Below are 72,089 nucleotides of genomic sequence, written 5' to 3'. Positions count from 1 at the left end.
AAAAAGTCATACAAAAATACGTGTTATACACCTTGTTTTATTGATCTTCCTCTTAACACCCACAGTCAATTTTATATTGAACATTTTAAACATGCAGCCCTCTGGCTGGGGCTGTTAAGGTGTTAGCCCCCATGTGGGGAGAGACATTTTATACACTTGTAAAAAAAAACTCTTGAGGCAAGCAAACAGAGGGAAAAATAAGAGTAAAATTCAAAGGGAAGTTAATTAGTCACACTCAGTAAAGAAAGCCAGGCTGGCATTTTTATTTATTCATTTTTAACACAATTATTTCTCAGCTGTAGATATAGGAGACTGAGGAATGGAATCCTGAGTACCCACCACCAGGGTCTGGGAGCATCCAATCCACAGCTGCTACTGCAGTAGAAGTATAGGCCACAGTCCAGTGGACCTGCACTCTTCATCCTACCTCTTGCTCTGTGGAGTTCCCATGCATAGGTCTTGCTGTTGTAGTCCCAGTATGCAATGGAAACAAGTCTCTGCAATTGGGCCAACAGGGCCTATCTCGGTACCCTAGTTGGCCAGCTTACATGTGAAGGTGCCTTCGCTGGGGTGGAGCAATCCACCCAAGGTTTCCTCCCAGGGTGCTCTTCGCATGCCCTTTACACCTCTGACCCCAGATCTCCAGCTGGGTCAGTCAAGATCAGCCCCCCTCTGGGTGGTGGTGGGGGGATGGTAATATTTCCACAGACAGTCTCTTCCTTGGGTCTGTCTACACTCCCTTGTTGGGGTGGGGGGAACCAGGCCCACCCACTACGCCAGGTCCTAGCCCAGGGACCATCTAAAGTAGCAGCCATGTGCCACATCCCTAACTGCATTTCCCCATAGCCTATCTTAAGTGAGTCCTAAAAAACAGCCAGAAGCTATTCCCTCACTTCCCATGTTCCTGCCAGCAACTTCCTGCCTTAGCCCTTGCAGCCAGCCAGGAGCACCTCTTGCCTCCCTGGTCCCTGATAGCAGACTGATCTGTCCAGACCCTTTCAGCTCCTGAATCCAGCCAAGAACACATCTTGCTCCCCCAGTCCCCACAAGCAGACTGTATTCACTCTGGGCCTGCACCTCCTTTTATATGAGCCTGCTGGGCTCTGACTGGCTGCACCCAGCAACCTCTCTGATTGGCCGCTTCCCCTACAGCCACTCTAGCCCACTTGGAGAACCTCTCCACTGCTCCTTTCCTGGGATGGGTGTGGCAGGGCCTTGAAACCTCCGGCAGGAGACCTTTGGGCCTGGTCCACCCCATCACAGTAACCTTTGCCAAAAAGCCTTAAGAATAATCATACAGCTAAAACTAACTTTATTATAAACACAGGCAATAAGCCTATAGAATCCCAATAGTCAGTGAACTAAAACCATCAGTGTAAGAATCCTAACAAGATTCAAAGGGAAATATACAGACATGTCACAAAACTCCTTTCCTTTAAATCAAAGCACCCTGTTAATCAGTCTCACTGAGTGATGTATGCGTCTTTAGCACAAAGTCTCTCTCACAGCAGTAATCCTTACTCACACAAGTAATCACCTTGACTTCAATGGGACTGTGTGCATGAGGAAGGCATGCACGTTGCAGAGCAGTGCCTTTATTGCCAGCTGGGTGGATTATTATTAATTGTTATTATTACATACATTATTTATGTGTGCTGTTTATAGAAAATGTCGGCACTGTAAATGCCTTGTCTACTGCCACATATATTTAGTCATGGCTACCATGATTCATGCTGGGCTTTATGGGGTTCCTCACCCTGCATGTTTCTGTATGATACACTGAAATATAAAGATATTATAACATCACTCTGATGCATAGTAATTAATATTTGTTTGTCAATGACCAGTTATTGTCTCTGTCCAGAGAGTTTTTATATGCAAAGTGTTTTTATATGCTTATGTTTTCTTCACTGATGCTATAGACACTGCTTCCTGTCTATGGCATACCTAAAGTAAAAGAATATTGGCTTCATTTATTTTGGATATTGTCATTTCTTCAGCAATTAAATAAGCTGCAGTTACAGACTTCTTCAGTGATCAATCTTTTTTTTCCAGTTGAAAGATCATTCCTCCTTATCAAAAAGCAAATGTGTCAATGTATGTGTTAGTTAAGAGTGAACGGATAATTGCTTCAATTTGCCTGGCAGTCTAATGATGTCATTTGCACAACTGGGAATAGCATGAACCCTGAAGGAATATTGTGAAGAAGAAATTAGTGGTATGAATCTCATTTTAAATACATCTCACACACATATCTGCTGTGTGATCAAACCCGTTCCCTAGAAAGTTTGCAGATCATTGTAATTTGGGTTTTTTGAACTCCTCCTTTTAGAACTATTTTGCAGCTTTCTGCAAGATTGGGAACAAGATATAGCACTTGTTCTAACACACAAAAGAGCTGGCAATGCATGTAATGGCTCCATAATATCCGTGTAACATTTTTGATTGTTTAGTCCCTGTTGAGGGTTAATTAAGTTTTGAAATGTTCTGTGTTTCATTTACTGCATAAATATTGGCTGAAGGCATGCACAGTTCCACCTCTGCCCAGAGCTCTGTTCTGTCTCATACTCACACTGTTTCCAGGCCTCCTGGATAGTCACTCCCTTTCCATGCCTCTCTCACTCATTTACACACTTTGATCTATGCTGCCTCTTGTACTTGGAACTGTCTCCCTTGTCTTGGGTCCTGACACATGCTCCTGAGTTCCTTCACTTCCCACTGACATGACTGAAAAGTGAGGTAACTTCATCATTTTCGCAGGAGGTGTTCAATGCTTTGTAGAGTTATATCCCTTGCACATAACAGGCCTGATGTTGAACAACGAAGGTCAATGGGAGGTTTGTCACTGACTTAATTGAAAGTAAGATCCAACCTAAAATAACCAACTTTATTTCCTTTAAAAATCTCTTTTTAAAAACTCTCTCTATTAAGCCTTTCAAGTATGATCTCGCTAAGACATCACCCCCCTAATTCAAACTTGTACTGTCACTTATTTTATTACATGTTTAATTTCATTGTTTGTGTCTGACTTAAGCTACAAGCTCCGTAGGGTACAGACCATGTTACATTTTATATATATACACAGTACGACACACTACATTGGAACTCAAAACTTCTAAGCAGCCAGGGTTTCAGAGACAATTTTTGGCAGTGCAGTAGATACATAATAAATTCTGCTATAGAAAAAGAATTCTGGACCCTGGTGAGTTGAAGGGAGGTTAAAAATATAGAGCTTGCTAAGGATGTTTTAACATATAAAAATGATAGTGATGCATGTAACAGCTCCATAATGTTTCTGTAAAATTTGATTTTTCAAGATTTTTATGCTTCATGTTTTCATATTTATTGCCTTTGCATTTTTGCTTCTTCTGTTCCTTTTTATGACACCTTCTGTTCACATAATTCCACAATGCAGGAAACATTTACTGCTGAAATTAACTAAGTCTTCTTATGTAGTGAAAACATGGCAGCAATTTCTCAACTAGCTGTAACCAGTCAAAGCATCTTCAAACTCATTTTCATTATTTTTAATATTGTAGGTATTTTTAATAAGGGTTTTTTTAAACACATGTGGCTTTTCCTGGTGCATATGAATTCTCCGTGAGAACCTGAAATGGAGTGGTTGTTAGGCTATCCATATTTGGAAGTATCCAGTTTACTTCCAAACCATTTAGTACGTATTTCTTTTTTTTGTTAGACTTAACCAATTTCTCCTTTAAAGATGGCTTGAAAACAAGCATCAAGTGAAGCATCATTGAACAGCACAGTAAATCAGAGTGAAAATGTAGTGACCTAGAAGTTATGAAAGAAAACATACGCTGAAGAATTGTAGTCAGAAGAAATGAAATTATTCCCAAGATCACTGTACTTAAATTTTTGTTATACTCAAGCACTGCAGTGTTCCAACACTGTTGATTTGCTGCCAATACTACTTTATTGTCATTTCAGCATCTGGAAGCCTGGCTGTTAAATAACAAATATTTATTATTACATGAACAATATTTACTAACTAGCCCTTGGAGACTTTTCTAACATACCTTTGAAATCTGTACTGTTTTTTCAAAAATTTTGATCATATTGTCAGGGAGTGAGAGGGGCGAGGATGAGAAATGTCTGGTTTTAAGTCTCCTAAGTTAAATAACAGGACAAATTCTGCCTAGCAATTCATGTAAAGGACTTGAAATAAGCATACGGCAATATGAAACTTGTCTCCAAATATCCAGGGTTTTTCTGGTTTTTTTTTAAACAATCATTCTATGGGCTTGAGCCAATTGAAGTCAATGGGAAGATTCCCATTGACTTCAATGGGGACAGAATCAGGCCTTAAAAGATATAGTCTGTTGCTTTTTATTGGTAAATTACTTTTCTATAAGTATGCACTCCTAGAAGGTCCTTAGATTCCTATTCCAAGAGATATAGTGCTCCAAGATATTTCTCCTGGGATACTTCTTAGTCTCAAGTTAATGCCGTTCTTTAAAACTGTTCTTTTTCTTTCCTTTCTAGGCGTAATCTTTGCCTGGTACTGAGCATTAGCAGAAATGTACATCCTTTAAATTTATCAATACAAATAAAGGATTTTAGCAGATATCTTTTTCTTGTATAAACAGACTTGGTTAAAACATTCTAGCTGTCTGACACAAAGGGGAGATGCCTGCCTTTCTATTCTAATTCAAATAATCATCTTAGCCTTTTTTAGAATAAACATGTCAAGAATTGTGGGGATGTTTATTTTATTAAAAAGAACTAAAAACAGGTATTTTTTGCACAGGTTGGGGGACTCGAGTAACTTTGGATGAGGAATATCCCTCGTTGGGGACATGGTATCAGGGGCATAAGCAGGCTCAGACTCTGAGAGATTTGCAATACCGTATTTCTCCCATGCGTATGCTGTGACATACTTGGGTACAATGCAGACCAGTGTAGGACTGGGTTACCCTGCCCTGTATCCTGGGGTGCCTTGCAATGCCTTGCTGTCGTAGCCTCCAACCTGGACTCACAACCACCACCACATGCAGGTCATTACCAGATGTGTTTTTGTAACTTCAGCCTATCACTCACACCCTGACTCTCACCAGCCATGGTTATACTGCAGGGTGACCCAAATGTACTCCCAGTCCTGGACTTTCCCCCAGAAATGTATGTTTTGGACTGCCCAGTCCTCTCCTAGACAGTCTAAATATATTAAGTCTGTTATTCCTTTAAGGGAAAAATATACACTAGCCTGTTATCTTCAACAGAGTTCCAAGACACTTCAATTTAAACATGCTGTATTACATAAAACAAAAAAAGCCACACAAGTTTATTAACTCCAAAGAGATAGATTTTAAGTGAGTACAAGTAACGAGGCATAAAAGTCAGAAATAGCTACCAAAAAAAAGTTAGAACACTTTCTTGTGACTAACTTAACAAACCATATTAAATTCAAGCAAAATGTCTCACCACATACTTCCAGCAAGATTACTGGTCAGAATCTCTGGATCAGAACCTTCCCCTCTGCCCCTTTCTCCAAGTCCGGAATGTCTTATTCTGTGTGCTTGCCGGAGAGAGATCCAGAAAGCAAACAATCCCACTCCATTAGAATGAGTAAGTACTAGCAAGGAAATGCATTAGTTTACTTTTGTTTTGGCTTGTGATTTTCTCTGTGCTGAGAGGAAGGTGTATTCCCGGTTTTCTTTTTGTAACTTTAAAGTCTTTGCCCAGAGGTAAATCCTCTGTGTTTTAAATCTGATTGTCCTGTGGGATTAGCTTTCCTTCTAATTTTACAGAAGTGCTTCTTTTACTTTTTTCTTTCTAGTAAAGTTCTGTTTCTTTTAAGAGCCTGACTGGTTTCTCTATTGTCCTAAGACCCAGGGGTTTGGGTCTGTGATCACTTTGTAACCAGTTGGTTAGGATATTATTCTCAAGCCTCCCCAGGAAAGGGGGTGTAAGGGCTTCGGGGGATATTTTGGGGGAATAGGAATTCCAAGTGATCCTTTCCCTGATTCTTTGTTAAATCACTTGGTGGTCGCAGCGTACCCTCCATGGGCAAAGAGTTTGTGCCTCGGGAAGTTTTACCCTAAGATGGTAGAAATAAGCTTAGGGGGTCTTTCATGTGGGTCCCCACATCTGTACGCTAGAGTTCAGTGTGGGGAGGGAACCCTGACAACTCTGTTTACTGCTTAAAAGCAAATTAAGGCAAGCACACATTTCTTTGTTTCCGACAGACCTGGCTTCCAACTTTTGTCTAGGCAGAGCTGTGGGGTTTATAACATGTGTTAACAACATCATACAAAGGAATCATATAACTTCACAAACAATGTTGCCACACATATTCTATCAGGATATTACTGATCAGCAAGTTGTGAGTTTTCAAATGATACCTCACAAAGCACAGTGTGTAAGGTGTGAATCCAGGAGTGTGTCCTGTCATACATACCTAGTTCCATACTTTAAAAGATTTGGGAATATTTGATGGCCTATTGTAGTTCATGGGAACTAGTAACTCACCTCATATAAAAACAACGAGGAGTCCTTGTGGCATAGGCACCAACTTTCCCCAGCGCCGCCGGTGGGTGTTCGTGTCTCCCCACCCCTGCCCCGACTCCACCCCTTCCCTGCCCCTGCCCTAACCCCATTCCAACCCCTTCCCCAAAGTCCCCACCTTAACTCTTCAACAGCTGTTTTGTGGCAGCAGGCACTGGGAGGGAGGAGGGAGAAGAAGGATGCGGCGTGCTCAAGAGAGGAGGCAGAGCGGAGGCGGAGGTCAGCTGGGGCAGGGGAGTGGGGCGGGGAGCTGTCGGTGGGTGCAAAGCACCCACCAATTTTTTCCCATGGGTGTTTCAGCCCCAGAGCACCCATGGAGTCGGCCCCTATGCCTTGTGGCACCTTAGAGACGAATGGGCATAAGCTTTCATGGACTAAAATCCATTTCATCAGATGCCTGGAACGGAAAATACAGTAGGCAGATATAAATACACAGTACATGAAAATATGGGAGTTGCCTTACCAAGTGGGGGGGCAGTGCTAAAGAACAAAATCAATTATTTTTGCTGATACAGACTAACATGGCTACCACACTGAAACCTGTCACCTAGGGTAGTATCCTTGCATCTTTGAAGTTCACACAACATTTTCATTGACTTCAGTGGGGCAGGGTTGTACCCCTGCCTATTGCATTACATTTATTTATGACACTGAGCTCCCACAAATATATTAATTTAGGCTCCCTTGAAAATCTTAGTCCAAGGGAGCTAGGCACCCAACTTGCATTCAAATTCAAATGGAGCTAGGCACCTATACCCTTAGGCTCATTTGAAAATCATACAATCTTAGAAATGTAGGGCGGAAGGGACATTGAGAAGTCATCTAGTCCATCTCCCTGTGCTGAGGCAGGTCCAAATATACCTTGATAATCCCTGACAGGTGTCTGTCTAACCAAGTGGTGGGAAACCTGCAGCCCGCGGGCCACATGTGGCCCATCAGGGTAATCTAATTGCAGGCCACGAGACTTTTCGCTAACATTGACCATTCGCAGGTACAGCCCCCCACAGCTCCCAGTGGCCATGGTTCTCCGTTCCCGGCCAATGGGAGCTGTGCGAAGTGGCAGCCAACACATCCCTGATCACTATCCTCTTTATAACAGCCCTTAATATAGCTGAAGATTCATCAAATCCCCTCTCAAGACTAAACACACCCAGGTTTTTTAACCTTTCCTAGTGTGGATTTCTAGGAGGAAGGAGGAAGTAACTCAGGTTATTTGAGGGAAATAGATAAACAATGGTGTGAATTTGTCCCATTGGTGTAATTCCATTAATAACTGCAATATCAAGTGAAACCTGTCTGGTTAGTCAGTGGGGATAAATCAGGAGCCACTTCTCTGCTTTGTTCTTCATTATTTTCACCTATAGTTTTTGGTGTGGATCTGTGTATGGAACTGGGAAAGCATTTCTTCTCACTGGACAGCACAAGAGAACCTTGAGAAAGATGTGGAAGTTTTGTGGTTCAGAGAGCTGGGTAATAGGTCCAGCCATGGAAACACTCCCCCTCAGACCTTTGTCCCTAAACAAGACATCAGCATTCACATTCTCTGTCTCTGGAATCTTTGGGACTGTCAGGTTGAATTCCTCAAGTTTCCAGACTCAACTCTGCCCTACTTCTGATCAGCTTGATTAGAGAAGACACTTGAATATGGGTGGCCCCTGGGAACTCATGGTATAGACAGACCTTGCTAGACTGTGAGGCATCTACTTTATTAAATGCTGAATAGCAAAAACTCCATAGGACAATTCATTACCTACTGCTGTCCAAAGGAGAGGAACCAAACTTTTAGGCATCTGTTTCCAAAATTACTGTAATGGGAAATTCTGGAAAGGAAAGGGTTTGCCCTCCAAAACAACACATTCGACTATTTAGCATAGTCCCATTTGGGAATGAAGCAACCTCCTTACTGACTCCAGAAAGCACCTCTGTAGAAATCCAATAGAGGCTGGGCATAGGGAAATAACATAGCACCAAACACAGCAGTCTTGCTAAATGCCTCTGAGTGACTGACAAGGCTGACACCACCTCCTGACACATGCTTTGACTTCCCTTTTTAACAAGGGAATATTTAGGGTGAGGGATGTGGCATCCACTGTAAATGCCAGAGAGATAGTGTTACAATGTATGATTGTATATTTACCAGAAATCCCAAAGCCTTAGTTACTTTACTGTCACTGAGATATGAAGCCTTAGGAGATTTACTGACTTTGCTGGAATCAAGATATCCTGTAAGTCAGCCTTGCAGAACTGTCATGAAAAGTTACCAGTTGAGGCATAAAATCTGCCCACCTACTCTTTACTATGAAGGTTGATGATTCTGGGATGGAGGAAGGGGTAACTAAAGATTTGATTTACTCTTAAAAATTACCCTTCTCAAGTGAGTGGACAAATAACGTTTTACAAGGCTGTTCCATGTAGAGGGGCATTTTGAGTTTGGAGCAGGATTAGCCAGAAAACAACATTTCCATCTCACAAAAAAGTGAGATTCTGACTTCTTTTCTTTTTTCCTGCACAGGAATGAACTCTAAAATTTTGAAATTGTTCCTTAATAGTGAGAGAGAAACCATCCCACCCCAGAATAGCAAATAGCCCACTGGTTATGTCGCTCATTTGGAGCAGGGACTTGGACCTGGGTTTTCCACATCCTAGGGGAGTGCTGGACCACTGGGCTATGCTTGCAGCAAAATCTTGAAGACTTCTTATCATGTATGAGAATGTTGAACTTTTTTTCCCTCAGAACAGTTTTTCTATTCTTTGTAAACTGTGCCTTAAAGAGACACAGTCAACTTAAAAGTCACATTTCTTACTAGAAATGTTGGGAGGGATTCTCTGTTGATCTGATTGCATAAGAGAGCAGGTAAAACCCAGATTTGGCCAGCGAGTATTCCTTTGGTGTAGGGTATGGGCAAGGCATCTTAAACCACAACAAACTGCGGAGTATAAGAAGTGTGATGAGGTGAGGCTGAAGACAGCTCTGGGGAGTCCAGGCAGAGCTGCTGCCCATAAGCATTGGGGACAGGCATTATTCTTTGATTTACAAAAAAACGAAGAAGATAGTCAGCATAGTGTTTATTGTTGCTGGTACCACCCAGGTCAGTTCCCCTTCCGGATGGTCACCAATCTGAAGTAAGTAAACCCAAATGCTGGATCCCAAGTGCTTCTAAACCAACTGGGTCTGGGCTGAGCCAAGCCACTATTCCTAGCTCTAGGTCTCTAGGGCACTCTCCCAGACTCACACCTCTTGTCCTGTTGTCCTTTGTTGGGATGGGGGACTCTGTAATTCAGTCATCACATACCCTGGAACCAGCCATTTCATCAGACCTCCCAAATTTGCTCACACATGCACCTTCAGTGCTCCACCAGCTGTGGGCACTCTGGGTTCTAGTTTAACCCCACAGGGGACAACATGGCAGCTAAGCAAGAAATACAGGTTTAGTATAGGAATTACTTAACCAGTCTTAAAGAAGCACTGGAGAGTTACAGATCTTAATGGGTTTAAATTGCAGCTAGGGCTATTTAGTTTGGACATTAGGAAAAAATTCCTAACTGTCAGGGTGGTTAAGCACTGGAATAAATTGCCTAGGGAGATTGTGGAATCTCCATCATTGGAAATTTTTAAGAGCAGGTTAGACAAACACCTGTCAGGGATGGTCTAGATCAGTGGTTTTTTTCTGGGGACCCAGTTGAAGAAAATTGTTGATGCCTGTGACCCAACGGAGCTGGGGATGAGGGGTTTAGGGTGTGGGAGGGGCTCAGGGCTGAGGCAGAGGGTTGGGGGTGCAGGGGTGAGGGCTTCAGGGTGTGGGAGGGAGCTCTGGGCTGGGGCAGAGGGTTGGAGTGCGGAAGGGGGTCAGGGCTCTGGGATGAGGGTGCAGGGGATAAGGGGTTTGGGATGCAGGAAGGGGTTCCAGGTTAGGGGGGTGCTCAGGGCTGGGACAGGGGATTGGGGCGTGGGGTTGGGGCACAGACTTTCCTCCAGCGTCTCCCAGTCAGCGGTGCAGCTGGGGTGCAGAGGCAGGCTTCCTGCCTGTCCTGGCACTGTGGACCGCGCTGCGCCCTGGAAGCAGCCAGCAGCAGGTCCAGCTCCTAGGTGGAGGTACACAAGTGGCTTCGCTTTACTCTTCCCAGCAGGCACCCCCACCCCAGTTCCGATTAGCCAGTTCCCAGCCAATGGGAGTGCAGAGCTGGTGCTCAGGGCGGGAGCAGCATGCAGAGCCCCATGGCTCCTCTGCCTAGAAGTTGGATCCACTGCTGGCCACTTCCAGAGCACAGCACGGTGTCAAAACAGGTAGGCACCAGCCTACCTTAGCTGGGCAGTGCCGCCGATGGGACTTTTAATGTCCCGGTTGGCGGTGCTGACCAGAGCAACCCGGTGCCTGACGTGCTGCAACCCAGTACTGTTTAAAAAATGCTGGTCTAGATAATACTTAGTCAGTCCTGCCATGAGTGCAGGGGACTGGACTAGATAACTTTTTGAGGTGTCTTACATTCCTACGATTCTATGATCTTGCAGAATAACAAAAGTTCTAAGACACACTCCTTCCCCACGTCAGATGTCTTGTCAGCATTTCAGGCTTCCCGCCTTTTGTCGCAAGCCCCGTCTTCTTGCGTATGGATGGATGCTGGCTTTATACCATCCCGAAAAGCTCCTCTGCTAGAGGTACTTCCCATCAGCCAGAACCAACGCACCACAGAACTGGGCTCTGTCACGTTCACAGCATACACACAGAGAAGCCAGATAAAAACATTAAATACTCTTGCTGGAAGGTTGCAACATAACTACTTTATTCTTAGAATTCAGAATGATAACACACAAGAACCCAAAACCAGAGAGACACGAAGCAGCCTGCTTCTTATAATAGGGAGGCACAACTCATCTCACCTTACTCTAGGCTGGCTGCCTGACTACTGCCAGGTCCACATCACATGCTTCTCTACAAAGCCTCCTACTCTGCAAGCAGGACCCCCCTTAAGTTCCTCTTTTCCAAATGAAACATGCCAGTCCTTGAGCCTTTGCTCATATGGCTTGCATTCCATCCCTTTGATCATCTTTGTGGCTCACCTCTGGATCCTTTCCACTTTCTCTACATTGGTGACCAAAATTGGACACTATTCCAGCTGAGTCCTAACCACCACCAAATAGATTGGTACTATCACCTTCTTGCATGCTCTGCCTCTGTTAATGCAACCTAAAATTGCATTTGCTTTTTTTCCAACAGCATTGCATTGCTGACTCATGTTGAGGTTGTGATCCACCACAATTCCCAGATCCTTCTCAGCAGTGCTGCTGCCAAGTCATTTATTCCCCAAGTATCAGTTCTTGAAGTTCTTTGCCTTTTATCTCCATCCCTGCTGGGACATTCAGATATCTCCCCCATGTGACAGACAATTTTTCCTGAGTTTTGAACCAAATCTCACCAATAAGAGTCAGGCTCTGGGTGATAAACACTCCAGCAGCCATGCAACCTTCCTGTGTTACCCTCATCACCCCCATCCTTTGACCCTGCATTTGTCAGCTCATCCTGTTGTTCTTGCCTTAATTTAGGTCCCAGTCCTGTGAACATTTAGAACCTGTAATGAGCATTATACAATGCCTGGTAGTAAGTGTTCACATGATCAGGCCATTAGATTCCAAACTGTTCTCAGAGGGGATTGTTAGTTTTGTAGAGCACTGTGGTGTTTTACATAAAAGCAAAAATCACTGCTAACAAGCTCTTGTTGGCTAAATGTTTTCTTTTTCGTGAAACTGGCAAAAAAAGGCAAAGTGTCTGCCTTTCAGGCACAGATCTAATGTTTTAGATATTAACTAGAAAACATGATTTGGGAAATCAGCTTTATAGACTTAGTTAGCTGAAAACAATATTTTTTTCCTTTAATTGAAGAATATGTTTGAGTTAAGTTGATAAAAACCAGGACTGGTGACAAGGTGATTTAATGCAACTCCTGCTAACAACTTGCAGACATTCTGAGTAAGCCAGAAGGATATTGCTGGAGGCATTCTGGAGTCAGGCTAGAGTGATAACTACAGTACAGAGTAGCTCCTTTTTGACAGCTATTTTATTCTTGGATACAATTGATTACAGGGAGATTGATTTAGTATGTTTTTCATTTCAGTTTTTTTCAGATATTTTCAATATAATCACCTATATTTTCCTCTAATTTGAGGAGCTAATTTTAAAATAGAGAAGCTAAAACTATTGAACTAAGTGTGGGAAGGCACTATATAAAATTCCCCATACTTCTGTGCCATTGCACCTTATTCCTGACCCGCAACTCACTCACGTACAATCCATGATCAATTTTTTTGCCCCTCGCCCATCATGGGATCTTTAGCACAGGTTTCATATTATAGCAACTGGTTGTGTAATAGGGAAAAATATGGACTGGGATCAGATCAGCAAATTCATGTGTATGTGTGGATTAATTAAGATTTGAACTTGGCCCCCTAGAGTCAAAAATCCACCCAGCTTCCTGTGCTGTATAGCCCCATCTATTTTGTATCTGTAATATGTATGTTAAATTTTTAACTACTCAAGCTATTTCAGTTATATTCATTACCTCCATACCACCCAAGAATCCCCCTTATAGGGAATTTCAGCCTGACTAGGTCTGCCAGCTTTATTCTGTACCTCTGAAGTGGCAACACAGGGTCTTACCAAAATGGAGAGTTGGGTCCAGGTTCTACAGAACAATGAAAATACTCTGTGAGCAATTCATTCACAAATAAAGTTACATGCGTACAGTTATTCATTATTTTCTTTCTACTTACTCTTACACTCTATTAGGTTTTAAAGCTATGGACTATATCCATATCCAAGAGCTGCATGAAATGTATATAATTTTACATGTTTATACATAAACCTTTCATCCAGAATGATCCCCAAGTGTTCTAGAACCTTTTTCATTGTTATGTAAGTGTCACAAAGGGATGCTGTTACACATAGTGCTCCACACTCTCATCTACACTGCTTGGATAAACAGATGTGTTAGCACTGATTGCACTAGTGTGCTAAAACTAGCTATGTCAGTGGGGATGACATAGGTGACAACACAGGCTATCTATGTGAGTACAAACTTGCCCGGACCCCCAGGTATGTACTTGGGAGTAAGCCTGATCTGCTGCCTGTTCTACTGGGCTACACTGCTATTTTTTAGCTTACTATCTCAAGTGCAGCTAGTGCCTGACTCTACCTGAGCTGGAAACGTGATCCCAGCTGTAGTGTAGACATACCCTAAGTCTTAACTCTTGGGAAGATGGGCAGTCTTGTGTTTAGTTTTGGGCTACGCAAGGTTTTGTAAAGAGAATGCTGTGGGTGAGAGAGATGTACAAGCAACCGGAGAGTTTGCTCTCTACCTGTGGTTCTGATTAGAGTCGGTTCTTAAAGCAGAGTTGTACCCTGGAACAGGCACTAGTGTTGGGCTGAGGTTCCCAAAAGAAGGGATTGCCCTGCATTCTAGTTGTCCATTTCATTTCAGGACTGGTGTTTAAATAAAGTGAGTAAAGTGTAAATAAATATACTTTGCATATAACGTAGACTGCATACCCCTGGAAAGCCAACCAGCAGGGCCCTGGATTTTTGCTACCACCCAGCAGAGGTGTCTGACATGCCGGTGTCAGAAACAGTTGCAACACTGTTTAACGGTCTCTTTAGGATTCTTTTAAAACTATAGTCATCAGCTACCTCTGTAGCGAAAGAGAGCATTTTTTTAAAAAAAAAAAAAATCAGTGTAATAGTATACTTATCCTCAGTTCAAGTAGTGAAGGATAATTTAATGAAATGAAACCAGAGGGGAATTTTAGGTCCCCTCAGAATATTACTCAAATTGAAATTTGGCCAGGACAAGATAACCTCCTTATTGTTGTGGACAGTTCCCTGAGGACATTTAGTGACTATAAGTGGACAAGATCTCAGCTGTCGGTCTTACCTAAAAGATAGCACCTCCATCAGCACTGTGGCTCCTAGCTTCCTGTATTGCACCAATAGCTGAACTTTTTAGAGTTAACTCTCCAAACGTTGCCTAAGGGCTTATCCATAGGCACACCTTGGTTTTCTATTTGTGCTGATATTTGTATGTACAGGGAAAAGTCCCAACTCTGCTTTGAACTGCAGAGTCTTTCTAAAGGTTTTAGGAAAGCTTTTATATATGTACATTATAGAATCAAATGCATGACATGTGACAGTTGTATGGCATGAAAAAAAAATTAAATAAAAGACGATGAAATGGCTCCTAACTTGTATTCTTGACTTAGCCATTCAAGCATTTTAACTGGCAGACTCCCTCTAATCCCCTGACAGCACCTGGAGGGTGCCAGTAGAACACCAAAGGGATGGTGGGAAAATATGACATGTGACACTGGGGCAAGATCTGAACTCAGACAAATGAAATCTGTCAGCCAGCTCCTGAAAGACTGCCACAGTTCTTATCACTGCTTGGTTGAGCTGGTTTGATACATAGACTTATTGTATTATTCAGTTGGTTTGATTTTCCTTTTTATGACAACCCTACCCTGGAGACCATCCATCTCTTTGCAATCTTGGAGAACGACTATAACTGAATGATATTTCAATATAATTTATAACCCGACACTGTAAACAAAAGTAAGGGTTGTTTCTAACCACTGCAAGGAATGCTAATAGCTGAACTTGGACCCTTTTTAAAAAAAAAATAGCCAAAAAAATGCTCTTGAATTTGGGGATTCTGTATGCCTTGATTTAGTCTATCTGAATCAGAAAACCTAAGGAAAAAATAAATGAAAAGAGGAGAAATGTTCCAGAATGTGGTCAAGCAGTTAACGATGCATCTGAAATTATTACTACAAATTATTTGCCAAAGATGTAAACAGTGGTTATCATTACCAGCATTTTGGGTAAAGTCCTAGTAAGAAGAGCTTAGCAGTGAGAAGTTGAGCTCAGGTGAACATCTGAATCTGAAAGCCATCCAAGGCTCTAGTAGATAACTTGGATCCTAAAATTCATGCTTTACTTTAAATAAAAGTTTGAATGAAGTAAAGGTATACAACAAAAGAAAGGCAAAGAAAGAAATTGGATAAAATATTGGTTCACTGATAATGGAAGGAGTGTCCAGCTGTACATGGTTGTTATTTGCACCAGTGCTAAGGAGGTATAATGGCTGCCATTCTGATTAGTGTTTTGCACACCAATGCACTCTGCACTGGTGTCAGTGACTATCCAATGATCAGTGCAATGGTGAATCAAGCCCTTAGTGTCCAGTTGTCATGCCTTTTAATCTAGTTAGCAAGTAAGGGAAATTGTGGACAAGATACTCTAATGGTTTGATTCCCTGGCAGAGAAAGCACCCAGCATCTGGCCTTGGGGGAAGCTGGTCAGAGCTCCCCAGAGCCAGCTTTTTGGCTAGCACAGAGCATTTCTTCCATCCAGGCATTTATTCTTACCAGCCTTGCATGGAAACAGTGAGTGTAGGTCACTCTAGCTCCATTTTCTTCACCAGAGCTATGGAAATCTACCTTAGCTGATTATCTGGATTGTCTACATTTTGTATTTCTATTTGTACTTTCTTCTTAATCAGTATTTTTGTTTGATTGTGTGTGGGGGGGGAATGACACAGGGAATTTTTACAAATAATGTCAACATTAAACAGAGAATAATGATCAATGTACCATCACTAATAAACAGATCTTGAGAGAGTACCTCAACTAAAGAAGTCTAATTAAATTAGTAGTTCCTATAGTTAACAGTTGCTTGCTGCAAATCAGTTTCCATTATTTCAAATAAACTGAGTGTAAAGTACATAAAAAAATAAGAGGGCAGAGGTATAAGATAGGGAACAGTATTGTATTGTTTTGGATAGGGAAAGAACTCTTTATGCCTTAAAATAGGGACTGGCATGAAGGGGGGAAAATGGATCCAAACCAATCCTGTCCAAATTTTGAGGCACTTCAGACCTAACAAAAAGTTTTGCAAGCCATGCATCTCTTTAGTATGCTCTGATCCTGGACACCAAACCTTAATACTTCCAGTCTTGGGGCAGTTGGAGTCCCTGGGGAGAATTTTCTTAAGGGAGATGAAGACAAATGAAGGGAAAGGTGAATTTTGTTAGTCTGTTTCAAACCAGAGTCACACGTTAATTTATCTTTTTTGCTGGTTCATGTAGGATTCTGCAAAAGCAGAGTGGTCTATAGAATATTTAGCATATACAGATGTTCTACATTTGCTGCATCCTAAGGAAGAATGATTAAATAAGGAAGGGTGAAAAAATAAAACTTCCTTCTTTTCATTTTCCCCAGGCATCTCAAAACCTCTGAGAAGATATTAGAGTTTCCCCAGGGAAGCCATTTTGCCTCACTTTGGGAAACACTGTACTAAAGTAAGAACAAGATCCTGATGGGATGCTCCACTGAATAGTTCTTCATTAAATCAACCTCTAATTTTAAATAAGCTTCAGAACTTCTAGCATGTGCCACCATGCATCTCACTGCTGCTGGTCTTTATGGGTGTGATAAGACCAGCAGATTCAGTCCAATGTAGCTCAGCTATGCAAGGGTGATGATAGGGCAAAGGAGACTATCCTTCCCCTTGCAATTCTGAGTAAAAGCAGCAGAAATCTCATACCTTGTATCTCCTGAATGCCAAGATGTTCATTAAGCGGTGGCATTAGAAAATGAAAGGGGGCAAGGTAGGAATAGAGTGGCATCATTGTTATGCTTGGAGACTGCATGTTGGAAGGTGTAGCACTGGCCATTCCGGTGCCCATTCCCTACTGGCATTGTATGGAATGCCTCCTGCTGATACAGCTGGTGCTATGCCCTCTATACATACACACCTCTGTTACAGCAATGGTTTGAAAAGCCAGAGGCTACCCCTAAGGAGCAGGACTGTGTGAATAACTAATGGCTTGGTTTGGCAACAAAACTGAAAAAATAAAATTGTTCTGGTCAAAGGTAGCATTGTGTTTTATTTGAAGGATTAACTTTAAAAAAATGGAAGTAAAATTCTAAATGGAAAGTAATTTCAAACAAAAATCCATGTTTCATTCTGAAAAGGTGTAAACATTTTAACTTCTTGGGCATTTCTTTTAGCTTAAACACTTGATCGAATTGAACCACACTCCTCCAGCATTTAAAGGATGAGTCTGGATGAGGGGAGGGAGGGTGAGCAGTAAGTTAGTTCATTTGGTTATTAAGGAGTTTTCTCCTGGATGAAGCACCACTGCTCGCTACATATGATCTGAGGCTGTATCCATCCATCAAGCAATGCAATCATCAAATTCTTTGTCGTCCCAAAGAGCAACAGCAGAGAAGGGCATATATGCATTTGCTGCTAGTAAAGGTGTGGAACAAACTGGCTGATGTGCCCGTCATAAACTGCATTAATACTACTGGTCTGGGATGGAGGACAACTACAGTTACTACAACTTCATTGTGCCACATGGTGGAGAATTTCCTCCTAAAGCAGACAAAAGATAACCCCAGAACAGTCAGCGCCCAAAACTAGGCTCAGAGCCTGCTGTAAGAGAACCTGCCTACCCGTTTATGATTCAACAGTATGTTTACAGAAAGGCAAGCTGCAATGAGAGGCTAAGGTGCAATAGGTGTGACAAGTTCTATATTTATGTAACCTAGAAAAAAGATCATTAGCGGCAAAGGTCAACTTTCTGATCTGTTATGCTAGAGCAAATGTGGAGTGACTGCACTGACTTTAATGGTCAGTTGATAGTCACTCCAGAGCAATTGTGGATCAGATGGTTAAATGTAAAAAATTGGATGGACCTCAGTGGGGCCAGGATTTCAGCCAGAGTCTGCCCCATAGGTTTTTAGTGTTTGAAAATACATACATTTTTCTTAAGAAACTCTTTATAACAATAGTAGTTATACAATTTCATTAGTTATGTTGCTGTTTTCTTCTGGCATTCCGTTGGCAATTAATTTGATCAGAATTGAGACCAATAATACTACATAAGTAACCATTGTCTAGTGGGAAGATTTTCTGTTGCTAAGCCTAGCTTGTTCCTATAGCTATGAGTGAGAGCCTGAAACATTATCTGCACTATCTCCTCCAAGGAGAACAGCTTCAACTATCACCTGAGTAACAGATCTGAGGAAGGGAGAGACTGCTGGGAGTGAACAGGCCAATTCAACCCTACCAATAGTATGCAACTGAGAAGAAGCATCCCTGCTGCCACCATCCTGCAAACCGACACCCAGAACCTGTAATGTACAGTGCGCTGATGGAGAGCAGGACCTGCCTGGAGCCCTTTTAATGTCAATGGGGCTCCTGAAGAAGACATGTAAGAGGGAATTGCGGCATGCAGCACATTCTAAGTTGTCAGACTGGGGCCTTGTTTTTGTTTATTTTTTTAGTGGCAAGGTAGGAAATAATCAGAGTTCCTGCAACAACCCTGTTTCTTTAGGATGGTGAGTGTGTCAAGTAATCATTTTATTTTTATGGTCTGTAGAATATTTGGCATTTGTCTCTTCGAGGAAGCAGACCCTCTTCACAAAGAAGATCTTTAATAAAGTAATTTTTTTCATATGAATTACTTAGTATTGTTACAATTCAATTTTAAAAGTTTCAAAATTGTTTTAAGATTAAAACAATGCATGCATTCTTTCTTTTTAAATGTATTTCTCCACTCCTTTGCCATCCTTCACCATGCTGATATTGATAGTATAAGGGCCACATTCTGCTCCCTGTAATAATGTTGAGTAACACTTAACAAGTGGAGCCATTGACTTCAAGGGAGCCTTTCATGGTGTAAGATGTTGCTCTGTGTGAATAAGAGTATTAGCATCTGATCCGAAAAGAGAGGGAGATTTGGAATTAAATAAGAAAAAAAAAAACAACAATCAAAATCTAATCAAAACAGAGGTTTTTCTTTAGTATTCTGTCATTCTGGGGAGTTATGGGTAAGTAGTGAAGAGCTTGAGGATAAGAGAAGTGGGGAAAGTTATTCAATTTATTTTGTTATTTAGTTTTAGCCACATAACTGGATTTCTATCTTCAAAAGGGAGATAAGGTATGTCTAATTTCCTTCTTTCCTTTCCAAACATTCATCTACATTTGAATCAACTGTATGGTGACACAAGGGATTTGACTCTTAATCACTTAATTTGACAATTAATGATAGATTATTTCTTGTTTGCTTGTAGGAATATGTAGGAATACATATTTGGTCTTGTTTTTTGGAGAGAATCCTAAAGCATTATCACATCTGTGCACTAATTTGTTGAGGAGTTCACTCCCTATCACACATGACACCCAGTTCAGTTCATACACTTCACATTGTAAGCCCTTGATATTTCATTTCTCCGTGGAAAGCCATAGAAAAGCAAGCTTCAGATCTCATTTTTATTTAAAGAAATAGACTGTACTGTACATTTGTCAGCTAAACCATATGAGTTAAAGAACTTATGTGATTGAGAATTAAATTTTTAAGCCAATGGGATACATAAGAAGAACACACCATTACTTGGCAGGCATACATATGCACTCCATGGGAACAAACATGTTTTTATTAGACATTTTTCAAGGTTTTACTTTGGGGGGAAAAACACAAGTCCAAATATGCTTCATTTTTCCTTTACTTGCAGCCTTACATGTTACAGCAAAAGTAAATGTGATTCATTCAGGTCAGTTATGGATTCAATGAAGGGGTTTTAAAAATTTATTTTCTATCACAAATATGGCAGACTATTTCAGTGACTAATGTGACCCATAAGTGGCATCACATAGTTGCAGAAAAGTTACGTTTTTCACCATATTTTATTCTAGGAGTTGTGCAAGCCAACCTCTTTCATTCCTCACCACCTTTTATGAAATTAGTTTTTCCTCTCATGTACTCAGCCAGGGGGTCATTTGGTGGCAGTTCGCCCCACCCTACATCTAGGTCCATGCAGCCCATTATGTTTTCCACTCCCCCTCCAACTTTGCAGGATATAATATAGTCACATATAAAATTTTATCTCCTGCCACAACTTTGCTCCCTGCCCCAACTTCTCTGAAATGATCCCCCTGCTGAGTTCAGACTGATGAATTCTACCAGTAATTAAACCTAGACAGCCCCAGGTCAATGAGTAGGCGAGTGGTGCAGCAGAAGTTTAACAGAGGTCAGAATTTGGTTCAATATTCATGAGTAAGGGCTCCTATGAAAATATGAATACATAAATGGTTGCATCACAATAGATATTCCTTAAAATGGAGAGATGTGTCTAATCCAATAGAAACCTACTGCTGAGTAGAAGATAAATCAATAATAGCATGAGTGATACTTTTTCTATCAAAAAATTATCAATTTCCAAACCCCCAAAGTGCTTTACAGAATTATAAACTCTTTACACACAGGGACCACTTCACTCACCACTGAAGGGCAGTTGCCTCTGAGATGGAACACTGTAGACCACGGGTGGCCAACCTGTGGCTCCAGAGCCACATGTGGCTCTTCAGAAGTTAGTATGCGGCTCCTTGTATAGGCACCAACTCCGGGGCTGGAGCTACAGGCACCAACTTTCCAATGTGCCGGAGGGTGCTCACTGCTCAACCCCTGGCTCTGCCACAGGCCGTGCCCCTACTCCACCCCTTCCTGCCCCCTCCCCTGAGTCTGCACTGCCCTTGTTCCTCCCCCCACCCGCCCAAAGCCTTCTGCACACCACAAAACAGCTGATCAGGAGGTGCGGGGAGGGAGGGATAGGCGTTGATCGGTGGGACTGCCGGTGGGCGGGAGGCACTGGGAGCGAGAGGGTGGGGGGAGCTGATGGAGGGCTGTTGACTTATTACTGTGGCTCTTTGGCAATGTACATTGGTAAATTCTGTCTCCTTCTCAGTCTCGGGTTGGCCACCCCTGCTGCAGACAGTAGAATAGAGCCAGCAACTCAAACTACAAAATAGTTTAGAGACAGGGATCAAATAAAATATTTTACTTTTATCCAGTGAAAACAGGCGAATTTAGATGAATTTACTTGATATTTTCGCATAACCCTAGTGGAAATTGCCATGATCAAAACAAGTTAGGACTGCAGTTTAACATCTGAATGAAAAGATGGCATTTCCAGCAGCATACCAAATGTAATACCATGCCGGGATATGGTTCAGAATCCTCAAATGAAACGATGCCACCTACTGATTCACTGACACCACTTCCTCAACTCAGAGTAACATACATACTGAGAGGCACAATGAGTACTCTACCATTAAGGCCCCTCCTTTTCCTGCTGATGAAACCTCTTTCTAAGCACATGCAGACAGAACAGAGTCTTATGGCAGCCTATAGCAGCTGAGATGGTTTCTCCTGTTTCTTACATAGATCAGTTTCGCAGTTGATCCAGACAAAGCAGAGAAATGAGGATTGAAACATGGATGGATTTTAAGGGATAGGCTGCAAATTTTATTAACTTAAACACAGAGGAGAGATGCAAGCCACCCATTACCCATACCCTCATATACCTGGAATTTAAGTAGTTCTAGTGTGGGGGTTTCAGGGCTCCTACCATATAACCCATAACTCTCCTCACAGCCTACCTCCCAGGACCCAGCTTGCTCTGAGTACCACCACCCCTGTAACCCACAAGGGGAAAGAAGGTGCAGAGGGGTGAGGATCTCAGCCCATGAGGGCTACAAGGTCTGACCCTGGTCCATGAGCACAAGACCCATCAGCAAAACCCCAAGTCTTTTACCTCAGGGAACCATTCATTTTGTCCTTTCCACTGCATGGGAGACCAGCCAGAGGAGGTGCCAGAAACAAGAAGGGTCACACTCCTGCCCCCCCAGCCTTTCAGCCATATGACATCCCCAGTCCCCTGTTCACATGTCAATGAACCTCAATTTAAGGTCAGATGAGACAGACTACACAGTTGTAGAAAAGTCAACAGTTACCATTTGGGTTAAAAAACAATGGGCAAACTAATGCCACATACCCTCTTCAACAGGTGGGGGACAAGTAAACAGGATGGGAAGATTATATATGTTTCATGCCCTTGCACTGACCTGAATTTGTCCCTTGACTGAAGACCATTAACAAAATAAAGGAGATATTCTAATACAGTAGACAATAACTAGAGTAACAGGAAGGTTTATAAAGGCACACTGAGAAAGGATTAAAGTGGAGATGTGTGTCTGAAAGGCAGGGTGTGAAGGTTAATTCAGTATGGTGCAATGCAATGAATGACTTGGTATGCAACAATGAGCAGTGGAAGTCAATATCATTTATCTGCTGTTAAGGAGGTGACTGCTTAAGAAGACTGTTCAAAAATGACAGTTTCAACTCAAGTTATTCTCTCCCCTCCAAACAGTCTTTCTGGTAGAGGATAACAGGGGAATTCCTATCCCAAGGGCACTTTTTATGGGAAGTCAGACTGTGGCCTTAAAAATAAATTGAAGAGCCCAAGGAAGAAGTTATGGAGCTAATTGGGAAACTCTAGTGCAATAAATCTTCAGCGCAGGACAGTATTCATCCAAAGAAAATAATGGTGAAGTTGATAAAGGTAAGCAATCCATCCTTAAAAAAAAAGGAGGCAGAATCAAACCTGGTAAACAGACATGATGCAGCTGAAGCCAGTGGAATTGCACCCATTCACACCAGATCTGGATTTCCTTTAGGAACAGCCTCTGGAAAATTACTAATATGGTGTTTGCCCTTACAAATGAAGGCAACGGAAATTCTGAAAGTTACCCAACCCTTCTGAGGGTTGGATGATTTCATTACTTCAAGAAGTATGTGTCAGTATCTAGTTTAGAATCACGACAGGCAGTGTTCATATGGGTAAGTGCAGACTAATCCCCACTCTGTGTTCAGACAGCAATCCTCTGCTCAACCTCCTCAGGCTATTGGCTCCTGCTCATTTACTGCACAGTTTCTTTAGCTCACTGCTTCCAGGCTTTTCTTGCTGAAGCTTTCTTTTTCCCTTCAAGGCCTGCAGGGGACAGGGCAGGTAAGAATACAAGAGGCGTCAGTGAGGGGCTGTGATTTCTTTCCTAGAGCAGCAACCATAATGGGAGAGAAACAAACAGCAGCATAGAACTGTCATCCAGCCGTAGGTGGTACCACGGTCTAGTGGCCCAATTAAAACATTCAAATCCCTTGCTTCATTGTGTTGACTGGTCAGCTGTGAGTGTCTGGAAGGAATCCTTTTCTTCATGTATAGCACTGAAGAGTTAGTAAGCTGCATTGCAGGTGCTTCTTACTTTCCTCTGAAGTATCTGTTATAGCTAACTCCAGGGGCAGGATTCTTTCCAAATGAACAATTCAGTTTTAACCCCTTTCTATTCAAGTTATTTTAAATTCCCAGAGAACAAGAATCTTAAATTGTGGCAGTATTGCAATATTTTAAATACCCATAACTACATATTCTTTCCTGTGCTATACAGCACATATGGGGTGAAATTCTGGCCACATTAAAGTGATAGGAGTTTAGCTATTGACTCTAATGAGGCCAGAATTTCATCATGCTTTGGGCCAGATTCTGCAGCCCAGAAGTAGCCATCTATATGCCCTCCCCATCCTGGGAGAGGTACTGAAGCAGCATGGGGCCTAACTTAGGCCTGGGGTCCTGTGTACATTATGGCAGCCTCCTGGGGCAGCAGCATTATTCAAAATCTCCGCAGTGCTGCAGCCCCTCACCTCTGCATGCCCCTACCATTCCCAGTAGCAAGCCTATTACCAATGGGGTGCTTAAAAGACAGCCTTATAGTTGTCTTTTATAGTGCTTGCACCGCAAGAATTCTCCCCCAACCCCAAAGCCAGGAATTGTAATGCCTCCACTGTGACCATTTTACCCAATATAAAGACAGCTAGAATGAGGGTGAGGCTCTCACCCATAAATCCAGTTGATCCATGTGTATCAGCTAATCATACTATAAATGACACGAGCTAGATATATTTGATGTTATATAGTATGAATTAAAATTTATGATCATATTAAATAAATACATTTTTAAGAACATGGTATTTTAATAGGTTTCATACCATCGTTAGTTAAGTTTAATAATGTTTTAAAACATACCGTACCATATGGTTTATACAAAAACCTTGTTTTTGTTACCTTTCTGTCTTATACACTAATATGGTTACAAATGTAAAGTACAAAGGAAGACAATATACAAAGACTATTACTGAAATAGAAGTGTGCAGCATAGTTCAATAGCAATCCTATTAAGTAATTCTATTTGCTGAAGTACTACAAGGCAAAGCAAGAACACAGTCTCTTGTTTAATACACATATCAAACAAACAGTTATATAATAATATAAATGCTTATGGTTGGAATAGTTCTGTGATGGGCAAACAAAGTAACTATTTCAGTGATTGATCCATTTTTATTGTGACATGATGTATAATGAAATGGTCCGTCAAACATTTTTAAAAAGTAATAGGGGAGAATATTCTGTGTTCTAAGAGACTGCCAGCTGCAGGACATTCATGTGTAATAGAAAGGTAAATATTAAGAAAATTGAAACTATTGCAAAATACTTAAGAAGATTCAGGTACTTCTGGATGTAGGAGTGTCTGCTGACCTAGTGATAGGATTTGTGCTTTCCTAGCTGTTTGATCCTGCTCCCATTGACTTCAGTAGTACAGGATCATGCCCTGTGCTATCACATCTTTGAAGGTGTAATATCATTTCCAACTCTTAGCAATGAATAGTGAAGTTATATGTTGAAATCATGAAGTACAATGGTCTGAGTGAGTACACTTCTGCTATGACAGGGAGCATGCACACAGCTGGAAAATCCAACTTTACACAATAATTAAAGGGAAAGGTCTAAAAAAAGCTTTCAACTGAATATTATGCTACAGTCTGTCCAAATTTAGCCTGGAATGTATCTTAGATACAACGCCTCTGAGGAATGCATACTGCAGAAGCCACTGCTATACCCTGTAAGAGAACATGACATGTGCTTCCCAATCCATTGCACTGGTTCAGCTCGTCCATGACTGCCCTCAAATCACACCATAAAGTTGGTAGCTAGTATCTTGGCTAGGGATAGAGTTCTCCAGTCTGTCACTGAGCACAAGGACTATGACTGGATCTGGGCCCCTGCAGAAGGTTGCAACATGAGTAGGCTCCTTGAGTCTGTTTTCCCACTTGCACAATTGATATTCAAACCTACTTCATGTTATAAGTTGTAGTAGTACCTTCTGGTAAAACACATACAATGTGGTATTTACTGCTTCCAAAGGATAATAAGATAAATGCAGCGATAGTAACCCCCCTGTTGTTAATTAATGGCGTTGTGAAGTTGGTAAGATGAAATATATTGAACACATTCACTTGGACATCCGTGGGAGTTTTGCCTGCAGAAAGACTGTAGTACTGAGTCCTGAAAAGAGTCAGGCCTAGAAGATTTAGCATCAATTTATGCAATATTTTTTTTCACAGTCACATTTCCTTCAACAGCCTGTCTTCATTATTTTGGAATATGAATTTCTGTTCATGTGCATTTAAACAACCATTTTCATTTTTTATTAAAGTCAATACTTGCTTATAATAGAAACTACCACTTCAAAAGGCACAAACACTAGCTGGGAGATAGAAGACTTTCAGACTGCTCCTGAATGTCTTGCTATTCATCCATAAAAAACCCAAACAAAAACAGAACCAGAGAAAGGTAGAACATTGCTCAGGTAGAAGTCTAGAAAAAGAGGTTCCTTTGAATTTTTCAGTGAGATGTTTCAACACCGTAACAGTAGGTTACTCTCGAATATTAATGATCAAGGTATGAAAAATTACATGCCTGAAATCAACATGACAAAACCTTTTTAACAACTTGGAAATTACATTTCTTTAGTTGGCAACGGTCAATTGCCCCTACATGTTAGGTGCTCATACATACTCAGTGAGGAGGGAGTTACAAGAAGTTGTTCTTCCTTGCAAAGCCTGCTAAAAGGTTACTACATTTTCCAGGTATTGGGCCAAATCACAAAACTCTCAGTCTCCAATGGAAGCAGTATTGGACTCATTGTATCATTTTTGATATGACAAATTAGGGCAGACCTTGCCAAATAAGACTATGCAAGTTGATTCTAATGTTTTATAAAAGACTATCCATCAAAGTAGATAGTGTGAGGCATAAAGACACAGGGATATGCACAGGGAGCGTACCACTGAAAAAACAAGACATTCCGCATACAACTTTGAAAATTAATTACATTAATTTCCATAGGCACTAAATCAGGGCCCAGTGTTAATAGTCACTGAACAATCACAAGGACATAGATAATCTGCTAAAGCCAGTCCTGTAGCACATGCTTAATTTTATCTGTGAGAAGTACCATTTAACTCATTCATTGTCATCATCGTCATCATCATAGAATCTGATTTAGTTAAAGACTCAACTTTTCCATTCCATAATAAAATACTGAGGATTGTGTTGGCCTGGAAAGCAACTTTAGTAGGCCTATCAGCATTTCTGCAGAGGCATGGTAGAGAGTATGATGGGTCATGAAAAAGAAAATGTAAACAAGTATTTGTGCAATTTGGCTGGAAGAGAAGAGCTATAATTGAATTATCCTTACTGTAAAAGTTAGCCAGGACTTCGCCTTTTATTTTTTGAAATTGTCTTTAAAAATAGATTCATGTTTTATAAACCCACCAGAACAGCTACGGGGTATGCATTCTTTATAGAAAGCATCTTGGCATATGAAAGAATTAAAGATTAAATCATTTAAATAAATTGTCTCACTGAAATGGCAGAATTTATTCCTTTACCTAGAGTCCTGAGAAACTCAGAGACATATCTAAGAAATATGCTTTGTGATTCTTCTTTGGTGATATGTTTTTGTTTCAAATTCCGTTATTAATTTAATTGACTTCTGTTTCTAAGATCTGAACTTATGTTGTAAAATGCAAGCTTAAGATCCTAGGAAACTCCCTCTATTAAAATCATATAGGTTCGGTGTTGAACTTCCATAAAATATATTGGGATCATAGGAGCTAAGCAGACATAAGGGTCCCCCCCTCCAAAAAAAAAAAAAGTTAGCCATTTTTCAAAACATTTCTATGTTTGTTCTTTTGGTTTTTGAGCAGCTATAGAGCTCAAACTATTGATTTGATGAGGGTCCAAACGGTCTCCACTTGTCAAGTTTTACCCAAGGTAGTGCATGGCAGCCATTATATCTTTGTGGGGATCCAGACTGAGAATGGCATTTAGGAAAATGTACATATTTCCAGTGGGCATGTGCCAGTACAGAAAAAACAGTTAGAGGGTTTCCATTCCCTCCATTTTAGATGCTTTTAAGCTTGACTCTTGTATTTTCAAATCCAAATGGTAAATCAGTAACACACACTTTAAGTATTTTAAAATCCAAATGGTAAATCAGATTGCTTTAAATTTTGGTGTGCCTTATGAGGAGTAGCATAGTGTTAGTAATCCAAATTTGGGATCACTTGACTGATGGGATTCCCAAGTTACAGAACCCTAAAAACTCATTCTCTTATGCTGCATTGTACTGTTAAACTGAGAGGTACAAATGAATGGATGAATCAGACCTCTCTGAAATTGATGGCTGTGAACTCACCCTTCAGTTAACAGAACTAAGGATAAGTTAATGATAAGCTCCCACAAAAGGCAAAAGAAGTTTTTTTTTAATGAGAGGCAGAAGGTTGCTGCAGTTTGAGACTCATGGGTGGCAATTTTACTTGGGGGAGGGGGGGATGTAATCAAAGTCTTTGTAGAAAATTACATTTTAATGCATCCTGAGAGAGGAGGATAGAGTTATTAGGGGGCAGATGAGTGGGGCAAATAGGAGAACAGATGTTTGGGGCTCCAGTGAGGGAAGGGGAAAGAGGTTGGGGGCTCAGAGGAGAGAGGCATGACACCTCCAGCTCTGCCAGTACATCCTAACCCTCTACATTCCCAACTCTTCCCTCTTTCAGCAATGGCCCTACATGGCCCATTAATGTAACTGATGGGGCCTGGCTGATGGGTGTGTGGGGTTGGGGGGCTGGCTGGCTCCTTAAGCAACTTGTGGGATATGATATGTACACTCCCTAAATGACCACTAACTCCCATCAACAACTTTACCCTTTCCTGTTTAAAAAACTAGGAAAATCAATGGCAATAAGTAGGTCAACATAAAATTATGATTGTTTGGTGAACTGTCACCCCCTTGCAGAATGCTGAGTTGAGCAGAACTGAAGCTTCTGAAAACCAAGAAATGCAGAATTAAGGCTGCCCATGCAACCTGAACTCTGACCTCTTTCAGCAATGTCTGAATAACACACCTACACCCACCTTTACTCTGCCAAATACAGTTGCTGAAATGTACAAGTTCTTCACCTCCTTTTTCAACCCATTCTCTCTCACCTATAGGATTCCATCTAACACCATTAAAGGACAAAAAGGAAAACAAAGATTTCCATTGCTACCTGCCTGGAACCTGACCTTTGGCATTATAAGATCCTGTTTACACTCACACTTAGCCAGTTCCCCAGAAAGAATACTATACCAAATGATTACAATTAAAGTCCATTTCACAGCCTTTTACAACTCACTCACACTTCTTCACAGGTTATGGCCTCAACCTACACTTTCATTTAATGATCATTAAGGCATAAGAATCCTCTCATGTTCCACCACACTGCTGACAATATTCTTTGTAATACAAGCCCTGTGCCCTGTTCTCACATTACCTACACAATTCTGCTTAGAAATGATGCATACTTCATCTTCAAAGTATCCATGAAAAAATAGATCTCACTATGTCACAATCACATTGCTGTCGCATACCTGAGAGTAATCGACAGATCTCAGAAACATACGTCTACCAAGCAGAGCTAACTACTGCCTCCACCATTCAGTACTACGCCTGACACCAACCATACTCTAACAGGAGTGCATGCAGATAATAAATGCTTAGACGGCTCTCCTGTCCCAGCTCACTACTGACAATGCCCATTGCCACAAAACCCCTGTGCCATGCTAATTATGTAACACAGAGAATTCTGCAGATAATATATACTGGATCCTTAAGGTACACATGGAGCTCATACACATCAGAATGCACAACACAGATCTCCTCATACATATGTCTCCTGATACAATATTCACACGCACCTCAAAATAATCCACTTTCTCATTTCACACACGCACATTTATTAAGCAAGCCCAAGTTTTCCACCTTTTAGTGTAGGTACAACTAACACCCAACATACTGACTGCGCCTGTAGTGTATGCAAATAATTCCCATGGATAACTGCCAGCTCCACAGGAACAGAGGGAAGGTTGGGTGGGCAACTTCCCTTCCCCTGCCTCCTTTTTTGTCCTTTAATGATAAATGGAATTCTGTGGGTGAAAGTGAGTAGGCAGTAAGAGGAGGTGAAGAGCTTATACTATGGGGTTGGCACAGTAAAGGTAGGTGTGTTAAGGGGTTGTATTGGGACATTGCTGGAAAAGGGCAGAGTTAAGGTTGCATGGGCAAACTTAACTGCATTTTCTGGTTTTCAGAAATCCAAGTTTTGCTCAACTCAGTGTTCTGCAAGGGGATGATGTATCACAAAGCAATCCTAACTCTGTTAACAGTTTTTTTTTTCTTTGAATTAGCTAATATGCTTGATATCAATTGATGTATTTCCAAATATCATTATTTTATAGAGCTTTTCCCCCAAACATCAAGATGCCGAGTAAATTAATAACTAAATGCAATTATTATAAACATAGCAGTCATAATTAAAGGTACTTAACAAAAATCTAAACATTGAAAATAACTAAAATGGAAATAGCATTATATTTGCTTTTTAAAGAACCAAGAGTCAGCTGTAAGAACTTTGCCATAATAGTGAGCATCACAAGCATAACACTCAAGTACCAATGATAGATGGAGAAATATATCAAAAATGGAATATAGAAGTTACAGAAATAAGTACAAGTTATTCATTCTGAAACCTTGACATCCATTGGAGTTTGCACAAATGGGCCCAGAGTCCTGACTATCTGAATGAAGTCCCTACTTCAGGAAAAATAGTTCATCTTATAATATATAAATCCCTCAATGGCAACAGAGATTGTTTAGTATTGTTTAACATTTTCTGGACTATTTCTATTGCCATAATATCTTAAGATTAGGTGAACCAAAATGAATACAGTGCTTCAAATGGGGATATAGCATTTCACTTTAAGTCATCTTGAAAGCAAATAGGCCATGGCTAGCAGCGTGGAGCCTGAATCCACCGTCCTGGTCACTGCATAACATGGAGAGCTGGTTGGGAAATTTTAGTTTCCCCAATGGTGAAAAATTTAGACTAGGATGGAAATTGTTTCATTTTTGTTGAAAGTTTTTTTCAAAGTTTGAGTTTTAATTGCAAAAATGAACACCAAACAAAATATTTTTCCCCACTGGTAAACCAAATGAAGTGCTTTCAACAAACAGAGAGATAGCTTTTCCTCCCACAAAAATCTGTTTTGTCCCCAAAAGGTGTATTAACAGAAAAAACTTCAACTGGTTCTAATAGATAGATAGATATTAATGTCTTAGAACATGTTTGAAATAGGGCTAAATAAAGTGTTTTGTTTATAGGGAAATTTAAAATATATAGTATAGCTCCAGAGGGGGACTGTGAGGGAGCTATTCATTATGGCTTGCATTTAGCACACCAGCAACCACAGTCTGGGAAGTAAGAGAGCAAACTGGGGCAAAGGACACTGACCCGGGGAAAAATAGAAAGAAAACAGTTGGGCCTTTGTTGTAATGGGGGGGAGGGGGAAGTGTCTTTTCCCCTCTATTAGGCAAACTGTTGGACAATTAGAGAAGGCCAATCGTAGGCAGGTTCAGGGCAAGTTACCGCCGTGTATAGAAGGGAAAGCCTTGCTCAGGGGAGTTAAAGATACTTCAGGAAACGTTCTTGTAAGAGACTGTTTCTGTCCTATTACAATGCTGTTCAGATTCTCAGGAGAGTGATTCTGTGCCTGTATATTACTCCCAACCTTCCCTTTAGTTTCGAGTGCCTCACATGCACCATATGGCAGTACTTCTATCATTCCTGTGCTTCTACCATCCTCCACACTACACCCAGTGACTGTAATGACCTTCCTTTCCAAGTGTGGCAAGCACCCACCCTCTCCATTCAAATCTCTCTTCTCAGTGATGCTAACCATGCTGTCAGTAAGCCATCACTACTCCAATTCCCTATTCCACTCCCCTCCCCAAGCCCTAAACTCATCTCTATCCTCTGGGCCTCACAGTCTGTGTTGTCTGATCTTTGTCTCTCTTAGATTGTAAGCTCTTGGGGCAGGGACTGTATCTTTTTTTGTCTAGAGCTGAGCACTCTGTCAGCGCATAACAAATTACATTTAGGAAGAAGAAAGGGTGCCGTGGCAACTATTCCCTTTTCAAATGGAATCATCACCATAGCACAGTGATCCTTTAGCTCCTAGCAGCCACAAATGGAACAGGGAGATGTTAGTGTTCACTGCTACCGATCTCATTATACAGACTACTCAGAGTAGCAGGGAGATACATTTGGAGAGCTTTCATGTGGTTAAAGCATCAGGGGAAATTCATTCTTTGATATCCCCTTGTTCAGAGTATCTACCTCACTTTGTGCCTGCCCCGGAAAGGCAACTCCATAAAAATAGTATAGGACTGTTGAAAAGAGATCAAGAAAATGTAGGGGGGAAGCCTTTAATTAAAAAGAGACAAAAATATATTTGGAAAATGTTTCTCAGTGATTTTAATTAAAAAAAACTAGACCACCTATTTAAACCTCATCATTAAATCAGATTTACTTTTCATACATATAGGTCAATACAATGTTTTCCCCTATAATAATCCTAATGGCTTGTGAAGCACTCAGAATGCAGCAATCATTAATATATCCATGCAATGCTGCCTCTCTCCCCACAGTGGGAAGCACCATCCCCATTTCACAAACAGGTAACAGAACCTCTAAAATTAAGTGACTTGCCCAACAGTAAATGGGCTTTATGGCAGAGCCAAGCACTGAACTCAGACCGCCTGAGTTCCAGGCCATCCTTTAGCACAAAGCCACGCTTCACACGACAAAAACTTGAGCAATGTAGCAACTGACTCAGACTTTACCTGGTAACCAGATAAATATGTTTCAAATAGTAATAGTGATTAACAGTGATTCAGTACTTCTCTGAATAAGACGCTGTGTGACAGACTTCAAACCTCCAGAAAGATCAAAAGAGTTTGGACAATCAAAGAAAGGTAATTTTTCTATATGTCTTCCTCATCAGAAACTACGGGTGCTTGATTCCCTGCACATTTCTGCTTCTGCTCTTTGGAAAATCCAGCTGCAAGTTCTACAGTTCTTCCTATGAAAGGGGATGCATTTATTTCTGCTCCTGGGTCTGACAATAGAAAGGTGTTAATGTGTGGCCACTCTGATGTGGACTCCAAGTTATGAGTGGATATGTGGCTCCCAAAGGAATGTGATTAGTCATTTCTTTTAAATTATTCACTTGGACAGAGACAGTGTGCTATGCAGCATTTAATATAATTAGGCTATTTCCTCAGCTTCCAAGTTAGAGATGAATATTACATTGCAGTCAATAACAAATAAAGGTACTAGCACTTGAAGTAATGCAGGTGGCTCTGTGGTGTTCCCGGTTCCCTTTCAAAATACGTATATAGCCAAATATCAAAAGAAACAGAGATTTATGTGGTGCTTTGTGCAATTTCAGCTACCCATTGTGAAGTCTAATAAAAGATTATACATGGAGGGTTAGTTCTTTAAGAAAAGGGTGGTAATAAAAAAGTTGATTTTTTGAGCGTACACAAACACACAGGTTTCAGAGTAGCAGGCATGTTAGTCTGTATTCGCAAAAAGAAAAGGAGTACTTGTGGAACCTTAGAGACTAACAAATTTATTTGAGCATAAGATTTCATGAGCTACAGCTCAGTGCATCTGATGAAGTGAGCTGTAGCTCACGAAAGCTTATGCTCAAATAAATTTGTTAGTCTCTAAGGTGCCACAAGTACTCCTTTTCTTTTTACAAACATACAGTGTACCTAAAAATTCAGCTAAATAGAAATTATAGCTGTGAGCCACAAATGATAATACAAATACACTTGTTTGAAAATATTGTGATAAAAATTTAATAATGGGCCAGTGTTATACTTTTAATAAATTAGGAATGGATGTAAAGATTTATTTCACAGAACAAAAGCACGTAAGCAGGAGTTTATATTACTGTTATCCTTCAGTGATGGTAACAATGGGACTTCAACCTGCATAACTACAATGATTAATTAAAGGCCTTGTTCAGGATGAGTGAACATCATTATTGTTCTTAAATAGGAAAGGCAGATAACCGTTACTGATTATTCCTCAATTCCCAGTCTCACTTGTTAAAGACTAAAGAATACTAAAGTAGGTTGTGTCATTTCCATGCAGCTATAAAAGCAGTCAAAAATAATGTGATTAGTATGCAAGGCACATAAATTAGAGGGTGAGAGCTGGATTAGTTTAAAGATTAAAGTTACAAAGATGATGACCTCCTGCAGGTGCAAACACTGTGGTCATAGCTATAAGCTGATGAAAGAGAATTGTAGGCTTGTAACACACAATTTGATCAAATGCTTATAATTGTACAGAAATGTTTAATAATTCATACATGCAACAAACAGTTGGCTACCTTTAGAAAAATCTAAACACCTTTGAATCTTGGAAAACTTAGTTTTGTCAGTAAGAATACTGAGCAAGCCTGCCCTAAAATATCAGATGATCAGATACAACGCACACATACGCAGCAAATGACCATCAGTGATGACAGAGTCTTGCACAACGTTAGGTTCAAAATGTCTGGGAAACGTTTTGTTGGGTGGCTTAGCCCAGGGCAACAATAGGTCTATATTCAGATTCCCCAGCAATGGGCAAAACTGGAGCTTTCTGTGAAGATGCTCGCAAGAAGATGTTGGAGGGACCAATGAGCTCTATCATGTTCGTGTCACAAAGAAGCTTTCAATTTGCCCCCTCAGAAGGGAGGACTTTGGGTCCCACAAAAAAGGCAAGGGATGAGACTTCCCAACCCATTCAATTCAATGGCTTAGTGAACTCCTAGTCCTGTGGCAGCTTGGCTTTTTCCTGGTTCTCTCTTACCACTACTAACAGCAAGGCTTCAGAGCCACACTTTCATTGGTCACTTTTTCAGACCTTCTCTCTCAAGCTCAAATTCAACATACTTAGGCATATGCCTAACTTTAAACAAGTCAGTGGTCAATGGGACTTGCTCAATAAGGATGTGAGTAGGTGCATCTGAGAAGACCTAGTTACTTCTGCTTGATGCAGCAGTAGTTCAGATGTGGCTCCAACACCAGATGTGTCAGATAAATATTTTGACTAGTGAACAACTTAAGCCACGTGTGGTCTGAGAAAATGAAATCACAGTAGAGTGACTCTTTATTGTGGGAATTACCTGCAACCTCAAAATCCTTGCAAATGCATTTGTAAACAAAATTTCATCATGTTAACAGGGCTTTCTGGCAAATAAGTTAACCCCTTTGGCTCACAACCAACTTTGTATAGTAAAATATTTTATTTTCTACCCCTCAGCAGCTGAGTTGAAACATACTAACATAAGAGTCTCATGCTTAAGAATGCAAATACAAAAGCAATCAGAAATAAACACAACCTACCAAAAACAGAATTAGATAGAAATATACGTAAGCAAATAAACATAAAGTATTCTTTTCTAGAAAACAGGCACATTACAGTGAAGGACAGATGAAACACCGGAACAATTGGAAAGAGTCCAGCGGAGGGCAACAAAAATGATTAGGGGATTGGAACACATGACTTATGAGGAGAGGCTGAGGGAACTGGGATTGTTTAGTCTGCAGAAGAGAAGAATGAGGGGGGATTTGATAGCTGCTTTCAACTACCTGAAAGGGGGTTCCAAAGAGGATGGATCTAGACTGTTCTCTGTGGTAGCTGATGACAGAACAAGGAGTAATGGTCTCAAGTTGCAGTGATTTTCCAATAAACTGAGCACTCAACAGGTCTCTTAAGCATGTAAGCAAGTTCTGGGGGCAGAGCACTTCCAAGAGTCTGGCCCCAAATGTAATTACAAAGTGACATTTTGGAACCTCCATTTTTGAATTAGCAGTTTTTTTTTTCCAGTTGAGAAGGATTTGTTTCCTTCCATGAACAATGTAGAACAGCCAGCCACCTGGAAAATGTTGGGCCTGTATTCTGTAAAGATTATATACTTGGTTCAAGACAACAGAAGAGAAATAGAAACTCACAGAGACAAAAAATTGTGAAAATGATTTTTCTGTGTAATTTTAAGTACTTTTTTGTTTACAAAGGAGGGGTATTTTGTATTAGCTTTGGCCAGAAACTAAAGGGTTTAATTTTCTTAGTTTTTGCATATGGGGTAAGCTACAGTCCATGTATTCTGCAGTTTTCCTGTTGGCTAGAAAATGCTAGCAGTGGTAACTGATTAACTGGTTTCCATCCTGCCCCTTTGTTTAAATAGTCTGAAAACTATTGAAATGAGAATGGATGGGGAAAGCTGGCTGTAGATGAGAAGATGACTCAGGACAATGTCCTGTGGATGTTTTTGTGGTACCATGCAACATTACAAACCTGCCAAGTAGAACATGAAGTCTGAAAGAGTGATTCATAGAATCATAGAATATCAGGGTTGGAAGGGACCTCAGGAGGTCATCTAGTCCAACCCCCTGTTCAAAGCAGGACCAATCCCCAACTAAATCATCCCAGCCAGGGCTTTGTCAAGCCTGACCTTAAAAATATCTAAAGAAGGAGATTCCACCACCTCCCTAGGTAATGCATTCCAGTGTTTCACCACCCTCCTAGTGAAAAAGTTTGTCCTAATATCCAACCTAAACCTCCCCCACTGCAACTTGAGACCATTACTTCTTGTTCTGTCATCAGCTACCACAGAGAACAGTCTAGATCCATCCTCTTTGGAACCCCCTTTCAGGTAGTTGAAAGCAGCTATCAAATCCCCCCTCATTCTTCTCCTCTGCAGACTAAACAATCCCAGTTCCCTCAGCCTCTCCTCATAAGTCATGTGTTCCAGTCCCCTAATCATTTTTGTTGCCCTCCGCTGGACTCTTTCCAATTTTTCCACATCCTTCTGGGGGTAGGGATAGCTCAGTAGTTTGAGCATTGGCCTGCTAAACCCAAGGTTGTGAGTTCAATCCCTGAGGGGGCCATTTAGGGATCGGGGCAAAAATTGGGGATTGGTCCTGCTTTGACCAGGGGGTTGGACTAGAGGAGTGTGGGGCCCAAAACTGGACACAATACTCCAGATGAGGCCTCACCAATGTCAAATAGAGGGGAATGATCATGTCCCTCGATCTGCTGGCAATGCCCCTACATATATATCCCAAAATGCCATTGGCCTTCTTTGCAACAACGGCACACTGTTGACTCATATCCAGCTTCTCGTCCACTGGAACCCCTAGGTCCTTTTCTGCAGAACTGCTGCCTAGCCATTTGGTCCCTAGTCTGTAGAGGTGCACGGGATTCTTCCGTCCTAAGTGCAGAACTCTGCACTTGTCCTTGTTGAACCTCATCAGATTTCTTTTGACCCAATCCTCTAATTTGTCTAGGGCCCTCTGTATCCTATCCCTACCCTCCAGCGTATCTACCTCTCCTCCCAGTTTAGTGTCATCTGCAAACTTGCTGAGGGTGCAATCCACACCATCCTCCAGGTCATTTATGAAGATATTGAACAAAACCGGCCCGAGGACCGACCCTTGAGGCACTCCACTTGATACCAGCTGCCAACTAGACATGGAGCCACTGATCACTACCCGTTGAGCCCGACAATCTAGCCAACCTTCTATCCACCTTATAGTCCATTCATCCAGCCCATACTTCTTTAACTTGCTGGCAAGAATACTGTGGGAGACCGTGTCAAAAGCTTTGCTTTGCTTTGATTCGACTGTTAAAAAAAAAAAAAAGCCTTGTCACAGAAATGCTTTAAAGTAATCTGTTTTCCTGACTTCTCTTCTAATTTAGATGATCCACATTTAGATTCCTTAGATGATCTCCCAAGATTTATTTTCATGGAACAGGCTTCTAATGCTTTGTGTAAATTTACAATATTTTAACTTTTTTGAGGGGAGGATGTTGGCAGGTATGCATTATGAGTGTTTCAAATCCACTGAAGCCCTCCTACAGACTTTAAAAGGCATTGAATCAGGCCCTATATTTCTGATGTTCATTTTTTTCCAAGTGAATCCTATATAGCCTATGGATTCAGCAAATACTCTGTTGCAATAAAGGAAAATTTCCTTTATAAAAGCTATTCTGTGTCTGTAGAAACATCCATCAAAGTTTTAGGAAACCATATATTGTTTTGTCTAAGATTTGTTCTGTACTAAATTTATTTTTATTTTTTCAACTAATAAGATATACTGGTTGCAGCATTATCTTTCATATTAGAAGTTTGTTATATTTTCCAATAAATGAGACCTACAATAGCACCGAACACTAATGTGCATGTGTATTTACAGATTCCAGGAAATATAAAGAAAAGAAAAAAAGAATAGACAAGTGATTATCTACAGGCCAAAGCCTGAAGCACTTGCATCATTTTTGTTCAAGAAAATCTTCTATTTCTGTCAATAGGAGTTTTGCATGAGTGAAGACTGAATTAGAACTTCAGAGTTTGGCTCTGCATCATGGCAAGAGGTATCCTGCCATGTCAGCTAATTACATTAATCACTGAAAGGTACTTTCCTGCAGCACAAATACGATTTTATTAAATAAAATTACTAACGTAATCAGAGTTTCATGTCCTAATATGAATGGTGAGCCCCAAGTTACCCTTGCCAATTGAAGATTGTTTACCACATTTTCTATGAATGCCTAAGTGTGGCAGAAACTTCTATGCCTTTGATTCTGTGCCATGGGTTTTATAAATTAGGTCACCATTATAATAGAATGGAATGTTTCCTTTATGTCTACATGCAGTGTATGACCTGATCCAAAACCTCTGACTTCAATGGGGAGTCTGTCCATTTGAAGTGACTGGCTTTGGGTCAAGCCCTAGGAGTACAATAGCCTACCTGTTTTGGATGAACACACTCTGATATACAAGTAATTACATTACTCATCTTTCCAGCAGGATTAAGTGCAGATTTCCTATCAGATTCTAGGATGCTGCCTTCCATGCACAAATATCATTTTTAAGATAACACCAGTACCTATATTGAGATTTTTTTTCCATCTATCTTCAAAAGTTTTACATTTTTGTATTAGAAGATTAGGACCTGGAATTTGGGGGATTTTTTTCTATAAAACATCCTGCGTTCTGATAGTTAATCCAATAATCAAGTATGTATGGAAAGAGAAACTAGAATGAAGGGGATCAAATATAAGAAAAGTGTACATTCCAACACTCTTAACCCAGTTACATTTTCTAATGTTAAAATGTAACATGTTTATGCCACACAGAGATATAAAATAATGAGTACTATGAAGTCCTGAGTTAAAACAGGGAAACTGCAGGGGCATGATTCTATGCCTTTATACCAGTTTTACAATAGTGAATCACAGCTAATTTCAATTATTCCCTATTTACATCAGTATAAATCAGAGGAGAATCAGACCTAATATCTGTAAGTATAGCTCTATGAAATAGCTTCAGAACTATGCCTTAGCCAGTTTTGGCAATTTAATGCATGTGTAGCAGGTTCTTCATACTATATAATTGCATATTTTAGCTATGGAAAATGGTTCATGTGGTAGCAGTACCATCTAGAGGCATTCTAAAGGATAGCTGCCTCCCAGAGAACTGAATTGCTATACCAAAATAAATAAATAAATAAATAAATAAATAAATCCCAATGGGCAGAAATTCATAAGACCAACAGTAGTTTCTTTGTTTAACCCCTGTGAAAAATTACCCCCACAAGCTACTGCCAAAACTTGCATATTTGCCCCAAATAAGTATTTAGCCAGTCACCCATTTGAATGCACTATCTGTCTTGTCAATAAAAACTTGAGTTTTCTTGCAGCAACAATGAGTACATGCAAGTACAGACTGAGGGGCTGGTTTTGAAAATGCATCCCTCAGTCAGTACTTCATTGTATTTTTAATTTCGAACAGTATGTTTAACATTCCAACCCTCCTTCAGCATGGGGAAGGGTATGAAAATGAATTAACAAGCTTGATGACGTAATATGCACTGTTTTTAATGATCTTGGGAGAGATTTAGAATGGTATTATCAGAGTGAGGAGCTTAGTTGTCATTTATATATTTGAAAAAAACTTTGCCTAAATGAGTATAATGAGGGATTTTTTGCACTCTTGTTTCAGATGAGGAATTAATTTTAAATTCTGTACATATTTATAATCCTGCAATACTTTAGTTAAGAGTTAAATTTTACCCTAGTCTCTTTGGTCTGTGGTGAGAGACAGCTGATTGTCCCTTTCCGCCCGAGTAGGGTTGTGTACGCCCACCCACCCAGGATACTTTAGGATGACTGGTACTAATGAAAATGTAAAATGTCACCACTGTAGTTAATAGGGATAATCAAATAGATTCTAAAGTCATGGCTTAACAGTAAAGAACTTTTATGGTATACTGCAGAAATGCTTAGAGTCCCCAAAAGGTTCCATACAGACAGGGAGACATGGTCTCTGTCCCAAAGAGCTATGTTTGTGACATAATTTTCACCTGTGAAACCAAGTGTGGTGTTTCACTCAAGGGATTATGGCCAAGTGGGGAACACAAACAGCAGCAGATCAACTCAGTATAGAAAATCATTCCTTTTTCATCTCACTGGGTGGGGAGGGGGACCAAAGGGGTGGCGAAGGCGGAAGACATATCCGGAGTATATGGAACAGGGTAGTGCAGGCTTGTTTTGAATAGGTTGGTCAGCATTTCCTGTGTGCCTTCATCTGCCATTTAAGGACAGAGGGTCTGATTCACCACTGCCTTACACCTTGCATAGTCCTCTACACAGCAGTGAAAGAGAGTGGAGTTTGGGAAAGGAACAAATAAGCCACGTGAGACAGACACTCTGTTTTATGAATGTTTGGAAAACACTCAGAGACCACACTGATGATTGAAATGTAAGAACTTGAACAGCATGAGGTTTGTTCCTATGTGTGGGCCTGGAGAATCTTCCCCAGAGCATACCAGGGTAAGTTTTATGATGCCAGTGATTTCAGGAGAACTGTAGACTACAGCAGCACACACTGTGGAGAAAAGATGCTGGTCTGAAGTAGTTAATGTTTCAGTTTAGACAACGAAATAGTTATAATAAAATCAGGTTCTTTTTTTTTGTTTGTTTGCTTTCAGCAGTAAAGGAAATAAACCAAAGAACTCTAAGCCAAACGTTCCGGCATGCCACTTTCCATGGATACTCCCAAGGACAGCCACTCCCATTTCACACCATGCTGTTCTTTGTGAATTGTTTCTTGTATTTTGGAGTCAGCTGAAGCTAATGGAACAACACCCTCATGCCTACTCAGCCCACCTTGGCCCATACATGCAGCTCTGCGCAGAAATATTTGACACACAATACATCCTAATGGTTACTTTGGAGGTTCCGTTAAACTGCAGTATATAGTAGAGCTGGCACTGTTATAGTGCGCTGGAAGTTAATTGTATATCTCGGGTTTTTTCCTCCCCTGTGATTTTAGTTTCAGCATTTTGTCTTTTATTTGATTTTACTGCTTGTACTTAGATAAGTAGCTAAGTGAATTTCTATTTTTATTTTTATGCTCCCTGTGAGGAAAATCTCATTTCATATAAGTTTTTTTTTTAAAAAAAAAAATACACCATTGTCCCTTGACTTCTCAGGGCTTTTCAAGTTTCAGTCACACCAGAGTTTAAATGCTGCTGCTAGAAATAGTTTGACCTTGCCAGTCACCTCTTTTGCTTTTGGATAATGCAAGGCACCTTCCAACTTCCACTTACAGTGCATCCTTGAAAAGCTCAATAGGGGAGGTTGCCTTAAACTTTTGTTCTCCACCCCTCAAATTCACCATTTAGCATCAAATGTATTTAATGCACTAAGAAAAATATATTTTGGGTGTGGAGTGATGTTTTGTTTACAAGCTTACAGTGATGGCAGGCCTCTAAGCAGTACAGATATGTTATATCTTCACCTGTGCTAGACACTCAGTGCTGCAACTTAATTAATTAATGCTACCATGGGTAAAATGGGCTCTCAGAGCTATCTGAAGAGGCACACTTTTAGTTCACGGAGGGTTGAGAGAAGCTTTTCAGCTGTTTAAGCTCACCTCATTTCACATCCTATGAATTTTACTTTCAAAGAACCTGAAACCCACTTGAAACCTTCAAGTTTCGTTGGTTTTTAAATTAAGCCACCCCACTGAACATCCCTCATCTCACCGGAGCAGGAGTGGATTTCCAGCCCAGTCAAGACTAAATCCCCACAACTACATCCCCAAAGGAGACCTAGGCCCTGCCAGTATTACTATGGGAACTCCTATGCCAATGAGATGTAGTGCTAGTATAGGAGTGACTATGCTAATACCTTTGTTCAGCTCCCCCATCCCCACCCCGCAAGCCTGCCCACTGCAAACAGGAGTTTCTTGAAGCACAAATCAGGCTTACCAGTGTGCTTGTGCATTACCATGCAGTGCTTTGGCTCCAACCGACCCACTACTGGCTGCTTACTAGGTGTTGATGTCCACCCCTCTAGCCTAGTTTTCCTAATGGGACTGGTGCACTTTACACTCCTTTTAGCAGTTCAGAAATCACTAGGTGGCATGCTCTATACTTCTTCACTGGGGGCAGGAGAGTAAACTCTGCCTGCACAATTCTTTTGATGGGGAACTGGCAGCTTGGCTGAAACAGGACCAGAGACCCCTTCATTCCTACTAATAAATCTCCTTCTACAGCACTCTGAAATGAACACTTGGAGCTGACTGAGCTACTGAGTGTATAGGAGGCTGCCGTTTCCAGTGGTCAATGCAAGCATGATCATCCAATACACTTTTATACAGTCTGTCACCACCTAAATATTTGTTCTAAAATTGTGTGTCTGGGGAACAACAACAACAACAACAAAAAATTCCTCAATCCAGTTGGTTCTTAAGTATGTTATTAGCCAGCTACATTTCAAAGTTTAGAATGATGGCTCATACTGAAAAGATGAAAGTAACTGCAAAAGAACACATTACCATTTGCAACCAGAGTACATGGTTTTTTGCTACCTGTGTCAAGAAGCAATCAATAAGTCATAAATATACAGTGAGAATGCTTTAAAATATAAAACATAGAACACTATTATTGTCAGGGTTCTTTCTGTTAGCCCTCACACACAGTTTGGTGCTTTCCCAGTTAAAGGGAGGCCTGCCCCTCTTTGGAGGACTTAAGTCTAAAGAGTGACAAAAAAGGGGGATGAGAATAGGTACAATAAGTAAGGAGGTCAAGGTGGCAATTTTGTTAGCCTTCTACCACCAAGTTGTGGCCAATGTTAAGGTTTTATTATCAGTGAAAAATATAAAAACTGTTCCCAGATTACAACTAGTTAGTAAAAGTCAGTGTCCTTTAGGCATCGTAGAAATGTGGGGTCTTCAGGCAGGAATTTAGTGGGCGGGAAAAAGAGTAGTGGCTTTACTAATGAGCTTGGGAAGGGGATTCCACACAGAGGGAGGAGTGGAAGGAGGCCTGGAGCTGTGTGTGAGAAGCTCATAAAAGCAAAGATCGTCATCACTTTGTATCTACACTGGGTGCAGTGGGAAATTTACACATAAACAAATAGTGACTAAGGGTTTGTCTGCAGAGGTAATTCCCCATGTGACCATACTTATTATGATATAAAATAATGGCTTTTTTCAATTCAATTTAAACGCCTTCCCAAGGGACACAAACTAAGCAAAAAAAGCTACTCATACTGGAGTAAGTTTCCGTACATAGAGGTTATACTAGTGAAACTATATGGTTCAAATTCACACCCTGGGTCACACAAACTTGCTCTCGCTCTTTCCTGTGGAGACAAAACCACTGGTAGACCATGTGGGTGGGCAGAATGAGGGAAGGCCAGACAAGAAGGGGAGGGTAGGTAGGAAGCTCGAACTGGATTCCATGCAGGATAGGGAGTCATTGGAAGGATACCAAGAGGGGTTGTTATAGTTTAAAGGACATGCAAGGAAGGTGATTCCAGGAGCTGTGTTATACCTGGACTGAAGGAGGCAATGCCATTATTGGGGACGCCAGTAAGGAGGTGGTTGTGGAAAATCAGGTTTGAGAGTTTTAGCTGTGGAGCACTATCACAGCCCTTACTCTGCAAAGGGAAGTAAGTGGAAGTGAAACCTTCCCCTTCACTCCCTGAATGGCCCTGTGTGAGCCTGATAATGGGGAGGAGCTCAAGGGCTACTCAGCTGATTTCACCCTCTGTGAGCAAGTAGGTGGACAGGTTATTCCAATGTAAGTGGCTGGGCACACCGAGGGGAGGTTAAGTTGCTCCACAAAGAGAGCTGGAGTAGTTGACTCCCCCCCAGAACAAGGAAGGAACTGTGACTCAGATACAGTTTGTTCTCTGGTCTGTGGCTGAGGCTGTGCAGCTACACACCATGCTGTATACAGGGAGGACGGTACGGTTATCATCTAGCCTTAGATACTATGACGAGGTGTGCCACAAAAAAAAAAAAAATCCAAGACATTTAGTAGTCAAGACTAACACCTGTAACTGACCTAGAATAGACTTGTATAAATGGAACCAAGCATCTGAATAACAAAATGTGCTCCTGAGGTACATTGAAGTGTAAATTACATCATTAAGGTTCAGAAAATACTGCTGTGTATAGTGACCCTGGAATAGCAAGCACTCTGCAAGGGTCCCTAGGGTATTAAGTGGTGGATAAGGACAAGAAAAATAGTAATCATTGGGAACAAAGACAATTGACAGAGATGGATGGCTATTTCTAACTTGGCAGTAGTAAACATTTTCACTTGAAGAAGAGTTCTAGTGAAGACTCTTAAAGGTGAATTGTAATTGCTGCGAAAATAATAGCAGATGTAAAAAAATAAGCTCATTTTGAGTGAAATTATACATCACAATTTAGACCTAAGTATTCAATGTGGTATTTGGTTCATGATGAAGTCAGTCTGTAAACTCTAAATTATAAAACAATTAGATTAAAGCAAGAGATATGCTAGGGAGTCCATACTAATTCTTTTCTACACTTAAGAAGGGGGGAGGAATTCCTTTTCTTCCCAGTTTCTTTAACTGGATTTTTTTCCCGGGAAAAAAAGATAGCTGAAGATAAGAAACCTATCACTAGATTGCTTCAGTCATGTTAAGTTACAATGCAGCACTTGTCTGACAGAGGGAAGGGCAACATTATCAGAAATAGACTCCTAAACTGTGCCTTCAAAATATTTATATCTGGGCACAGACAGGTAGCTGTGAGTAGTCAGGGTTAGATTGCAGCTTGGTCAATGTGCTCATGTAAGAGAGTAAAAGCCTTGTACACAGACTTTCTAGATCTTGGGTCTGGTGTGCAGGAGTGAGTGAGTGTTGTATGCACTTACTCCTTCCTCAGAGCTGAGGCGCAAAAGATGGTTTAGAAGGGGCTGGATATGATTGGAGCCTCGGCTTTTCCCTTCTTCCCCAAAAATTAATTACCAGAGTAGCTGAGCAAGTGCAGTGGGTGCTGCTAGTAATTTGCAGCTGGAATAACCCATCAGCAAGTTAATATCCTCCTGGATCAAAGAGAAAGCAAAAGAAGAATGGTCATCTAGTGGTGTGTCAGTCAACGCCTCCCAGGGTGGTCTAGTTAACTTACCACCCATGGCCCAAGGCCATACCTAATGGCACAATCTAGCTCATCATATACAAACGAAATGCATGAAGAAAATTAATTTGTGCAGCCACCCATTTTGGATTAAACACTATATTTCATACAATTACTAGGAAAATACAGCTACTCGGAAAATACAGCAGTTTCTTTGTTCCTGTGGCACTGCATTACTGGACTGATTTGAAGTTTGGTAAGCATTGCAAAAATTTTTTTGAAACAAGGACACTCTGCTGCGGTAATTTGTATTTATTTGCTGAGTTGTGTACTGTCAGCTTTCCCTCCCCCCCACCCCGGGAAAAGGATCCTACTGAAATACAGAGCTTCACTCTTAACTGTCCAAAGTTTTTTTATGAGGGCATAGCCACATGGCCACCAAAAGCGCATGCGCACCATTTGAAAATGCAGCAATCAGTGGCATTATTAGCTGTCCCAAAAGAATTTTAGTTGTCATTGTTTCCATCATAAACGCTGGTTTGAAGGAGAATTCCTGGCATTAGAGTTAATATATCTGATGTTGACTCTCTCTTGTGACATGATCATCTAGAGCAGTGTTTCCCAAACTTGGGACGCCGCTTGTTCAAGGAAAGCCCATGGCGGGGCGGGCCGGGCCGGTTTGTTTCCTTGCCACGTCCAGAGGTTCGGCCGATCGCAGCGGTTCGCCATTGCAGGCCAATGGGGGCTGTGGGAAGCGGTGGCCGGTACGTCCCTCAGCCTGCGCCGCTTCCCACAGCCCCCATTGGCCTGGAGCAGCGAACTGCTGCCAGTGGGAGCCGCGATCGGCCGAACCTGCAGATGAGGCAGGGAAACAAACCAGCCCGGCCCGCCAGGGGCTTTCCCTGAACAAGCGGCATCCCAAGTTTGGGAAACACTGTTGTAGAAGATACAGGGTTTGACCCAAAGCCCCTTGAAGTCAATAGGTGCCTTTCCATTGACCATTCCATAGCCTTTGGTCTCGGCGCTTTAGTACCAAACTCCCTTATATTCATTTTGTGAGAATGCTATATTAGTGTGTAGACAGTACAAAAGATTGTATAATGAGTGCCTGGTTCTTTACAAGGATATATGGGTTGATTTTTGGTTTTGCACAGTTATTCATGTGTTCTGCATTAATCTACATACCTCCTTTAATGTGCACTACAATCTAGCCAGTAGCAGCTCCAATAGAGTCCAATGTAGAATACCCTACATGACTATAAAGGAATTGTGCTAGCAACGTCTCTAATTTGCACAAAAAGAAATATTCTATAGAGAGATTATAAGGAGGTCTGAGTAATCTAGCAATGTAATGTTTGTTTAATCAAGATATTGCAGAGATATTTTTGTAAAGCCTGATAAATTACACTCAAATCCAATGTGACAATGGATATAAATGATACCCACCTAAATATTCTAATCTTTTTACAAGAGGAAGTGTATATGGGAAATATGTAGACTTGTTTACTTTTTAGAGTCATGAAAAATGCAGTTTAATGCAAAAGAGATGTGCAAACTTCCCAAATGCAAAACTAAAATATTTTATTATTTTGAATATACATTTTTAATCATGGGAAGGAAATGCTTACTCTAGTCTTGCCAGTTAGTTTTGTGACGATATGGAAAACAGAAAAATGCCTATATTCCCTAGAAATGCAACCTCCATAGATCTGAACTAATTTTGCTAGGAACACCAATGACTTAGAAATCTTAATTCTTAACCCTTCCTGGTAACACACAGAGTTGGCACTATTTGCAGAAGAATTAGTTTAAAGCCTCTCCCTGGCCTCCAGAATGTTTCTGATAAACTTACCAGACCTGTGACCATGTATCAAGATCCCCATTCATAAATACATTTTAAAATGTTTATCACTATGGCAGTTCCTGAAGTTTAACTAACTCCTAAATTCAGGACCTAACACCCACATTTTTTTTAAACAGTTAAAGATGTTTCAATTATCTTCTGGAAGTCTCAGTAGATACTAGAAATACACCAGGCTCCTTAGATTCATGTTTGCCAGAGGCTACCTGCCAGGTTTGGCAAAGTGACTCACTTCTCTAGGCTCCTTGATACATGAGCATTCCCATTAGTGTCAATAGGGGTTATCAGGCAAATTGAGATGAGAAAAGACCAACAGGCAGCTTTTAATGCTATATTTATTATAAATGTGGTTGCATGAATAGAATCTTAAAACATCTTTGGGAATCCCAAGGGAAAGCAATTCTACACTTCAGGACAAGCTTCCTAACTTAAGTTTCCTAAATTGAGGTCACACAAATGAGTAAAGGTATGAGAGGGTTTGCCTAAACAAATGCACATGATAGCAGGTAACTGTGTACACATGTATTTGCAAGCAGTATTTAGGGGTTTATGTTTGAACATTTGATCCTTAAAAAGTTATGTTTGAATGCAATCAAAATACATAATCTAAGTATTCAATGTACAGTTACCAGACTGAAAAATATATTTTTTTGTGTTATTGTTGTTTTATGTTTTCGATTTTTAGATGTTTTACATAGACATGGGCAAACTGCATGGGATAAAGTGACAACCAGTCAAAATCCCTGAACTGAACACAAATGTTCAGGGGAGTTGCCAATACTGAGAAATGCTGTTGAGGTAGATCCATCTACATGTGAACAGGAAATTATAGATTTTATAATAGAGCATGTGCTCATGACATTTCGAGCCCAGTTTTTAGAACTTGAGTGTGAGGGAGGGGTTATTTCAGGATGAGGGCCACATGGAGACAGGCTCCCCCAGTTTCCAGTATTTCCTTTTTCTACTAAAGTTGGAAGTATCCAAATCACTTATCCTTAACTGAAACCAAATTGCGGGACCTTTTGAATAGGGATGAGTCCAAATCAATGCTCAAGAGCTAAAGCCTGGATTCAGATCTGGGTTTGGGCCCCAATTCATGGATCAAACCTTTTTAATATTGAACTGAACTTGGACACTGAGTCCATTCTGTGCCAAATGTTGGGCGCTGCAATCTGGGAGTATTGAATCCCAGATCTTGGACACCTTCCCATTTTTCTTAGGAAAGGGAAATTGACTATAAGCCTCCTTGTTCAGGACACAAGTCAAGTGGAGGGGTTCGGAAGTAACATCCTTGATGCAAAATACAGCCAGGTTAGGGAATAGGTGCTGCTGTCCTGGAGTCTTGTTACCATGGTAACTAAAGGATGCTAAGAGTATGAGAAAGCTGAATTTTGAATGGGAGTACACAAATTTATCAGGCAGATTAGGGAAATAAATCTGACAAAAAGCTCTGTATCCACATGGTATGATAGTGAACACCTACCTGTCAATCCTCAAGGGCACAGCCTTTAAGGAACCAAGTTTTTTAAAGCATCCAACATTAATTACTCTCCCCCAAGCAATTTGGCTGGCTGTGTTCTGCTCCACAGAGGTAGGCACTGACCGTTTTTCCAGCATAATTTCCAAATGTAGTGACTTCCTACATACCTATTCCTTTTATTTCAGTGGAAGTAATTGCAAAAGTAAAGTACTACTCAACATGAGTAAGGGGGGGCAGAATCTGCTGTGTAGTAGTTAGGAATAGGGGCATTATTTGCTATGTGGCAAGGGGGAAGTTGTCCTCCTACCCCTTCCCTCCCCCCCCCCCCAAAAAAAAAGACTTTTCACAGATCTACATGCTCCATTATGTCTTCCACTGCCCCCACCCCCTGACTTTGCAGGGTATAATCTAATCACATATTTTCTATATTCTGACATAACTGCCATCCATTTTTTTCTGAAATGAAACCCCTTCTTCAGAAGAACAATTTGAGGCTAAATTGTGACTCTCCTTACTCACATTGAGGTACAGTTGCCATCTGAAGTCAGGGGTACTACTTTAACTGGTCCCCAATGCACACAATGTAGCCTTCAGAAAGATGGTGTTTGTTAAAAAAAACCTGCCCCAGTTAAGGGGCACTGGGCAGTTGTACTGCCCATGGAGAAAACCAGAGACTGCAATCCACACTCTTGCCCTAATACAACAGAAACCTCCCATGGATTTCAGTTTAGTATATCTAAAAGATCTAACTTATGCAGACTTTCAGTTCAATCCAGAGACTGATTTATGAATACACAAACATTAATTAAGAAATCCTACTATAAAATTCTCTTTGCATCTATATCAAATGATGCAGGGTGAAGTGAACAAGCCAGTGGTTGATCTTTAATTAGGAACTGGGGGAGGGGGAACCTTTATTTCATTGTAATCCTTAGAACATGGTGGCTAAGGAGTTTTAGTCTATCAAGTCTAACCAGAGCGAGGATTTGTGGCTCAGGATTAGTGCGGCAAGATCAGTATTCCTAAGAAGAATCTGTTCCAGAACCCATCTTTATCCTTCCCCCAGAATGAAAATCCCTTTCACACCATCTGCCCTAGTGCCTTGCTATGCTCTCCCCTGCTACTGATCTGATTCCTTGCTTCACACCAAGAAGTATAAAGAGGTAAGCCAGGAGCAGAGAATGAAAATAAAAAATGGGTCTGAAATCAGTAAGTCACTCCCTTCCAAGTGGCCATCTGACAGCGGAGACTCCTAAGACATTTTGAGAAGCTAGGGCTTGCAAGGACAGGGGGAAATACCATTCAGCATCCAGCTAAGAGAAGGCAGGGAGAGGATAAAATCTCCTGTCAGTCAGGTTACAGCTCCAAGGATGAATATATTCAGCCTTATAGAACTGTAAGTTTTATAAATTCCAGCCCCCTTATCTGGCATCATATTGAACTACTGTTAGGGAACCAGGCTGGCTAGCATATGGTTTTATACACTCAACTTATCCCTAAATGCTTTGCAAGAGATGAGTCAGACACTTAGTGCAGTCAGCCATTATGTGCTCAGCAATAATTCAGACAGGCCCTGAGAGGTTAGAAAGTAATATTTAAATTGTTTATAACTGTGGGCAAATTTGCTTAGGCCAAAAATCTGTTTGTAAAACAGTATTCTTTTACTACATCTTTTTGATTCAATTTAATAGCAATTCCAGAACACAAGTGCATTTGTATGTTCTTTTAGCCAGGATGTTCAACTTGTTGTTCTCACATACATAAATATTTTGCAAACTCAGGCTAATTTTTATTTTATGGTATCAACAACCCTCTTTGTCTTTGATGAATTTACCTCCCTCTGGACTGACTGACTAGCAACATTCTAGATTTAAACAACAAGATGCTATTCTCTGACTGGATTGTCACAGCCCTACCTACGAGGGAAGTAAGGGGTGTAAGGCCTTCCCTTACTTACCTGCTCAGTTTGCAACTTTTCAGTGGGAAGGAAAGTAGGAGCTATTTGCCCACTTCCCCTGATTGACAGCAAACGGGGTCAGAGGGGAAGGAATTTTGTCCCTGCCCTGCCCTCCACTACACACTTGCTAGAGGAGCTGGCTCAGCACATGCTGGGAGGAATCTGCTCCACAGAAAGAGATGAACTAAGTTTATTCCACTGCAGAGTAAGGGAGGAATTGTGATTCAATGCTAATACAATGTGGCCCCCAACCTGATTTAGGCCTATATGCAGCAATAATATAGAAGTGTTCAAAAAGTGAAAAATAGCAGTATTAGGCAGAGTCTGAAAAGCTTATGTTGGCATTCTTCACAGCAGGAGACAGATGAAGATGGGCAGGCTGGGACACCAGAGAGATGAGGACCAGAAAGAGTTCCAGTTCCACATAGCTAGAAGTTTCCAATTGATATCAGATCCTTCAACATGGAAACTATGGAAGATAAATATGAAGATCCAGCTGGCCCAAGGGCCTGGAGAGATGTATATTACACACCTATGGCTAGCAGTTTGTCCCAATCTGTAAGAAAAGTAAGCTCACCCACAAAGAATTGTCCTACTGTCTGAGGAAGGTAGAAGATCCCTGTTGGGAATTCAATACTCATAAGAATGAAAAGAACATTCTGCAAGACACAAGACAACAACAGGTCAGTGGGCTCTCTTTCTGGAGCCAAGACATGAGACATCACTGTAAGACCAGATAAGCTTCTAAAGTCAACAGGCAAGGTGATTGTTCATATTGGAACTAATGACATTATCATCTGCGAGTTATCCCACAATGCAGATTACTTTCCTGAAGAAGAATGTTCAAGTCATCTTCTGGGAGATCCTGCCTGTCATGTGAAGGAAGTAAGACAGAAGGCAGAAAATTCTAGAAGTGAATACTGGATAGGTAGGAGATGTAAGGTGGAAGGTTTTGGGTTTCTAGAATATTGGTCCAATTTCTATGGGGAGAGGGGCCTAGATAGTTTGGATGGCCTTCAACTCAGTAGAAGGGAAACACGTCTGCTGTGGGACACACTGGCTAGAGTAGTGAGGAGGCTGTTAAGCAAACAAACCAAAAAAAAAAAAAAAAAAAGAGGGGAATATGCATACATTTAGCACACTATCAAATAGCTGAGAACAAAATTAAGCAAAGAACCAAATGACATAAGAAATTCTTTAGTTTCCTATACACCAATGCTAGGAGCCTGGGTAACAAACAGGACTCGGAATTGCTCATTTATGAACAGAAATTCTAACTAGTTTGTATTATGGAAGCCTGGTGGGACAATTTGCACAACTGGAATGTTAAAATTAAAGATTATAACCAATCTGGGAAGGATCGAGTGGGGAAAAAAGGGGAGAGGGAGTGGCAAAAGTGGCACTACCTGTTTGAATCACTGATAACTTGGGGAAAACATTATCTTGAATGCTAATGATCAATGCCCTAACAGATAGGCACCAAGTAGTACCCCATTTGTGCTCTGCCACAGACCATCAAGTCACATTACAGAACAGGACAACTGGCTCCTTATGTACCTATCTATAACAACTCTGTGATCCCGAGGGACTTCGATTTGAGTGACGTATGCTGGAGATCTCACGTTGCGTGTACTAAAACATCCTCAACATTTCTAAATATTATAGATATTTCTTGACACAAAAAGTATTGCAAATGCAGGGGAATTCTATATGTGACAGTCTTGACAGATAAAGAGGAACTCATAACTAAAGAAAAAAAAACAGTGGTAGCTTAGGCAAAGAGAATAAAGTCCAAACTACTACTACTACTCCACCACACACAGAGTGCCTTAAAAGGGCCACAAAGCTGAAAACCATTAACGAGAGAAATCAGCTGAGAGGAAAGTTTAATCAAAAAATGTGAATGCTAATTGGGAATTGTTTAAGAACACTTTACTAGATGCCCAAAACGCTTCAGGCCCACAACGAGGGGAAGAAGGCCACATTGGTTAAAAATAGTTACCTGGTTCAGAGGGGACATGAAGACAGCTATGATATAATAAAGACAAATGGGAAGTTCATAGCAATTGATATAAATCAGAAGCTAGTAAATTTGATAAGGGAAGCCAAGGGACACAAGGAAAAATTGATGGTCAGCAGAGATCAGGACAATAAGAAAAAAGGATATTCAGAACAAAAATAATCCTGATAATGGTATTGGTTCATTACTAGATGGAAATGGTATAATTATCAATACTGCAGAAGAAGCAGATATGTTCAATTAATTTCTGTTCTCTACTTGCGGGGGGAGGGGGATAGATACAGTCTCATTATATGATAATGCTTTCCATTACACAAGTATCTCAGGAGGATGTTAAGCAACAGCTACTTAAGTTAGACAGTTTTAAATCAGCAGATCCAGATAACTTGCATCAAGGAGTATTAAAAGAAAAAACTGAAGATCTCACTGGACTGCTTTTCAATAAGTCTTGGAAAACTGGGGAATTTCAAGAAGGCTGAAAGAAAGTTAATGTTGTACCAATATTGCAACAGGTAAATGAGATGACCTGGGTAATTACGGACCAGCCAGTTTGACATCCATCCCAGGCAAGATAATGGAGCAGCTGACACAGGACTCTATTCATAAAGCATTAAAAGAGGAGCAATAATTAATGTCAATCAAGACACATTTATAGAAAATATATCCTGTCAAGCAAACTTGATTTTTTTTAATTGCTATTACAAGTTTGGTTGATAAAGGTCTACACTAATATAAATCAATCAAGATAGTTTGATAAACTAGATGCACGCAAACAGTGTGCATTTTAATACAGCTAACTGCAAATATATACATCTGGGAACAAAAAATGTAAGCCATACTTAAGGATAGGGGACTCTCTTATGGGAAGCAGTGACTCTGAAAATTGGGAGATCATGATGGATAAGATCCCAGTGCAATGCTGTGGCCGAACGGATTAATTTGATACTTAGATGCATACATAGGGAATCTCAAGAAGGAGTAGAGAGGTTAATGTACCTCTCTACTTAGAACTGTTGTGACTGCTGATGGAATATTGTGTCCAGTTGTCATGTCCATAATTCAAGAAGCTTGTTGATAGTTTGAGAGGGTTCAGAGAAGAGCCATGATAATGATTAAAGCATTAGAAAACATGCCTTATAATGATAAACTAAATAGATTGAGTCTATCACAGCAAATTTAAAGTCTGTAAGTACCTATCTGAGGAACAAATATTTAATAATGGACTTTTCAATCTAGCAGATAATGGCATAACAGTGAACATTGAAGCTACTCAAATTCAGACTGGAAATAAGGTACACATTTTGAACAGTGAAAGTAATTAACCATTGGAACAATTTACCAAGGGTCATGGTGTATTCTCCATCATTGAGAATTTTTAAATCAAGGTTGGATGTTTTTTCTAAAAGATCTGCTCTAGGAATTATTTGGGGGAAGTTCTATGGCCTGTGTTACACAGAAGGTCAGACTACATGATCTCAATGGTCCTCTTTGGCCTTGGAATCTATTAAAAATGAGCACCAAATGTCAGGTTAATGCTTTTCCCCCCATCCCATGTATTGGCGGTAGCAACGGTTAATAGTACAGGGGAGTTGACACCACCTGCTAGTTGCATTCCCACCCATGCACAGCAGTACAGATATAAAAGCAGTACATGAAAGAACTACGATTAATGCAGGGCAATGCCACTAATGTCTGCTAAAAGCCAACTGAAAGTGCCTGAAATGATGGCTTTGAAAATAAATTGCACTACAATCACACAGCTGCAGAGGCTTTCAGTAAAAACATTGCTGAGCTGATATGTGGGCTGATGATGTTTCCATTGGCTGCGGTTTGCAAACCTCCTATTAATTTCCCAGCTGAGGCTGCACAGCCATTCATCTTCAGAAAAGCTATTCTGCAGATTTATGAAAGCATAATGTGAGAATAAGACAAATGTATTATCTCAAAAAGAAAAGGGCATTCACGTCCATAGCATCCACAGTGTAAATCATGGGTCAAAAGGATGCTTACATCACACTCCAACATCTCCTCTATGCTCATGTTCAAACCACTCAGCATCCAGCACTATGAATGTATATAGATATGCAGCTTTATCATGTAGCCCAAGCCAGGTAGATATGTATGGCCAGGACCCAAGAAAGTGCCAGTGATGTTAACAGCACCCAGGGATGTAAAGAAAGAACATAGAATCAAGACAGGCAAGAATACTAAAAAGAACTAGTGATAAAAAATGAATAAATAAATATTCCATCCTATGTATTTTCTTAATTTCTTTGGCCTAAATCCTCATTCCTGCACACAGCCTGAGTGATGGGCTACATGCCGGGGAGTTCCACGAGGGGTTGAATCCTATCTTTCATCAAAGACAACAGCACCATAGAGCTTTTCTGCAGCAACTACTGCATCCTAAGGGCTGCAGTAGATCCCGTGGATGCCTTGCACTCTCTTTAGTGGAATGAGGTGAGGAAGGACAGACAAGTAATGACAATAGATTTTTTAGTTACCGTAATTGGCCCCCATTTCCACCCCCCGCAACCTCCCCCCTCCCACACACACCACAGTTGCACTGGTGCTACTTTTGGCCTTGAAGAACAAATTTTGTAAAAATACATCCCAAAATCTAAGTTAGGGCCAGAGGTGATAGAAGTGCCTTGCAACTGTATAGGCACTTGCACACCAAGTGCATTATATTTTCACACTATCCTAGAAATATCACTTCACCCATGACTGAAATGCAACCAGCTCTGAGGTTAAAGTTGCATTGTTTGAACAGTGTACAGCAACACTACAGAATGGTTTAGGACAGGAAGTTAAGAGTACCATATAACACAAACTGCAGCGGGAAGAAGGCAGCATGTTCCAATGAATAGGGCAGCAAACAGGAAGTCAGGAGTTCATACAAGGCAAGTAATTTACACTCCTGTGCCTCAGTTTCCCCACCTGTAAGAGCAAGGGTAGTGCTTACCCACCTAGGTAAAGTGCTTTAAGATCTATGGAAAGAAGTGCTAAGTATTTTTATTAAGATACAATAGTTACAGTGAAGTTACCCATGGTACCAGGATCAATACCTTTACCTCAAAGTCCAATAGGAACTTTATGGGCAAATAGCCAAAACTTCTTCTCAAATCTAGTCCAAAAGATGACAACTCCAGCTGCCCAGTATTTCCCCAGCATCTTGCAGAGGCATTAGATTAGTGCTGATTAGGAGGGAAGAATGCAACTATACATTTTTCGTAGAGGTCTCTTATCTCAGTACTAGGTACTCTTTCACCTTACTTTGTTTGCTCTGACAAGTTCACAGCCACATTAGCTCTGGCTACTGGACTTATTAGTTTTTGAACATGTTTGGCAATGAACCCAATACGTTGACAACTTTATTTCTGTCTAGGACCACAGTATTCAGACAAGTTATAAGAGGCCTAAAATGTTCACTGAAAATTCTAACATATGGAATAAAATATTAATGAAGCATAATCTTAAAAAGGCATGAAATTAGGTTTCAAAAACACCCACCCCACATCACTGCATCCTCTTACATGCAGTGACATTCTTAAAAAAGAATACTATTTACTTGCTCAATTAAAGTGAAACAAAGTCTTAACCAAATTCACCCCTCCCCCTTATCCCTATGCATGCCTGTCTGCATGTTCATAGGACTGTTTAACATCCAAGCAAAGTGCAAGGCCTCCTGAGTTTTCCATGGGAAAAGCCAGGGAGTTACAGGAATGGCAGTGGCAATGCCAATTCAGTAAGTAGCACTCTCAGGAATAGCCAAGGAGACCAGATTTGTGGTACTTCTAGTCCAGCTTTAGAGGAAGGTTCAAGAAACCCTGCAGTAGGTGATTATGGGATAACTTGCCACCAAGGAAAGTTTCCTTCTAACTGTCCAATTTCTAGAGGTAGGCGTGTGCCTGGAAGCGTTCTTCCCTCCTCAGTTAATGGGAGTTAACTGCACATGGAATTATGACAGTAGTTAGCCTGTAGTGTTTCAGTCAGAGGAATGTTTGTGCCAGAGGAATAATTCTAACAATGAGCAACTTTTATGTTCACACTAGTTCTGTCTGAGCATGTGAGTGGTATTTGCTTGAGCAAGTAAGAGCCAGAAGCTCTTTCTGATTTGCAGATATGATCCTAAGGATTCTGCCAAAGTGGGCTGTGATACTGTAACTCCCAATGAGAACACACAGGTTTTCCATTTCAGGTGGGAACAGCATGACTGAATTTTTAAATTTATGAAAATGCAAAGGTATTGAGGTATTTATAGGATTTTGCTTTCACCGTATTAGCGATAGAAGTTGTATCAAACCTGTGCCAATATGTAGCAAAGGAAGAGCTCCTGAACCTCAGAGTGCAGAGCCACATGTGAATGTTCCCAGAGATCAATGGTGTTTCGATCTAGGGATTGGTTTCAGGCCCCTTTCTGCACAACTATTCCAAAATCTAGAAAAGATTGGGTGGTTAGAGAGAAGCCCTCTCGCACTTGTGCTTTCATCAGGATTTGAACCTCAGACCTTGAGCATTAAACAGATAAGCCTCCACCACTTCAGCTAAAGTAGTACCTCATTCGCTGATAGCAAAAGTAGATTTGTATTCCCTTAAGTGGGCTTCTAGAGGCAGACAACGGCCCAGTTTCCGGTAGCTTGGTTTACACAGAATTAAGCATGCTTTAAAACAAAAACAAAATCTATGTGTACCATTATACTGCCTGTGCACATGCATAAATATTTCTTGCTTTTGAGTAAATTAACTTGCGTTAATCAGGATCTTTTTAGTTCCTGTCTTCACAGCATTCCTCCTTAAATAAGTAGTCTGTTGCACAACAGCAAGTTAGACTCTGGGAGCCCTGATTTTGATCACAGCCAGGGGATATGAACTCCACAGCTAGCAGAAGACAGATTCTTTGCAGAAGTGACACATTCAGTTTTGTGGAAAAAAGTTGCTGACTGTATTGTTCCAAATGGAGCTCCTTATCTGCCTTCCAGATGTTGTAATCGTAACAGCAGCTTAGAGGAAGCTTGAAGAGATGAGGTGAAGAGTTCAGTGAAAAAATCCAACCTGTTCATAAATTCCAGAATAAAGAAACACTTACTGTGATTCATCCAGTGCTTACAGAGTGCGTACATCATATCATTACAATGTTAAATTCAGAAGGACATGAAGGAAATGCTCTTAAATGATTCAATGCTAACTGGAGTGCTAGCCCTTGTATGTGGACATCATGATGCATCTGCTGCAGAACAGCAAGTATGAGGATAAATGTGCTGTTCTGCAGCCTTCTGCATATCAACATATATGCACTTTAACTGACAGTTCTTAACGACTGAACATTTTCAAGACTATGGAATAGAACAATTATATATCTACTAAAAGGAATGCAGAGAAAGGTCTCTTGTGTGCAGTAGGGTGTATTCATGAGTCAGATAATGATCATAACAAAATGACCCAGGGGATCAGACCCCAAAACACAGTTGTGATGCTCTGGGTTGTATAACCCTGTCAAAACCCCTAGGATCTTTTTCTTACACTTCGGAAATTCTTGTATAGATCTGTCCCTGATACAGATGTTTATTTCCATCCCTTTTCCTAATACAGAAGTTACTTCACGACATGTCAGATTTCCACAGATATCGAGCAGTATGCAAAATATCTCAGCAAAATTCACTCTCTCCCACGTCTTTCAAAAACAGTAACAATGAACCTAGGGATGGAGAAACCAACTCTCCCAATTTCCAGCCCATTCAGAAAGATATTTAAGAGTCTGACTCAAACTCAGATTATTAGATTTGTGTTACACTTGGGATTGGAAAAATGTGAGACTAAAAGTGAGTGAAGGGGACCAGAGACAATCCAATGAGAAGTAAGGGCAAGATGGAGTGGAGGCAGTGATGGAAATAATGTGATTGAAACCTTAAAAGGTCACAAAGGTTCATAGATTTCAAAGCCAGAAGGAACCATCATGATCATCTAGTCTGACCTCTTGCATAACATTGGATATAGAACTTCCCCAAAATAATTTCTAGAGCATATCTTTTTAGAAAAATAGCCAATCCATTCAAAAAATTGTCAGTGATGGACTACCATGACACTTGGTAATTTGTTCCAATGTTTAATTACTTGCACTGTTAAAATTTACACTTTATTTCCAGTCTGAATTTGGCTAGCTTCAACTTCCAGCCTGTGGACTGTATTATACCTTTCTCTGCTAGATTGAGGACCCCATTATTAGTTCTCCATGTAGGTACATATCAACTCTAATCAAGTCACCTCTTAACCTTCTTTGTTAAGCTAAGTAGATTGAGCTCCAGAGTTTATCACTATAAAGCATGTTTTTTAATCCTTTAATCATTCTCATGGATCTTCTTTGAACCATCTCCAATTCATCCACATCCTTCTTGAATGATGTACTCCGAACTTCACATAGTATTCCAGTATTCCACAAGTGCTAAATAAAGAGTTAAATAAACCTCTATTCCTACTTGAGATTTCGCTGTTTATGCACCCAAGGATCAAATTAGCCCTTTTGGCCACAGCATTGCACTGGGAGCTCACATTCAGCTGATTATCCACCATGATCTCCAAATCTTTCAGAATCACTGCTTTCCAGGACAGAAACCCCCCATCCTTTAAGTAAGGCTTATGGTTTTTATTCCTAGATGTACACATTAAGCATCTTAATATGGCTAATTGTTTGCTTGTGTCCAGCTTACAGGTGATTCAGATTGCTCCGTATCAGTGACCTATCTTTTTTTAAAACCACTCTCCCAATCTGTGTCATCTGCAAACTTTATCAGTGATGATTTTAGGTTTTCAAGCTCAGACATAAAAAATGTTAAATAGCATAGGGCCAACAGCTAATCCCTGCGGGACCCAACTAAAAACACCCAGTGGTGATGATTTCCTGTTTATAATTAAATTGGGTCCTATCAGTTAGCCAGGTTTTGATTTAATGTGTGACATATTAATTTTATCTTGTTCTAGTTCTTTTTAAATCAAAGTGTCATGTAGTACCAAATCAAATGCCAAAAGTCTGAGTCCATTACATTAATGCTATTACCTTTATCAGCCAATTTTGTAGTCTCAGGTTTAAAAAAAAATGATGATATCAAGTGGAGACTTCAGTGGAGTTACCTCAATTTGGAGCAGTTGAGGGTCTGATCCCATATGTGTAATGGCCCAAATTTTCAGATAACCTACTGATTTGGGGTTTCAAAATGTAGATGTCACCACATTTTCAAAGATGCTGAGCACCTAATTTTAGGGGCTTATCTCTATCAGAAAAATCAGAGATGAGCACCTAAAATTAGTGAGCACTTTTTGAAAGTTTGGCCCAGTATAAGGTACTTTCTCTATAAAGTATATGTACTGTACAGTGCAAACAAACACTGCATTTAGGGCAATTTTTTCAGCCAGACTAGCTTTTAGGGAGAAGAGTGGTAGTTCTGTTACTAATACATAGCATATTCTAGTAAAAAAAGTCCAAGTTCCTAAAAGTAGCAGCAAAGTTGGTAGGATTAGCTCTGCTAGAGAATGGTGGGGACCAGGTTTACTGGGCTATAGCAATGAATGGCAAGTTGGGAAGGATGGCAACAACTGGAGAGCCACTAAGGTAGGAATAAGAAATGGGCACAGTGAGTCTGAGTGAGTGCTATGCTAAGAGGCTGATTCTAGTCAGTTGTATTAATAGTGAGCTGAGTTGCCTGCCAAGGGGAAAAGCAAGAAGCAGTCTGACAGACTTTTACAGGAATGAAACCTACTTATATTTTTTCTATAGTGATTTTTGCTGAAAACTATACTTTCCAGGAAACCTTTCAGTGAATGTGCAGAGTAAAACAATCTGCTCTTTTAAACCTTGTTCCTGCAGACTCCTCCCTGTGAAGAAACTTTATACATGCACCTCATCCCATTGAATTCAGGCAGAATACTTGTGTGGTTGAAGTGATTCACATGCCTGAGTGTTTGCAGAAACAGTATCTAAAATGACTTGGTTAAAGCTGAGACTAAGTGTTACTACAAAAATACAATAACTGAAATACAAATAGACTATTAGTGTTGTGTATAGCATCTTTGTAGTAGCAACCATTCTTCTATTCTATTTGTACTACACTCCTGGATTTCTGAGTGGTAACAAAATAGACCCAGCCCAATCACTCATGTCACCCAGCTAATGGCAATACATTAATAGGCTTAGAGTCAGACATGGAGTATTTTTACCTTCTCAGTTGTCTCTTCAAAAATGTTAGTTATTTGGTGAGACAAACAGGACTAATAGCTTTTAGCTGCAAGGAACAGTTTCCTAATGTATGCTGCCTTAGGCTCATTTATCTGGTTTTCTAACAAGCTGAGTGACAAGATTTGCCAAATTTGTGCTCCCTGGGATCTAATTAAAGTCATGTGAGAGTGCAAACAAGCATCATCAAGGTGTTTTTAATCAAACCAAAATGAAGAGAACTAATTAGAAAGACTAATGGTCTTCATTAAAATTCTTAGAGGTAGCAAACTACGTAGCTTAATTTTCCTGGATGGTCAAGATAGATAGCTTTCAACAGGTGTACACTTTTAAAAGAAATCTTCCAGTCCTTGTATAAACTTTGTAATTGCATTTCTTTCTGTTTTTAACAAGATACTTATGTTCTGGGGTAATCATTTTTATTCTAGGCATATCATTTAGAGATAATCCTATGCTATTTTAATAATCATGAACATTGAGAAAATAATTACAATAATGGTTTCTACAGAAGACAATTTACATTTTGATCAGAGGTTATTGAGGTCAAACATGATATGTCTCCTATCTGCATTTTTCTGACATTCCCAATCTATGAGGATCTCTTGCCTCCCTTGTCTCCTTCCCTTTAATTTGTGATAGCACTCTAGTTTAAGACCCAGACAGTTAAAAAGAAGAGCTCTGCAATTGAGCCGACTTACAATGTGGCTGTTGTAGAGGGTTTTTTTGTTTTATTTTAAGCATGTGGAATACATTTTTCTAGATGCCCTGGGATTTTGGTGCAAAAAAAATTCATAAAAACAGTTCTCTGCATGTATCCAAGCGGATTGGTCAGATGAGTCATTGTTTTTGTTCCCCAGTGCACAGGCAACTTTCTCCATTAACATTCCTGCCAGTGAAATGGCGCCAATTGCAAGTTAATAGAAAGTAAACACAAGAGAAACCAAAGCAGTGTCAAAGCAATACATTGTTCTTACAGCCGCATCTCTGATCTGACCCTTTCATTCATGTGGAGCCCCATTGAACTTGTAGAGGGTGGCTCAACGAAAGCACATGTTAAGAGTTAAGCGTATGCTTACTTTACTAAACTTTGGCCAAATGAATGTGCTAACTACATTTTTCAGGTATTTAGAGGTTTTTCCCCCCTAACTAATTATTTTTAGTTGTAAACATGCATTGAATAGGAGGTCTTTTTAAAGCAAGGTAACATTCTAGAGGGTGAAGGCAGCCCTTGTAAAGGCTTCAGAAGTAGACTTTTCTTGACTTATTTCCTCCATCTTTCAGTGGAACCATACTATTGCTGGGAACTGTGTGCTTAGAATTTGCTGTTTAATAAGGTATCATGTCAGAATTGCAGCATGTGTTCTGCTCTTGTAAGGTCCTAAAAGGAGAATACCTGACCTCTTACTGGCAGTTGGCAAACCAGACTGTAAGTTTACTTATATTTTTTCTCTGTTAAAAATAATTTCATTCTAGTAAAAAAAAGAAGACAAAATAGTTCTGCTATCTCTTACTTAGGCAACCAGTACATCTGTGGATTACAGGGCAAGCCTTGCCAAAATTTATCCAAAACAGTAATTATCCATGAGCATTTTAGTGGTTTTAATATGTATTCTGGATTTACTCTTAAAGAGTCTCTCATTTCAGCCATAAAATGTTGGCATGTATCACCATCTGACCTGGGACAGTCGCAAACTTCTAAGTGTTATCTAAAATGCAAAGGGTTGATGTGCTAAAAGTGAATTGGATGAAAATTAAGCCCTAGTCTACACAGGATGACCATATTTCCCAAAAGGAAAACAGGACACCGTGCGGAGCTGGATGGAGCCCTTCCGTACCACCCCCACACAGGGCTAGGCTGAGACACTTGCCCAAGCCCTCCTCCCACCCACCCCCACCTGGGGGTGGGGGGAGGTGGCCTGAGCTGTGCTTCCCACCCACCGAGGCTGGCATTGCTGCCCCCCACCCGAGCCCTGCGTGGGGCTGACATGGCTGCTCACTACCCCCCCACACACACCCCTGTTCCTCTACACCCCACATTTTTGACATTGCTGTTTTGCCAAAGCTGAGAGCTCAGATCAAATGGACACTAAACTGTTAAAATGACTTTCTGGAGAGGGGAGGGTGGGAATTTTCAGTGAGCTGTATACTGGGGAACAGGCCAACACTGACACAGACTGACACTATGGGAATGTCTGAAGCAGTTGTGGGCCTTCATAAACTTCCAGGAGATGACAGGGATGTGGAAACAAATAAGATCTTTTTTCTCTGAAGTGTTTTGTTCTAAACAAACAATACTTGGCTCTAGGAAGGCTGTCTGGTCATTGGCACCACTGGTAATAGCTCCCAGAGAAGCAGAAATGCAGGTACTGATCTTAACTCAGGCTTACTGAGGTAACAACTTTTAGTACCAGAGGACTGAAGCACAAGGTCTTGTCAAAGTGGAAGAATCACATCCCACCCTGAGAGAGGTGACCTCTCAAGATAGGACAGGGAATGCATTCAAAGAGACTAGTAGGGGCAAGAGGTTCATTTAGAATGATCTTGAATTGCTACCACATGAGACACCATAAAGGTCTACTTACTATTTAGAATAAGAATCCCTTGGGTAAGAGGATTTGCATGTAAATAGTCTTTCCCCTCCTTGTTTTACAGGTTTATTTCTAAGTATATCATACACATTTGGAGTTATAATAAATCTCATCAGTACAAGAGTTTCTTAAAACAGATTTTATATTTGTCTTCATCTTCTGTTTAGAGGGCTTTTTTGTTTGTTTGTTTTTTTAAAGAGTATTTCCTATGGGACTGACTATATTGAAGGAGAACCCATTCCCAAACTTACAGGTAGGGTAACAGTTCCCTAATTAAAATAAATTATTTTTACACCAAGAATTCTTAATAGAATAGCGGAACTGACTGGTTTAAGCATCATCCAAATAAAATGGATATCTCCACAACAGTACTTTCCTCTTAATCCATAAATTTCAGAGTGCTCAAGGGTTCTTAAAATGGACAAGTTATACTGGTGTCTCAGTAGCAATGTATCTTCTTCCATGACAAAAATAAGTGCCTGTTTCACAACAATGTTGAAGTTCTGCTCACACAAGAAATATGCTGATTTTATCATGAAACAGAAAGAATCAGCATCTTTTAGACCGATTACATCTTTTTTGCACATATCACTATTTTTATATAGAGATGCTCAGTCAAGTTAACCATATACTTTCATGCTTTAGCATTTACTTTGTTCTTAAATGTGATGGGTCCACTCACTACTAGTGGAGACTCTTCCTGGCCATGAGCTCTACCTGGCATCGCACCCTCTTCTAGCAGCATCTTCACCCATCCTGTCTTGCCCTGTGGCCCCTCTAACTCCAGGAATTGCAGCCTCTTCATGACTCAGCCCTCTGGCCAGGTCACCATACATGTTCTCCCCTTCCAGAATATAAGAGTCCCTGTTGGCAAATGGGCTCAGGCAATTTTCTCCAGCAGTGCCCTGATGGTGCCATTTCCCTGGTGACCAGTAGGGAATCTGGGCTTAACCACTACTCTGGGTTCCAGTTCAGGGTTTTACTCTCCCTTCCCTGGACTGCTTCCTATTCTTCTGGTTTCACCCTCCTCACCCGTGCCCTTTCTCTGGGTATTCCAGCTCCCTTCTCCCAAAGAGTGACTTCAGCCTTTCCCAGAAACCCCTTCTGTTGCCAGCCTCCTGGCTTTTGTAGAAGCCTGACCTGTCCATTGAAGGTGAGCTTCTCTCTAATTAGCTGTCCCCAGCCTAAAGCTCCCCTGTTCACAACCTAATTAGCTGATTAGCCCTGCAAGAGTTGAATTAGACAGGGTGGGCCCAATGTGGGAAGCACATTACATTACAATAACAAAACAAAAAGCTGAATATTAACTTTCAATCAGTCTATTTTCATTCAAAAATGTACTTCCACAACATGCCCTGATTTGAGAACTTGGCCCAACAACTGCAAACACAGATACAGATAGACACTGCAATACCTAGGGTTGCCAACTTGCTAATTGCAGAAAACTGAACACTCTTGCCCCGCCCCCTTCTCCAAGACCCCGTCCCCTGCTCACTCCATGTCCGTTCCCTCCATCGTGTGCTCTCTTCCACCAGGCTGGGGCAGGGGCCAGAAATGAGAGGTTTGGGGTACAGGAGGGGGCTCCGGGCTGGGGGTGAGGGGTTTGGAGTATGGGAGGGGGCACAGAGTTCTGGAGGGAGTTTGGGTGCAGGACGGGGTTCCGAGTTGGGGCAGAGGGTTGGGGCATGGGAGGGGGTTCAGAGTATGGGCTCTGGGCAGCACTGACCTCAGGCGGCTTCTGGGAAGCGGTAGCATGTTCCTCTGGACTGCTAGATGGAGGGGCAGCGAGGGGCTCCGTGTGCTGCCCCCGCTCACTTGCGGGCGTCTCCCCTGCAGCTCCCATTGGCCAATGGGAGCTGGTGCTTGGGACAGTGCCTGGGCGCGGTGGCAGCGTGTGGAGCCCCCCGATCACCTTTCTGCCTAGGAGCTGGAGGGACATGCCGGCTGCTTCCTGGGAGCCGTGCAGAGCCAGTCACAGAGCCTGCTGGTGCTGCTGCCGATTGGATGTGGTGTAGATGTTCTGGGTCAGACCACAGTCCGAACTCCGGCGCCCTCCCATTTTACAGGAGCCTAGATCCCAGGCCCCAGGCACCTACACTGCAATTAGACAGCCCCATCGGCTGAGTCAGCTGGCCTGGGCCAGCTGTGCTGTCTAATTGCAGTGCAGACATTCCCTAAGGGGCTAATAGCCTCAACTGTGAATGTCATTATTCTGGTCCACTTCAGTCAGATACTTATTATTCTATCAGTGACTTAATATCAGCTTTATATTCAGCAGGGAATCTGAAGTCACCCCAGTATTTGTACTTCAAGAAGAAAACTTTATAAAGTTTATTATCTCTGACATTTAATACATGATGCATAATTCTATCTCCGTTTTCACTACACTCATCTGCATTTATTTAAAAAAAACTATTTGTACCTTTAATTGCATTTTCAGCATTACATTTTGTCTCCCTACTTAAGCATCAAAGTCCTTAATGTTCTCTATAAAGCTAATTTCCACCTACTTATTGGCATAAAGCAGTCATAATACAACTGCGCAGCCAATATGCAAATTCAAAATTGCTTCAGTTCTTTAGGATACAGTTTCTATTTATTTTAGTTCCTTTTTATCAAGTGATATTTTTTTTTTCCTTTGACCATGAATGAAGGGACTTCTGGCAGATGAAATATACTTATACTCAAACTATAAACTCATACATATTTGCCTGGACACTAGATCTTTAATGGCTGAAAAGGAAAAAGTTTTTATATGTCTGATGAGCTGAAGTTGATGTTTAGCTTTAGATGAAGAGCAAATCTAACATCCTTTCAGGCCAGTTTTCTGTCTAACTCTTTAATATGGGAGATCTGCTTTTACCTTCTGCCACACTTTTTGGTATACTGCTCCACAAATTCTCTACCATTTGCATAACTACACTTTGCCTAATTAACCTTTTTCATGACGTTTCTTTATCGTGATGCTTCTTTTTGTACACCATTTCCTAGTTCTGGCATTTAAGATTAGTCAAAGAGCTACTATGCTTTCCATCTTAAATTCAAATTGTGTCCCAGTAACCATCTTTACTCCAGTCCAGCTTTTACCAGCCTGTACACAAGACTTTGTCTGAGAGGTTATTTTTTCAATTTTATCACTTGTCCAGCAGTCATCCCATTTAGATCTTTCTGGAGTTGACAGTTTCCTTTCACATTTGATGGTCCAGTTACCTTACAGATTGCCTACATAATGTATCGGTGCTAAATATTTGTTTATAATTAAAGTGCTTTTCTTTTTCAGTACGCTGTACAAAAGAGATGAATTATCTTACAGGCCTGTTATGTATACCTTTCTGAGTAATCTCAATAGTATCAGAGGGTGCCATCCCAATAGTGATCACTTTGCTCACTTCTTTCTAGCCCAGAAATAGCAACCATTACATGACATCCTAATCCCAGTGTGACCGGGGTCCTAGTGGGGAGCCAGCTGTGGTCACTCAATTAGGGTGAACTGCAAAGAATGGGGCAGACAATCCAATACTTAGATTTACCAAGCCAGCATAAAACAGCTTCTTTATTATCTTACTGTTTACTCAGAAGTCCAAACAGAGTTCCCTTAAAGTGATCCAGCCTCAGGCCTCCATCCAAGTACCTAAATTAAATATGATGATTTCTGAAAATCTTATTTCATCATATAAAAGCAAAAATTCTTCCAATCCCAATGGATAGGACACATTACCTCCCAGGTTACTGAATATTCCAGATCTTACCCAAATACACACTACAGCCAATTCTTATTAACTAAACTAAAATTTATTAAAGAAACAAAAGAGTATGGTTAAAAGATCAATATTCATACATATATGAGTTCAATTCTTAAGATTCAGATTCATAGCAGAGATGATGAGCTTGTAGTTGCACAGAGTTTTTAGAAATCGTTCATAGGTTATAGTCCAATGTCCAAATATTATATTCAGGGCATATCAGCATAACTGGGACCTCAGTTTTCTGACTCAAACGTCCCCTGATTAAGCCTAAGCAGATCTGAGGTGACAGAATCAAGACCGAAGGATCTTTTGTACAATTTCATGTTCTTTTTGACAAGTTGGGAATTCCTCCGGGAACAAAAGGCAATTAGGATGACTTTGAAGGAAGTCCATCACAGGTACTCATCTATAGAATCAACATAAGGCAATTTGCTTGTTCCTCCACCATTCACAGATTATTTGCTATACATTTCAAAGAGAGATGAATACAGAGATATCCTGTGTTTACAATTAATTTAAATGCTAGGATGTTCTTTTGATATCTGAATTATCATAATACAGCATAGACAGGGACTGTGGATTACATTGTGGACCCTACTCATACATATGCAAATACACAAAAACACAGTCTCCCCCCAAGTCTTTGGAGGGTTATTTATTTTGCAGGATGTTTAACCCTTTCTAGCCATGTGTCACACCCAGCCATTAAAAAACATGGTGCTTCCAGTGCCTGGCCATTTGCAGGTGCACTAGATTGAGTTGGGGGAAGCCCTTCTCTGTGTATCTGTATAGCTCCAAGGGGAGCGTTAACATCCACAGCTGCATTCCTAATGGAGTATCCCGAGTTGTGGCAATGGTCTGACCCCTCTTTACACTGACATTCAAGTGGCAGAAGTGCATTCTACATCTTTTTAAAGATATAGCAAGAACTGCTGCTCATGTCACTCCAACATCAGCATACAGGCACTAAGAATGATCCAGACGTCAGTTACACTACAGAGAATGAGCAACTCCACTAGAAACATCTTGAAAATCCAGGAAGCATCCGACTGACTGCTTGGTCACTAAAGATACTATGCCCAGTTTCCTGCCAGCTCCAGCACTCCACTGGCCAGCAGAATCATTTTCCTCATTATGCATTAGTCTACTGAGTTATACAAGTGACTGTTCCATAACAATACAGATAATTGAAAATATCATGGAAAAGAAAATAATTAAGACAGACAGAAGGGCTCAGTGTCATCTAGGTTGTGCTCAGCATTCTTCCCAACATGCAGCCCTGCCCTTGTCACCATTTTAATTGTGATTGGTGTAAGCTATCAGAATCACTAATGGAGGATTATTCTCCTTCTTTAACAAGACATATTGGAGATGGTTCTCTGTTCTCCGTAACAATTCCATTCCACTGCAAGAATGTTTCTCCTTTTAGCAAAAAGAAAAGGAGTACTTGTGGCACCTTAGAGACTAACAAATTTATTTGAGCACAAGCTTTCATGAACTACAGCTCACTTCATCAGATGCATTCAGTGGAAAATACAGTGGGGAGATTTATATACATAAAGAACATGAAACAATGGGTGTTACCATGCACACTGTAACCTGACCAAAAGGACCAATAAGGGGACAAGATACTTTCAAATCTGGGGGTGGAGGGGAGGGAAAGGTTTTATGTCTGTCTTTTGTGTGCTTGCCGGACACAGATCAAGGAAGCAAGCAATCCAACTCCATTAGAATTAGTAAGTACTAGCAAGGGAATGTGCTAGCTTATTTTTGTTTTGGCTTGTGATTTTCTCTGTGCTGAGAGGTTTTCTTTTTGTAACTTTAAAGTTTGGCCCAGAGGGAAATCCTCTGTGTTTTTGAATCTGATTGCCCTGTAAGATTATCTTCCATTCTAATTTTACCAGAGGTGCTTCTTTTACCTTTTTTCTTTCTAATAAAGTTCTGTTTCTTTTAGAATCTGATTGGGTTTTTTTTTGGTGTCCTAAAAAAAAAAGCCCAAGGTTGGTCTGTGCCCATCTTGTTTATTCTCAAGCCTCCCCAGGAAATGGGGTGCGGGGGCTTGGAGAGATATTAGAGGGGAGTAGGAACTCCAAGTGGTCCTTTCCCTGAGTTTGTCTAAATCACTTGGTGGTGGCAGCATTACCTAATTCAAGGTACAAGGGAGAATTTGTTCCTTGGGGGGTTTTTAACCTAAGCTGGTAGAAATAAGCTTAGGGGGTCTTTCATGTGTGTCCCCACGTCTGTACCCAAGAGTTCAGAGTCGGGAGGGAACCCTGACAGTTGCTAAAAATCTAGGCAAATATGTTACCATCTAAAAACCTATGCAAAATATTCTGGAAGTCTTTACTTCCCAGTCAGGGAATATTCACACTGCAAAACCAACTGGCACTGTGGTAAGCTGTGTCAGCAAGGAAAAAAGCCAGCATCACACAACCACCACCAAGGATTGGTCATGGATAGGTAAGGGACGTGATCTATCCTCTGAGCAAGATCTTTACCTTGTGTAAATCACCATGGGTTCAGGGAAGTCAGTGATAGTAAGCCAATTTATACCAGCTGAGAAGCTGGCCCTGTTCCTGCTACAAAACAGACTCTCCACAGAAAGCTTGAATTACATTCACAGGGCAGCATGGAAGAACCTACTTGCCCAAAATGCACCAGTTATTTGGATCAGTAGACTCTACTATCCAGATGAATGCACGCATCCGACGAAGTGGGTATTCACCCACGAAAGCTTATGCTCCAATACGTCTGTTAGTCTATAAGGTGCCACAGGACTCTTTGCTGCTTTTACAGATCCAGACTAACACGGCTACCCTTCTGATACTATCCAGGTTTCTCAATTGTATACCTTTTGAAGGCAATGAATTTACTTTTTTTTTTAAAAAGGCAGAATTTCCCCCCAAAATTATATGAAAAGAGTATTTCTTTGCTGGGCTCAAACTATCTTGTACAGTTTTTTTTTTTTATTGTGAACATGTGAACACTTAAAAAGTAGGAATTTATGACTCAAATGCCGACACTGCTATATCTAGTTTTTGTACTTGTAAGACACTTATCACAGAACTATCTAAGAAGCTTAAAAATAACATGGCAAAAGAGCAATCTAATAGTTCGGATACTACAGAGAGCTCCTACATTTGACTCTTCTGTATGTATCACCTCACTCTCTCGCAGGTAATGGTGATTTCCTTTCAGCATGAGCAGTAGCAGTTCAAGCATTCTGCACACGCGTCCATCAACATGTTTCAAATGTGAGATAAGAGATGCCACCGTTAGTTTGAGAGGGTAGTTTACTGTCCGTGACCATTAAGTTACTAGTCTCTTTAAGGAGACTGCAAATAAGAGTCAATTGATAGTCCGGTTGGTGATTTGGCTATTAGGAACTGGGCTGCGTCTGTCAACTCAATTCAGATACTTCCGCAAAGGATTTGTCACTATAGAACTATTCAAATATGGCCCATGACTAAAGGTGAACGTTTTTATTTACCCCATCCCTTACCTTCTACAAAGCTGTCTGCAGAAGTTTTGACCTTGCAGTTATCCTACAGTCAGTTTCCAAAACTAGTTCACTTTCTTTTCTTATTAAAATGCAAATCAGTTTCCTTTACAAAATTATGTACAGTAAGTCCCTAAAAACACAATAGCTAGCGAGATGGATGCAAATATAAAACAATCATATGCTAAAATCTAAATTCATAGACTTCTGTTAGGATTTATATACAGGCATAAACTATTAACATTACCCTGCCAAGAGCTGTTGCATAAATATCTTCTTGATAAATAAATGACAGTTAATTAAAAAAAAAAAAGAGCTGATCTTGCTACATGCCATTGACAAAGAAAATGAACTGAAAGCCAGGAATCACTTTAATGGGCAAAAATGGAATTGACAACTGTTATGTATTGATTTGTGTTCAATTTGATGTATAAATTTATCACTACACTATGGACTAGACAGTAAAGCCAATGGACAAGTTTGTTTGTTTTGTTTAAGGACTGAAATAGCAACAGTCAGGAAAATAGTCTGGCTGTATGAATGGTTATCTCCTTGGATACTCTCATTAACTTCAACAGAACTGCCCAAGAGTAAGGTACTGCTCAAGGTCAGGAAAGGGATTTGGCCTTCAGCAAAAGGCCACTTATTGTGTACCCAGTCTCATAAATTCCTAAAATGGGATAGGGTTTTGTATACAATTACTATATATTAACTTGCTTATGCCTGGATAGGTACAGACTGTGGAAGGGGACAGTGCTGAATGCACCAGAAGGCATTACCTCTTCGGGGCTTAAGCATACTGCCCTGTTCCTGACCAGCCAGGTCAACTGGCTGAAGCAGAAAGGGAGAAGGACCATTATCCTGGCTCCTTCCCACCCTATTTGGAGGGCTCTCTTTCCCAACAGGGCATGGCCTGAGCACAGAAGGGTGCAGTATCTGCGGGTATGGCAAGCTCCACAAATACTACCAGAAGATTACCATAGAGAGAAGGCTCCTTGCACCTTTGTCCCCCTTCCTGTATACTGGTCAATCACATTCTTGTCCAACATGATCTCATACAGATTTTGTCCTGTTCACATAGCCTTAACAGAAACAACTTCCAGGTTCAATGTTTTTGGGGGCGGGATTAGGTTATTTTTTTATTTTTCCATTTGCTTTTCCAATACTCATACTATAAGGAAAATTATAATAATATATATATATATATATATATATATATATATATATATATATATATATATATATATATATATATATGAGTATCAAATCATCATCTGTTTCCAATAGCTGATTGTTGAAGTTCAGCTATGGAAGGGGACCACAGTTGATTGACTGATGGTAAGTTGGGCAATTCAAGTCCTACACAGCGACCTACAATTAAACACATCTGCTGTGTATATTTATATGTTGTGTACAGAGCAAAAATCTTAAAATAACGTTAAATTCACTGCAGGTGCACTATGCTATCTTCAATTGAGTTATCTCAGGGATGAACCTGGAATGATATATTTAAACAGAGTGATGTAACAAAAAGGAAAGGAAGAGTTAGTCTCAGGCACATTT

Source organism: Chelonia mydas, chromosome 12, assembly GCF_015237465.2.
Source record: "Chelonia mydas isolate rCheMyd1 chromosome 12, rCheMyd1.pri.v2, whole genome shotgun sequence".
NCBI classification, from domain to species: domain Eukaryota; kingdom Metazoa; phylum Chordata; order Testudines; family Cheloniidae; genus Chelonia; species Chelonia mydas.
The sequence above is the reverse complement of the archived record's forward strand: the minus strand, read 5'-3'. Positions refer to the sequence as shown.